Below are 72089 nucleotides of genomic sequence, written 5' to 3' on the forward strand. Positions count from 1 at the left end.
GCCACTTCGGGTGCCACTGGAAGATCCGGGGGTTCCCCATCCCAGACCACAGCTGGGGTTGTTAACATCATCCCGCCCTGAGGCGTGTATCCAGCCACCTCTTTCGCGAGAGCATCCGCCCTCTCATTACCTTTCGCCACCATGGTGTTGGCCTTTGAGTGTCCCGGGACCTTTACAATCGCCAATTCGTGTGGACCCTTAATTGCTTCATACAATCGCTCCATCAAAGTTCTATGAGCAATTTCTTTGCCTTTCGCTGTTAGCCAGCCATTGTGCAACCACCCCTTTAGGTCAATCAGGGCAGCTGACGCTGCATATGCCGAATCAGTATATACAGTTAATTGCTGTCCTGGACACTGTTCCAAGGCCAACACCAGCGCCAACACCTCTGCCGCCTGGGCGGAGGGTTTTATTGTCAACTTCTGAGCTGTCACTGGGAGGAAGAAAGAACCTTTCCACTCCACCACTGCCGCGGCCGCGTGGAGTGTCCCATCCTTGGCACGCCAACAACACCCATCGGTGAACATAACCCGTCCACCTTCCAATGGTTCCGCATACAAGTCCTCACGGACCTTCTGATCTTTCTGTACTTTCAGAGCGCACTCATGTGCCCCTTCCAGGAGGTGATTAGCCATGTTCACACCATCATGCACATAAGTAACGTTTGGTGCCGTCAATGTTTTCATCATCCGTGTTTGTCGCAGGGGTGTCAATGTAAATGCCACCGATGCTACAAAAGCTGACACCCCATGATCTGTCAACACCTGGACGGGATACCCCATGACCACATGAGCTGTTTTCTGTAGGACCTTTGCCAGGCCTGCCGCGTACCTAACACAGTCTGCTTGTTTCTGTTCAATTCCGTCTAATGGCACACTACAATACAATAAAACTGCCCTGTCTGTTCCATGTCTTTGGTACAATGCCGCATTCACCGTTTTCTCACTGCTCGCAACGTCTAAATAAAACACCTTAGTGTAATCTGGAGTAGCCAAAGCTGCTGCTGATGCTAATTCCTGAATTAATTGCACAAACAATGCATCATCCTCAGGGGTCCACTGCAATGTGGCCTTCAAATTTCGGACCCCTTGTTGTTTGACCAGGGCCCGCAAGCCTGCTGTTTTATCCACATAACATGGGATGTATGCTCGGCTGTAGCCACACAATCCCAAGAAAGACAACATGTCCTGCACTGTGTGTGGACGTGGGTGTCGCAGGATGGAGCTGCGGTGATTTGGGGACATAGCCAAGCCGGCTGGGGTGATGACACGCCCCAGAAAAATCACAGACTTACGACAGCACTGTAACTTTTTCCTTGACACTTTGAAGCCCAGGTCAGCAAGCTTCAACAGCACTGCTCGTGTGGCTTCCACACACTGGTCGGATGTTTCGGCCGCAATGAGGAGATCGTCCACATACTGCAGGAGCACTGAGCCTTGGGGTAGCGCACATGAAAATAACAAGTCCTTCAAGACCTGATTAAAAATTCCTGGCGAATTCTTAAAGCCCTGAGGGAGTCTTTTGTACTGCAATTTCACCCCTTTGTAAGAAAATGCAAACACGTGTCGTATTGATTCAGCCAGCGGTAAACAGAAATATGCATTCGCCAAATCAATAACCGTATACCACTGTTTCTGCGGGTCCAGGGAGGACAGGATGCGATGGGGGTCAGGAACTGGCAAAACTGGAGTTATAGTGATGTCATTCACTGGCCGCAAATCGTGGGCCATCCTCCATGTCACCCCATCAGCCTTCTGGACCGGCCTCAGAGGTGTGTTCCAAGAGGACGCCGACGTTTCCAACACCCCCGCATCCCACAATTCTGCCACTGTGTCCTCCATTCCTTTGTCTGCTTCCTTCGGCCATCGATATTGAGGACGGCGAACCGGAATGGAGCAGTCAACTTCCAATTGGATTGGCTGAACCGTCCGACAAAAACCAACATCAAATGGACCCTGTGACCACACGGTCTGTGGCATTTGATCCAACATTGCCTGTGCGGACTCATGGTCCGTCTGTTCCCGCCCATGATGGCGGTCCAAGAATACCAATTCAAGGTCTGACTTATCTACCATTTTTGCCATTATCCTGTAACTTTTGGTTGCAGCTGAGTGCCACACATCTTGAATTTCAGTCATCATCCAGTCATGTTGTTGTGTTAATCGTTTCACCATGGGCCCCAATTGGCGGGGCTCATGGCCTGGCGACACAGCTAGTGACACGTGAGGCAAACCTTCCTCACTCATTCGATACCATTGCTCTTGCTCCGGCGACAACTGCACATATGCTGCCACCCCCTCGGGGCCCACAAAGATGCATGGTGCGCGCAATATCCAACCATCCTCCTCAATTTCTTCAAACGCATCTCTATATATGTCATCTGATTCTCTATCATAATATAGAGTGCAGTGCAATGGATCCAGTGGGGGGTGGTACGGTGCCAATGTCTGGATCCACGGTTTCCACAAGAGGTATGTGGAGTAGACACCTCCCCGAAGTGGAGTCTCAGGATTCAATCTAGCCCAGTAGATCCGTGCCGTTTCAGGTACTGTGGGGAGTGGTGCCATCAACCACTGACCCCTAGGTGTCACAGGCTGGAAGCATTCCAGTACCTGTCCGTCAGGAAATGTCACTGTAAGTCCCTTCTCGCCGCACAATATCTGGGCTCTCAATGCTGACAACATGTCTCTGCCCATTAAATTGATGGGTGTGTCCATTGCATGAACATAGGAATGATATAGTCTCTGTCCAGTGTTTGTAATTTCCGTTTTCAGTGGCCGAGTAAAGGGCAGAGTCTGAGGACGTCCCGAGAAGCCGACTAACGTTGTAACTCGCCTCGACAACGCTGTGCTTGGCAGTGGCATGTTGATTGATGAATGTGTTGCTCCAGTGTCCACCAACATCTGGACTGGAGTGTCCGCCACTGTCAACTGAAGCATTGGCTCTGCCTGGCCAGTGCTTCCCGAGCTTCCCAGGCCCCCCTATTCGTCTGGGCCGTACCACTGGTCAGCTTGGAAATACTGACCCCTTGGATTCGGCTGTGGCCACGGGCGGGGCTGCTGCGGTCCCCCTTGGTGTGGTGGCCCTGCTTGCTGGTTCTGCTGCTCCACCCCTGGTGGTGGGTTGCCATGACAATCACGTGCCCAGTGGTCAAGGGACCCGCAGTTGAAGCAAGTTCCTGGAGCGAACCCATTCCGCCCCCGGCCTGGGGGGGCGCCACGACCACGCCCTCTGTATCTACCACGGAACCCTTGACCTTGGCGCCGTTCAGCCCCCACTGGAGTTTGATACATCTGTTTTTGTTTCACCTTTTCTTGTTTTGCCTCACCATGCAACTTTGCCAACTGTAGTTTAACCAAACTAGTCGCCAGAGCGTCAGATTCCTTTTGATCTTTATTTGCTTTTTCCATGTAGATGCGGCAATGGTGTATCAAATGCCTCTTAAATCTCGGTTCCGGACAAACCAAAATGTCCGGATCAATTCTCAAAATCGCCTGCACCTCATTTGGGAGGCCGTTCAGCATCGCCGTCCTGAACATCATTTCAGCTTCAGGATAGTTGCCTGGGTGTTTACCTGTGGTCTCAATCCACAGCTCCAATGCCTGAGCATAATGTTGCTCGGGAGTCACATCTTTTCCGTAATTAAAAATTGTTGGCGCCACATCCACTGGGGAGGGAAAGGCCGCCCTCAGCTCCCGAAACAACGCCTCAGAAGTCTCAGCCAAGGGGGTTTCTCTCCCCAGCTGGCGGGTGCCAGCTGCCCCCTCAATATTCTGTAATTGAATCAGGGAACACGATCCCAAAATGGCTTGTCTAAAATCTCCCAATGCTACTCCCTGTCCTGACATGGCGGCTAAGAATTTAGTAATCCAGGCTCGTGCCCCTTTATGCAGCGGAGGCAATTTTTCCACCAATGCAGCCACATCCCGAAGCACCAGAGGCTCATAGTGACGGCCAGCGTGAGTCACCACTAGGGGTGCCATTGTTTGAGGCTGCTCCTGCTGTGCCATCATCTTATCTTTACTGCGTGTATTATAGCCTCGCTCAGCCCTGGACATGCTCTCCTCACTATCGCCCAGCCTCTCTCCTTCACTCAACGCTCTGAGCATCTGCCGCTGTTCACGTAACACTACCTCGGCTTCCTCATCACTTTCCACTTCCTCCTCGCGGGGATCAGCGTCACTGGGCATTGCCTGCCCACGTTTCCGTGTCCCCGTCATCACTCCCTCTAACATCTCTCTTTCCTCACTTTGCACCCTGTGTCCTTCCAACAACTTTCGCGACGCCTCCTTCATCAGCGGTTTCGAATTTCTCTCACTCCCGGCACTTGGGGTGCCCCCACCTCCTGCGAGCGCTGCCCCTGACGTCAGCACGGGCGACTCCACGTTCCCCTGCTGCTCTCCGCGCACTCTCTTCCTTTCATTATTCACAGCCTGTTCAATCAACTGTATGGTCGCTGGCGTCATCCGTGAATCGTGATCTTCTACATCCAAAACCATTTTGCCGCCCAAAGTGACTACGGGGGCCATTATTTGCGCCATCGGATACGGCGGCGGCTCATACACATACTGTCGCGAGTCAGGCAACTGTGGATAAATGCCTCTCCGACCTTCCGTCTTTTCTTCCACTTTTCCAATCACTTCATCCTTCTTTTTCACTTCATTCACACTCTCTTCCTCTTTTATTGCCCCCAGCGCAGTGGCAATGATTGCCAATTGGTGAATGCCTCGTCTATCTTTGTCCAATTCCTTCACTTCCTTCTCAAGTTTAATACGCTGTCGCCATCCAGCTTGGCTCTGATCCTCCTTCATATCTCGAATATTTGCCAACATTCTGGTTTCCTTTTTCTGTAACTGCCTCGCTAACTTCGACATGCCCCACGTTCCGGGACCACCGCAAAACAAATCATCCTTTTTTAATTTCAGAAACAACTTCTGACTCCGTTCTTTCACCTTCTTAATTTTCTTACTTTCCATTCCACTAATCAACTGTGATTCCAGCTGAGCATAATGACCATTAATCTCCGACCAGACTTCCGCCCGCTCGTCTGAAGCGCCAGACACAAGAAAACCCTCACATTTCCTCCCATTTTCCATCTCCAAATCCACTCGTGCGTGTCCCAAGCACTTCATACGCAGAACAAATTTAGGCTTCACATTCACACCGCTTCCACACAGACACGTAAATCCCAGATTTTAAACCGTGTCCTGATACGTAAATCCCAGATTTTATACCGTATCTTAACCACGAATAGTTCCAAACTATTCTAGTAGGTAAATCCCAGATTTTATATCCTACTAACGTCCACACTGTAAAATTTATTTATTTAATTTTTTTAATTTATTTTTTCTTTTTATTATGCCGTTCCGCTCCTCCTTCCTCTTATAATTTAGCGTTGCCAATGTGCAGAATTTGAAAAGGATCTGCTTACCTTATGTCACTGTGGGCCCAAAGAGGAAAGACGGTCGGATGTGCGGCTCCTATCAGGTCGTCACCTGGTGTGGACGTGCGAGACCCAGTCTCATGTGGTCTTTCTCGAAGTTCCAAACTTCTTTTACCTCTCATGCATCGCATCGGCGTCACCATAAATTGTTGGAATTTATCTTTAAATCAATGTTAGAATTTAATTTTAAACCAATGTAAACTCAAATTAATAATCTGACTCCAATTTGTGACTTTACCCAACTCACACTCATCCAACAATATGCGCGCTCGTTCTGCAATAGAAAGGTATCAGGAAGCCGGCATTTTCACACACGAGTGGATTTATTCCTAACACACAAATCTACAACTTGAGTTTGGGTCCCTCTCAATACAGCTCTCTTTGTCTTCGCTGTTCAGCATTAATTTATAGACACAATATGCAAATGACACAGAGACAAAGGCATCCTGGCATGATTCTATTGGCTATGTGTATGCTGCAGTTAACTTTAGCTTGCTTCTCTTGGTCTTTCTTCAAGTGGTGGCCCCTCCTGCTTGTGGCTGAAGGGTCCAGTTTCTTGTCGACCCCCTTCCCGCTCGAGGTGTCTGTCTGCGCCAGGCACCAACCTAAAACCTCCCAAACCTCACATTCTTTCACTTTCTTTTTCCAACTTCACCAGCCACACACTCAGCATTCCACAGAATAACAGTGACACAAGATGCAGGACATCGAATAAAACTAGCCAGGTTTCAACTCTTCCACTCCTTTAAATGAAATGCAGAAATATAAATGATACAGGAAAAATTTGGCAAGGGCTATAATTTTCATTAAAGCAGAGAAGAAATTAGAAATTACAGATAACATTAATGTGTACTTGTCCACTTTAAGGTAGAATTGGTCAAAGTGAAATGAGTCAAGATTAGAGAAAAAAAATAAAAAATAAAATAGAATTAACATGTTCATTTTGTGATAAGAAATTTGTGATTATGTGAAAAAGGAAAAAGAGAATTACAGGCTTTTCAAATAAAACAACCTAATTTAAATTGGCCAACTTGTAAAATGGAAAAGAAGATTTTAAATTATGCACAAAAAGCTTGAACGTGTTGAGCAGAAGGAAGAAAAAGAGAAAACATTTAAAAAAAAGAAGGAAGCAGAGAGTCTTGTGATAAACAATAACTTTTCAGGACGAAGAGAGAAGCAACAGAGGATCACATGGCGAAAGAAAAAAACTAACATAAAAAGTGTGTGTAGAAGGACTTCTACATCAACATGCGTTTTGCTTATTAGGCCGTGATACACTGACAATTGGACTTTAATATCGGAATTAATAAGCAAGGGCGAATTTAAACAAGAGTCAAAACTTTAAAAGGTCGCATTGTCAGTGATAAGCGGGAAGAAAAATAGTAATAAAACTTTGCCAGACCACTTTTGTGTAAACGCCTTCCTTGGGACTTTCATGACCTCCATTAAGTCCCTGACCTTTCATAGATAAAGTTGGAGCCCAAAGTCTCTCAGGGCTGTAATTTATGCGGCAGAGAAAGAGCCCAACAGGCTTAGGGTGAGTTTAAAACAACAGTATCATGGCCATAAAATGGGTTGTGTATGTTGGAACTTGTGGAGATACACTGCAAGATTGTATTTACAAAGCATCTTAATGCACTACCAAATTATTATTATAAGCCATTTGGGCAAACAGTGACTGCAAAAAATGGCTTCATGGACTTGTGTTGCTGCAGAAACACAGGAAAGTGAATCCATTTGCATATTAGTCACAACAATTTGGATTTCGTGGCAGAGAACCACTTAAGAGTGTGATCAAGAGCTTTCACTGCTGCTTTAAGGAATGAAAAAATGTCATTCCATCACACGACATTCACATTGCACGGCGATTTAATTGTAACATTACATTAATAAGGTGCGATGCATTTAAGCCCAGCGTCATTCTTTTTCCACGCACCATTTAGAAGGCGCCACACGACTGTGGAGCCGTCCAAATTTTCACCAAACCCATGACTTGACTTTTTGACATTTTTTCCTCCCGACTGGAGGAGTTAAGACGTGTGAAGACATGAAGACCAGGTGCACCTTCCAGACTGATAAGAAAGTGTCTGAGAACCAAGGTTGTAGGAAGAAATCACGCTGACTTTTATGCGATGGGAGTATTAGTAGTGTGATACCAACAGATAACTTGTAAAAGAGAAATTGTTAGGATAAGCAGGAAGAGCGTAGGCGGTTGTGAGCTAATTAAAATTTGGGGTTTTCCATTTTCTATGAGCTGTATGGTTACAATGTGAACTCACAGTCAAGATAAAATGTTCTTGTGTTCTGTTGATTTTGGGCGAACGGGTGCTTTAAAAATCACAAAAGATAAAAGAAAGGTTGCGCATAAAGCACGTCTAAGTAAGTATTTGTAAATAAAAAAAAAAAATTCTCTGAACAGAAAATGACACGATTACGATTGAATAAAGGCTGGAGCCAAGCCATAACCTCAGAGTCAACAAAGCACAAGAGGTTTAATGAAAGCACACACACACACACACACGCACACACACGCACACGCACACACACGCACACACACGCACACACACAGTAAATCAACTTGACAAGTTGATCTCAGGCCAGGGAAAAAGGCACCACTAATTGAACATGCACATTGGGTGGACAATGATGCAAACATTGAGTGAGACACGAGCAGACGTCGTGCCTCAACAGGGAGGAGATATGATATGGAATTGTTCCCACATACAGACTTTTCAACAAAAAAAAATTTTTTGGACACTGTTATTTGTTTGGGTTGCAATATTGTTTGACTATGATTGATATGTTTTCAAAATGGATCAAGTTGTTTCCAACAACACATGCTGATGCTAAAAACGATTGGGAAAAGTGTTGTGTAATCAAATTATCCTGACATTTGGAATTTCAAGAAGTGATTTGAAGTGAAAATGATGCATTTTGTGAATGATGTTGTAACAAGTGGGACAGTTGTTAAAAAATGGACTCAAAGCGTCACTGTGCATACAGTCTGCAGGACTTGTGGAACGCACTAATGGAAAAAAAAAGAAAAAAGAGAGACAATGGCCAGACTGTGTTTCAATCACAGCAATGAGGACAATGCCAGCCGAAGGAAGGACACTATCCCCTATAGACTCTCAGGTTCATCAGAACCACCAACAAAAAACATGTTTGACCGAAAAAGATGCAAAAGACGCAAATACTGGTCAAGTGTGTTCTGATTTACAGAAATCACGTCCGTGTGGGAGACCAACTCTTCTTCAAGGTGTTGAAACGACTCCGTTGGGGGGAAGTGAATGCTGAGATGGCCCTCGCCAGATGATGGCGGTGACCCCGACGCTGCAAAGGTCGCGGGGCGTGGCAGCTGGATCCACCAGTTGCAGTACAAGCTTCACCGGTTTCCAGCTAAAGGCCTAGCAACGCGAATCCCTCCCCGAGTCACAATCTCGGACCACACGCACATCAGAACCACACCACCAGCCACAGATACGAATGTTGAAGCCACAGAATAAAAAGATTAGATATGGTTTGGAAATTAATGACGTACATAAAGGAATTTGAGCCTTGATTGAAGAACATAATTGCATTTAAAGTTTTAAAAATGAAACAATTATTGATGTTATGACCACTATGAAGAATTTGAAAGACAATATATATCGGGATAATTATGGTTTTCATTTTTTGTTATGTGTAGTCTGTTTTTGTTGCATTATTTTTATGACAAAAATGATGATTAATTGCATGTTTGTTGCCCAAAAGTAACATTACAATCTGATTGATGTTGAGTATGACAAACTCGAACTGGACAATGACGAACTCGAACTGGACACTGAAACGTAAAATGAATATGGACTTGTCGCCCAAGCCCCACACACGAAGATCCGGGAGGTAAAGACGGCTGTCTCCTCCTACAGCGAGGCAAGGGGCCTGCATCGAGTCCCCCAGAGACAAGCTCTGCGTGGAGACAGTTTTGTTATTTTTCACTAGGCACATTGAAATGTATTTTTATATGTTTTATTCCCTGATGACTCATCTTAAAGCCGTATGGACATGATTTAAATCCGACAAACAGGGGGGAAATGTGAGAGTATGTAAATAGTTTGTGTATTTTTAATCATGTTTTTTATACACTATTTGTATCAATGATAATTACACACACACTCACAGACACGCACATCATTGCTTCAGCACACATGCGCACACCCACACGCTTGTTTTAAGTTTCACTTTCCATAGGTTTCGTTTTTCTTTGAATAAAGTCCAGAGGGATGGGCGAAGGAGCCAGTGAGAGTGCGGGAGAGTGAACTGGCAAGACGTCTACTTCACTTCCTGGCTTCTCCTCCCATCGCGATGGAGAAAAGACAAAACCTTCCCTGGTTATTCCTCTGGTTCTCTGCATTTAATTCAGTCTAATGAAGGCGTCAGGACCTTTTAAACCTGACAACAACATCGAAGAAAGAACTCCTAATCACAAGAACTGTTTGTACTACCTCGAGCAATATACCAGAGGCCAGTCCCTGGATCTGGTCCGAAGCTGTCAACATCTGCCACCTTCTCGTGGATTAATTAAAGCGAAGGCTTTGCTACAAGAACATTTTGGAGATCCGTTTAAAGTAGCTTCTGCATACATGGACAAGGTACTTTCATGGCCTTTGATAAAGGGAGAAAATCTCAAGGCGATGCAGGCCTACAGTCTATTGCTTCGTGAATGCTGTAATTCAACGGGAGATTCTGTAGGTGACCTAAACGTGCCCACCAATATGCAAAATATGGTTAAAAAACTGCCTTACAAGCTTAGAGATAAGTGGAGAAGTGTGGTCTGCCATCTGCAAGAAACGTACCATCGCAGAGCCACATTTCATGACATTGTGGAGTTTGTGGAGAAGCAAGTTAAGATTGCAAGTGATCCTCTCTTTGGAGATATACAAGATTTGCCTGCAACAGGAAAAAGAGAGTTTAATCCTGTGACTTTTCGGACTGGTACGAAAGCTAAAGGGAGTAGCTTTGCCACTACAATAGCACCTGTGGAAAAGAAAATGGAGCCTGTAAATAAAATGGAGAAGAACTTACCTGTAAAGGCATGCTTGTTTTGTGGAGCTGGACATTCTTTGGATGTTTGCCTTCTATTGGATAAAAAGACGCAAGTTGAAAAGATGTCTTTTTTGAAGGAAAAAGGAATGTGCTTTGGTTGTTTGTGCATTGGGCACAGAAGCAGAGAATGCAAAGGACGTTTGGTGTGTAGAGTATGCAATAAGAAGCACCCTACCTTGTTGCATATTTATTCCCAAACGAAGCAAATAAGTTCAACACTGGCCGATGTTGATTTAGAAAGTGTCAGAGGCGGTGCTGTGGTGTCAATTCAATCCACAGTGGCTTGACTGGGATCGGTAAACAGGACTGTGTGTTATCAATACTACCTGTCCAGGTGAAATCCAAAAGAGGTAACAAAACTTTGTCTTCTGTTGGGTACAGAGGCGCGCAGAACTGTGTTGAGAGGGCTTTTGTACTAGATCTCCTGTGAGGAATAAATCGGCTCCTGTGTGAAGTTGCCGGCTTCCTGGTCGTCTTTCTCTCAAAACGAGCGCGCATAATTGTTGGATGAATGTCGGTCATGTTTGGTTAATCATTAATGGAATCAGATAATTAATTCGAATAATTTGGTAAAAGTTATGCTACAGTCTTAGAGTTAAATTCCAACGGCACCAAGAGAACAAAAATAATATACTTGCTTAGGAGGAAAGGTGAACAAATTCAAAATCTTTGACTTAAACTTGTGAAACATTAATGTCTATTCAAGACATGAGAGAGGCAATTGACCTTGAACGCATTCCCCCAAACAACTTAATGTTGTGATGCATATTTTTAACGATAGAAAGTCGTTCTTTACAAAGCAAATGAGAGTAAAACGTGTACAAACCTGCTTCGTGTAGCACAACACGAGGCTGCTTGCAACCTTCGCCTAGCAGTTGAAGATGTTGCTCGTTCTCTTCTTTTTTTCCACAAAGTTCCTCTTTGTACTTGGGTGTCGTTCTTGCACACATTTTCAAACGCCAATCCCAACAAATCCGCACTTGATCTCTGCTTGGCGATAACTCGTGAGCTTCTCTTTGTTCGACGAGACGAATTAAAGATGGCATCGATTTTTAAAGTAGCGCTGAATGGATTTCCTGCGTGAAAACTGCAGTCTGTTCCGCACGAAATCCGAAGAACAGGACACACCCCGCTGTGATATGATTGGCTGCTGGCCATGTGGCACTGTCACCGCTCACCGACAGATGTCGCCATTTGCGATGCAAATCATTGTTATCTTTTTCTAAACATTGGAAAAACGTACAATTTGAAAAATGAAAAAACGTAAGATTTAAACCGTATGCATTTGACCAAACATTTTAGTTCCCAAATATGAACTTTACAGATGTATTGAATTTTACTTTTGTTGCTGGCTTTGTTAAAACATCTGACACCATGTCGTCGGCTGGACAGTATTCCAAATGTATTTCCCTATTATTAAGAGTTGACATGATAAAGTGATACTTTATGTCAACATGTTTGCACCTTTGCCTTTTTACAGGGTTTTTCGCCAGCGACGTTGTTGCGAATTTTAAATTAAAATACGTCACTGTTTCATTATCTAAATATCTAAATATTAGAGTGTTAAAAATGATTTCAGTGTTGATATAAGCACTGAAATATTTCATTATTCGTCTCAGTATTCATTAAACTACGCCTATTCACTATTATTTCAAAATTCATTCAACTGTTTTAGTAATAATTTAGTATTCAACGTTTAATCGTTTCTTTTTAAATATTCATGTCAATATTTTGTTCAATCTTAATGTTATGGAAAACTATTTAGCAAGTAAGGTTTTTGTTATTTATTGTGGCCACCTGCTTTTGAGAAAGTGCCTTTCGCTTCTTGTACAACACGACTTTGACTGAAAAGTATGCTCAATGCAGAAAAAATATCTCCGTTTTAAGATTCCACTGTCAAATAAATCTTCATCTTCCTGTGTGCATCAGTATCTTCCCACGCACTTCTCCCACTGAGATCACTCTACAGACTGACCCAAAAGACAATTTATTTTCCAGACTATCTCATTGATCTTCCCTTACTGCTGAAAATTCCACAACAATCTGGGGTCAGACGTGGGATAGCTGAAGATCTGCCGGTGAAATTCAGGACGCTGGCGGGTGACCTCCGGGGTTCAATTCAGACAGCAGCAGCAACGAACTGCGTGATGCGGATCATCTCCTCCGAGGTGACAAATAAACGTTGACTCCAGTCACCATCAAGTTGCCAACTCCTGACATTCCAAATCCTTTGAGAGAAACTGAGACTACTTGCGTTTCTCTTTCTGGTTCTTTTTATAGTTCAACTTCTTGTTCAGGTTTTCACCTTTTCACACAGCGTAATGAAGGCCAGTTGAGCAAGTGGAACAAGTGATTTTATTGATGATTGTGGAAGATACCGATTTCATAAGCACCGTTTCATCTCACACCTTTTCCATTAGGATTAAAAAGACAATTGAAAAGCATAACGTTAACAAATGTTGTTCCAGGCAAAGGCAATTAATTTCATTGATAATGTTTGATATAAAAACAAAACAACTCATCATCACTCAGAGACAATGGTTATTCTGGCACTGATCACATTGGCTTAATGTCAATAAAAAAAGCTTTTCAAAATTAAATTTATCATATTTTATTCAAAATCACATTTACATCGTTTTTTTTTAAGCTTCAAGGATTGCTGCAATTCTCACCAGCACAATTGTGACTCTCGGCACCCTGTTTAGTGAAGAATTTTTTAGCACAAACACTGCAACTGAATGGCTTTTCGCCACCGTGTGTTCTTCTATGATTTGTTAAAGTTGATTTTTGAGTGAAACCTTTCCTACAAACTGAGCAGGAAAAAGGTTTTTCACCACTGTGTATTCTTTTATGTTTTGTTAAAGTTGACTTTCCAGAGAAGCTTTTGCCACAAACTGAGCATGAAAAGGGTTTTTCTCCACTGTGTGTTGTTGTGTGTTCTATTAAATTAAACTTTCCAGAGAAGCTTTTGCCACAAACTGAGCAGGAAAAAGGCTTTTCTCCACTGTGTCTTCTTAAGTGGCTTGTTAAATTATACTTTTGAGAGAAGCATTTTCCACAAACTGAGCAGGAAAAAGGTTTTTCTCCACTATGTATTGTTGTGTGTTTTATTAAATGCGACTTACGATAGAAATTATTTCCACAAATTGAGCAGGAAAAAGGTTTTTCACCACTGTGTGTTCTTGTATGTTCTGTTAATCGTGACTTTTGAGAGAAACTTTTCCTACAAACTGAGCAGGAAAAAGGTTTTTCTCCACTGTGTATTGTTGTGTGTTTTCTTAAATATGACTTTAAAGAAAAGCTTTTGCCACAAACTGAGCAGGAAAAAGGCTTCTCTCCACTGTGTGTTCTGTTAAATGTGACTTTTGAGAGAAACTTTTTCCGCAAACTGAGCAGGAAAAATGTTTTTCTCCACTGTGTATTGTTGTGTGTTTTATTAAATATGACTTTAAAGAAAAGCTTTTGCCACAAACTGAGCAGGAAAAAGGCTTCTCTCCACTGTGTATTCTTGTGTGTTCTGTTAAATATGCCTTTTGAGAGAATCCTTTGCCACAAACCGAGCATGAAAAAGGCTTCTCTCCACTGTGTGTTCTTGTGTGCCTTGTAAATTGTGCCTTTTGTGAGAAGCTTTTGCGACAAAATGAGCATGAAAATGTTTTTTCTCCACTGTGTGTTCTTGTGTGTGGTTTTAAAGACAACTTTGAAGTTAATGAATCAGTGTGACGTGCCCTTTCACCTTTGGCTTGCCCATCATCGTCATCATCATCATCATCATCGTCATGAGCGTCTGATAATGTGTCCTCATTATGTGCTTGTGATGGCCCCCAGTGGTCTTCATCACCTTCTGTTGTCACGTGATGACTTGAACTGCTGCTTGTAGGCTCCGCCCCTCTGTTGTCCTCACTCACATCCTTGTTTTCATCTTCAGTCTTTATAGGGACAACGTTCAGTGGTGACTTGTTGATCTCCTCCTCCTCCTCCTTTTTGATGTGAGTCAAGTCTGGCTCCTCTTTCACAGAACAGAGATCATGTTGTCTGACGTCTGCAGGACACAAAAAGACTAATTTGGTTTGGCCAAGTCAAAGGTCAGGCGGCGACTTTGTCTTATATTGTTTCTACCATGCTACCTTGACTTGTGCCCGCCGCACACGGAGCAATGCGTGCGACCCCAACTTGGACCCGACCATGGGGACACTTCACAAAATTCCGTCCTACGATGTAAACCTCCCTTTCGCAGCACAACGGTGATAAACGAGCATTTAAAAAGGAAGCACGTTGCGGCTGATGCCCAATTTCATTCCAGACATGGTCACAGACGTTTCTGGAAGCGAGCTGAAGTTAGCACACACAGGCTATTGTGTGCGTCTGATGGAACACCTGTTGTGGGACCCGAACATATTGATGGGGGCCATCACAACTTTATGTCATTAATAGAATAGGAATCCTTCAAGTGAAATATCTTTACAAGTTTTTCATTTTGCATTCAGAGATACAGTGGAACCTCGGTTCTCGAACGACTCTGAGGTCGAACTAATCGGATTTCGAACAACAAAAAAGAGAAATTCTTGCTTCGCAGTTCGAACAAACCTCGGAGTTCGAACGCCGGTATGACGCGTGAGTGCGCACGCGAGGGTGGGATGCTGAACGGCGTACGGGTGTAGATCGCTCTCTCTCTCTCTTCGTGACCAACTGTTGTCGCGTGCGGACGTGCTGCGTTTTGCTCTCGCGTTTTATATAGGTGTACGAAGTGTTTTAGCCCCTAATCATGCCTCCAAAGAAAGTCAGTGCAAGCAGCAAAGGAATGGTTTCGGTGTTCGAACAATTCGCTTTTCGAACAGGGTTCTGGAACGGATTATGGTCGAGAACCGAGGTTCCACTGTAGTTTCATCGTGGGTACTTTTTGGTTCCATTATAATCTGGATACCTGAAAGAATTAAAGGGGCCCTGGTAGAACAGGGGTTTGTGACGTTCTCCCTTTTTCAGCCCATAGTAAGCCAAAGATGCAGATGCATTCCTTACAGCATGCGCTTGTTCACTGATGAGATCCGTGCAACCCTGGATGGATGCATTAAATGTATTTTAAATGTTTGGATGAGGTGAAACTATGCACATGTGCACAAAACGGTGCAGGCCCACCCGAGGTTCATTGACCGAGCCAGTAAAATTTTCATAAATAAGACCAATACGTACTTGATATTTTAAAAAACGTAATCCTTTGTGTTATATCCATGAAAATTCATCAACCGCCATTGATCATTTTGCCGCAGTGTGCACAGTTTTTAGAGTCAGATTGAATCATTCCAGAAGGAATTGCTTGAACAAGATTTGTCAAAGAAGTTTTCAAAAACGAGACACGCCTGCACAAATAAATCACCCAACCAAGATTGTCTTTGTCACTTGCAAGGAGCAGTCCGGCAAAGAGAAAAGCTTTCCCGCTCCTGTGCGGCGTTTTATTAAAGCACAGCAAAGCAAATTTGTATATGACAACCCATAAAGAATGGAAAAACATGAACACTGACTTTATCACACCCGTCCACACGCTTCCTGTTGTTCGAACGGTTTCAGCTTACAACACAATGTTTGGGTCACAATTCTGTTAAATGCGAGCTAAACGGTTTCCTGTCAAACACGGTTCAAGACGTGCATCTGTTTTTGTGGCTTTCTGCTAAACTGCCAGCATGGACACAACTCTGTTACCACTGAACTCACGTTTTCCTGTTTAAGAAGTCCATGTTTTTGTGACCTTCTATTAACCTGTGTGGTATATTTAGTTGTTGATGTGTGGGTCTGGCTCAGCTTCCCTCCGCACAGGTCGCTGGGCATGACAGAATTGGTGATGGAAAGAACCTCTCTGACACAGCCATTTTGGTTATTTTTGTCACGTGCTGATGTCAAAAGAAGTCTCCCCAAAAAGAAAAAAAGGGAAAGGTGTCCCCTTTCTCCGGCCTTCCCTTCTAATGGCCACACCGGACATGAATATTGAAGGTTTGTATTACGATTACTGGCATTATTTTAAACACTTACGGGACAGAAGGTCAATTATTTAATTGAGCAGGTTCATATTTACTGAATATGTTCGACATTGATTAAACAAAAATCATTTTTCAAATGTATGTAGAAGTACAGTGCATCGATAAGATTGACTGGGATTGTAGTCATGGTGTTTACTGATGCATTCATATGCTAAATTAATATGACAGTTTAAATGTAAGACCTCAAAATTACACACATAGTATTTTCATGACCCACACTCTCATTCAGAACAAACAAATTCAGTCTGCTCAGGTGTGAGAGTATGTAAATAGTTTGTGTATTTTTAATCATGTTTTTATACACTATTTGTATCAATGATAATTACACACACACTCACAGACACGCACATCATTGCTTCAGCACACATGCGCACACCCACACGCTTGTTTGGGTTTCACTTTCCGTAGGTTTCGTTTTTCTCTGAATAAAGTCCAGAGGGATGGGCGAAGAAGTCAGTGAGAGTACGGGAGATTGAACTGGCAAGACGCCTACTTCACCTCCTGGCTTCTCCTCCCATCGCGATGGAGAAAAGACAAAACCTTCCCTGGTCATTCCTCTGGTTCTCTGCATTTAATTCAGTCTAATGAAGGCGTCAGGACCTTTTTAAACCTGACATCAGGTCAAACTGATGACACCCCAGATAGCACTTCATGGACAAATACTTCAAAGCACATTCTCCACATAGGCCATAGAAGATACAAACATATCAAGTTGGGCCGGGGAGGACGTCACAGCGATGCTATCAAGAAGACCCAAAAATATAATCTGATCTGGGAAAACATACACCACACAATCTGTACACTGACGAGATTGCAGGGGAATGTGAGCAGGAGAGACGGAGAGACTGCCGCCTGCCTGAGAAGGTCAGCCTTGGACGTGGACCAGGCCGGGGGAAGGAGCAAGGACGACAGATTCAACCTACATGACCCTTGACATAAAAAACCTCCTATAAAATGTGAGGCTGGGGTGAGATCAGCGCGCCATTTTTCGATTGTACTCGTCTGAGTACAGTTTCTCGTCAGATTAAGAAAAAGCCGCCCAGATACTATTTCCTGAACTCCAGAAATCGAAGAAACTAAAATATCGGAACTCTATTCAGTTGTTGTCAAGTCTTTATTTGACCCTTTTCTTCTTGAGTACAAAAAACGAACACGCATTGGAGTAAGTTTAGCTTTTAAGATTCATTTACTAAATGTTTCTCATTTTCTCGGTGGCTCAACTCCAACGGTGGAAATAAAAATACACTACATCTGTCAGCATAGTTTTGAAACATGATGACATGACAAACTTAATTTCTTTCACAACATTTAAAAACCGGAATAAGTAAAATGTTAAATAATCAGTTCAAATTTTAAACTGAGAAAAAAAAACACGGAGTTTACCCCCCGCTAATGGTTATTGGCATTTAATTTCTGCACTGATTTAATTTGCCATAAACAAATGTTCAGCGAACCGGATAGTAAAAGGCAATATTTAAAAATAAAACGGCAATGACCTTGAACGATTTCTCCCAAAAACTTAATGTTGTTATGTATATTTTTAACGATAGAAAGTCGTTCTTTACAAAGCAAATGAGAGTAAAACGTGTACAAACCTGCTTTGAGTGGCACAACACAAGGCTGGTTGCAAACTTCGCCCAGCAGTTGAAGATGTTGCTCGTTCTCTTCTTTTATTCCACAAAGTTCCTCTTTGTACTTGGGCGTCGTTCTTTCACACATTTTCAAATGATAATTCCAAAAAATCCGCACTTGATCTCTGCTTGGCGATGAGTCATGTGCCTCTTTTCGTTAGCGGCTAGCAAGCTAACAAGCTAAGCTAACTACGCCGAAAAGCATCAACGCGCGAAGATGAGGTTATCGGGACACAAAGACTTAATGAATTATGTCGTAGTCCTTCAGAGTAGCACTGGACATTCTGTGAGAAATTTACAGTCAGTTCCACACTAAATCAGAAGAATTTAGCGGTGGACTGTTTTTGTTCCGGTGTGGATGTGGTCGAGGTCCTTCGGAAGCTGCGCGCTTGCTTATGACGTCATGCTTTAAGCACGTATTTTTCAAATATATTTCTTTGCCTCTGTGTTTGTTTTTACCCATGTATGTTCTATTTTAATATATATTTTATATAATATTTTAATTCGGTTGATAAAAAAATGAACAAAATAACTAAAATAACGCCACATTGGCGAGTAAACTCTGACGTCACTTCCGCCTTTGCCCCGAGAAGCCGCTGCTGCAAGAGCAGTGGGACGTTTAAGTTTCTCCTCCCGAACTTGCAACAATGCTGTGTTTCACTCGGGCTGCGAGATTGTATGAATATAATGTCTGCATATACTAGCAATGCCTCTCAATTATTTCACGCCCGCCCCTACCAAGAAGAAAAAAGATTCGCGCCCCCCCCCCACCATTTTTTTCTGTCTTTGTATAGTGATGTTAGATTGTCAATAAAATATCCCTTAACTAAGCTCAATTGCTAAGAAATATAATTTTGAGAATTATTATTGTGAGGATCTCGAAACTCAGTACTCTGTTGTGCAAATATTGATGAGATGATAAATATTTACTCATACGTTTTTTGTAAAATCTTTATTCACAAAAGCAAACCAAACACAGTTATTAATACCGAAATCCATGCGATGCATTTAATTTGAAGTACTTAGCACCTGCCATGTCACTCAGGATTTTTTCACGCTTGGGAATCTGATAATGTTCTCTTATATGAAAAAAAATCAGTGCCTACCTTCTGCCAGGGAGTTGTGGGAAGGTCAGCTACTAATACGTACATAATAGAGAAAAGACAAAAAGAAGAGCCAGGGGGATTTTAAACAAAAATTCTTTGTAAATAACATAAAGCAACAGCTTTAGTATGTTTACGATACGTTTTTTTAAAAATAATTTTATTGTTACTATACGTTTTTTTTAATGGTTACTGTAATGTTCCGTCTTCTATCTTAAGAAGTCACGCAGGTAACGTGATGCTGCAAGCTTGTGTCTCTTTATTTATTGACTTGCATTCTCGTCTATGTGCGTACACACTTGTTCGTCTGGTAACCAAACACACGTCAGGCAATACTGCCAACTAGTGACCAATGATATAACTGCTGTCATTACATCTCCCTTTCAAACGTTAAACAATGCCTGTGCCTTTTTTTTCATTATTATTTATTATTATTATTATGATAATTTTGTTTTGTTATCAATTATTTTCACTTCTTATCAATATCCACACATTTTTATGCCAACAAGCAGCTCTACAACCGTTTTCGCAACAATAACACAACATTAATCATTTTCAATCAGCCTGTCCGGTTGTCGTCTAACTCTTGTTGATCTTCGAAGAGGTTCAGTAATCCCAGAAATTGCTGGTGGTTGATGTCTGTGCTCCTTCGATGTATCCACCTGCTTTGCAGCCTCAGCCGCATCAGAAGATTTCTTCCAGTCCTCGGGAACCTTCAGAAGACTCCTCCTGTTCCTCCTCACTTTTTGTCCATGCTTTGTTTCCACAATGTAAGATCTCGGTCCGGCTTCGATAAGGACAGTCACTTTTCTGTCCCAATGAGGTCCCTCGATCCTTACAGTGTCTTTCTTAGAAAGAGGTTCCAGATGTTTTGGAGCTCTGTCATATGCAATTTTCTGTTTGAGTTTGAGCATTCTCTTCTTTTCAAACCAAATGTTGTTGTCCTGTCCTTGTGGTATTTGTGGAAGCGTGGTGCGAAGCTTACGGCACATGAGTAGGTCAGCAGGCGAAGAAGCTCCCCACTCCAGAGGTGCAGCTCTGTAACTCAATAGGGCAAAGTAAGGATCAGATGCATCATCCTTGGCCTTCCTTAGCAGTCTCTTGATGATTTGCACTCCCTTCTCAGCCTGGCCATTTGCCTGTGGGTATAAAGGGCTTGAAGTGAATCCATATTGCTTTGCAAACTGTTGAAATTCTCCACAGTCAAATTGCGGACCGTTGTCACTCACAACACACTGCGGAATTCCTTGTCTTGCAAAGAACCCTTTCATGTGCACAATAATGGACTGTGCAGTGGTGCTGGTGAGTTGGGCAATCTCAGGATAGTTAGAGTAATAGTCAATGTTAATAACACAAACTTGTACGTACACACGATGCTACCAAAGGCAAAAGATGTATGCAGATTGTGCTCGATTGGACTTCATTATCATCACATTTCTCTCTTATTGGTGATCTATTATTATACTTCCTGCTTCCGCGACATCCGATTTGATGACGTCATTTCCGGGTACGAACTACGCTGCTTCATAACGAAACTAAAGTTGCGTTGTACAAAAAACATTTAGAAAAATATTTAACGTTACACTTCACAGTAATTTGAATGCAATAACAGGATTTAAATGAACTACAAATTGAAAACAGAACAGCAATACTTTTCTTGCCACTCAAAAGGTAAACAGTTTGCACGCTAGTATTATGCAAAAACATTAACAGTAGGGACCCATATTGCTATTATTAAGGTCATTTCGTTAGAGCAGGGGTGTCAAACTCATTTTTGTGGACGGGCCACATCGTAGTTGTGGTTTCCCTCAGAGGGCCGGTATGACTGTGAACCCATATAAATTGAATGGAAAGCCAGTTTTGAAATCAGAAGCTCCTAAGTAATTGTTCAACAATTTTTCCATTTATTTTAAAAGGGGAGGACTGCTAACAAATAAATGGCAATATCTCATATCTCAGTGTTGTTAAAAGTGAAGAAAATATGGTAGAAACAGGAAGTTGATGCAGATGATTTGCCCTTTGCGGGCCACATAAAATGAGGTTGCGGGCCAGATCTGGCCCCCGGGCCTTGAGTTTGACATGTGCGTTAGAGTGAATTGTATGTACCTTGTTGCTTTTCATGTGCAGAATGTCACCGTGAGGGACATCTCTTGACCGCAAGAAACGTTCCAAGTCACCCTCTAAGATTATTGCCGCATCTGACGTTCTGTCGTCTCTCGAACAGCCGCGCAACAGAGGCTAGGCGAGCCAAACTGACCCGGAAGTACAAAAACACGTATTAAAAAAATAAACGAACATTCACTATCTTTGCAAGGGAAAGCAAAGATTTTGCGAGGGAATGCAAAGTTGTTTTTTTTTCTTCCATGTCCCCTAAGGGGCTCCGGAATTTCCGAACGCCGTCAGAGGAAAAGGAGAAATAAAAAAGGAAAATCTGGATATCAGTCTGAATCGTGGCCTTTTTGCTGGACCGGTGTGGCTACACTCCTGCCATTCCAAAAACTTTGAGAGAAACTGAGATCATTCGCGTTTCTCTTTCTGGTTCTTTTTTTAGTTCAACTTTGAGATCTGTTTTTCACCTTTTCACACAGCGTAATGAAGGCCAGTTGAGCAAGTGGAACAAGTGATTTTATTGATGATTGTGGAAGGCACCGATTTCATAAGCACAGTTTCTTCTCACACCTTTTCCATTAAATACGATTAAAAAGACAACTGAAAAGCATAACGTTAACAAATGTTGTTCTAGGCAAAGGCAATTGATTTTATTTACATGTTTGATGTAAACACCAAAACAAATCATCATCACTCAGACACAATCGTTCTTCTGGCACTGATCACATTGGCTTAATGTCAATAAAAAAGCTTTGCAAAATTCAATTTCATCATATTTTATTCAAAATCAAAATGTACATCTTACCACAAAGAGTCAGTTCCTTCAGTTTTTTGTTTTCTTTTTTTTAAGCTTCAAGGATCGCTGCTTTTCTCACCAGCACAATTGTGACTCTCCGCATGCTGTTTAGTGGAGAATTTTTTAGCACAAATGCTGCAACTGAATGGCTTGTCTCCACTGTGTGTTCTTGTATGGCTTGTTAAATGCGACTTTTGAGAGAAACTCTTGTCACAAACTAAGCAGGAAAAAGGTTTTTCTCCACTGTATGTTCTTCTGTTTTGTTAAAGTTGATTTTAGAGAGAATCCTTTGGCACAAACTGAGCAGGCGAAGGTTTTTTCTCCACAGTGCGTTCTTATATGTTCTGTTAAACTTGACTTTTGAGAGAAACTCTTGCCACAAACTGAGCATGAAAAATGTTTTTATCCAGTGTGTATTTTTATGTGACTTGTTAAATTTGACTTTCCAGAAAAGCTTTTGCCACAAACTGAGCAGGAAAAGTTTTTTTCTCCAGTGTGTGTTTTTATGTGACTTGTTAAATTTGACTTTCCAGAAAAGCTTTTGCCACAAACTGAGCAGGAAAAAGGTTTTTTCTCCACAGTGCGTTCTTATATGTTCTGTTAAACTTGACTTTTGAGAGAAACTCTTGCCACAAACTGAGCATGAAAAATGTTTTTCTCCAGTGTGTATTTTTATGTGACTTGTTAAATTTGACTTTCCAGAAAAGCTTTTGCCACAAACTGAGCAGGAAAAGTTTTTTTTCTCCAGTGTGTGTTTTTATGTGACTTGTTAAATTTGACTTTCCAGAGAAGCTTTTGCCACAAACTGAGCAGGAAAAAGGTTTTTCGCCACTGTGTGTTCTTGTGTGTGCTATTAAACTTGTCTTTTGAGAGAAGCATTTTCCACAAACTGAGCATGAAAAAGGTTTTTCTCCAGTGTGTAATCGTGTACGTGTTTTTAAATTTGACTTTAAAAATGAGCTAGCGTTCACGCCCATGCCATGACGTCAAACGTTTGTGGGTGTTGCTTGATAGAGCAGTACCCACAATTCAGCAAATGAGCTCCCGTTCCGTCGTATACGCGGTCGTATATCTCTCAAGGTAAATTCTATTAGATGTTATATTGATAGTACGAGAGTATAGTGTGTTCTGCGATCGCTTAAAGACTTGTAATTCCGTGATTTATGTTCACGCCCATGCCATTCCGTCAAATGTAAGTAAGGTGTACATCGCTCTAGTTCGTGACTGTTGCTTGATAGAGCAGTATTAGCAGCGAACGGCTACATTTAGCCTCCGTGTTTTCTATTCGTGCGTCACGTTTTAAACATTTTTCGCGCATTATTTCGCTCGCCACAAGTCACCCAATCATGACAACCGTCACCCTAGCCACGGTTTGATTTTATTGTCGTCTTTTTGGCGTATCAGCAGGCATCAGTGGTTTTAGTCGAGCCCTCGTCGGAGAAGTGTACAAACACTCACTAATCACCACAAGAGGAAACAAGTACGTCTCTGACATTCACTGTAAGTACATTGTCTAAAGTTACTTTTATTTCACGACAACAATTTGTTGTGTTTACTGCCGTGCTTGTCGTAAATTGCTTAATAACTCGCTTCTGGGCTATGTTGGGTTGCTAAATATGGCTGTATAATGAAACTGTGAAACGATGGAAACAATCATGCATTCTTATCTATTCATTTTGTCAGGATGACATGACATTTTTGTAAACGTGCAGAATCATATTTTCAAAGTACAATACTGTAGTTTTACTTTGCATCTTGTCTCTTTAATTGCCTTGAGACGATGTGTAATGCAGCAGTAGTGCCATTTTACTCCTCTGTTTCAGAAGATGGACTCGAATTTTCTAAAATTTCTCCAAGACCAGCGAAAGTTAGATGATAAAGTCATTGCCACCTTTATCGAGGAGAAGGTATGTACAACAGGCAATAACATGTCATTTAACCAATGTGGGTGTTTAAGGAAAACTGCTTCGGGCATATTATATGTTGTGAGACATGGTTGATCATAAAAAGAAAATTGTAATGATTCAAATTTTTCTATTCTTAATATCAATCTCAATAATCAAGTTTAATCCACCCAAATGGATTTGCATTTCTTTGGGGCAGGTTGGAATTCTAGTAGAAGCATTTAAGTGTAAATGAAGTACACACACATTGACAAAAGTGTTGTCTGTTCATGGAAAGAGGGAAACGACATATATAACAATCATAATACATAAAAATAAAAAGGAAAAATAACCATTCATAATCGGACATTGATTTTTTTTATTGTGGTTCATTGGAATTGTTAAAAAAAATCAAAAATTTTGAAACAGGCCTTGACAAAAATTATGGTAGAAAACACATTTTGTTGCAGAGCCTTTTGAGGAAATCACGACAATCCGATTATTTATGTAATGAAATTTCAATGAGATGTGTGCAGCTCTCATTTTGTCCCTGTCTCCATATGCAAACCACGCCAGTTGTTTTACGTTTGAAGGGTCCTGTCAAATATATATATATATATATATATATATATATATATATACAGTTCGAAATGGAGTAGGAAGAAGTATAAACTGTGTTCCTACCCCTTTACACCATTTCTAATTCATATTTATGAATGATGTTTAGCGTAGTGAGTACACGATTGGAGGTTCAGCCAATCATTTTTCTACGTTGCTGTTCAAAATGCGTCTTACTTTCCATGTTTTAAAATGATTGCTGGTCATGTACTTTGTGTATTTTTAAAACTTGTTTCATTACCAATGTTCTATTTTTCCTCAGATTGATTGCTATGCTGTCAATGCGATGACAGACCAGCAGCTCACAGAATATGTTCCCAAAGCTGGAGACCGAATTGCAATACGCCAATACTGCAGAAGAGAAGTAGCTGCGCTTGAAGGAACCAACACAACAATATCCAAAGCAACTGAGTCTTTGATTTCAAAAATTCAACAAAGGCGGGGTTTTGACAATGGCCGCACAGATGAGCGGGTGAAAAAAATGTCTGGCAACACTAATGCTATGAAAGAACACCGCAACTACCAAATGGGCCTATTTGAAGAGACTCAGGACCGAATTGTGCAAGTTAGAGAGAGAAGAGGAGGAGGCACAAGACATTTAAAGGCCCTGAAGAATGCAACAATGTCAGAATTAATGGAAACAGGCAAAGCACTCTTTTTTCCAAATGGAAAATCAAAACTAGGGAGGGAAAGCGATTTTGAATTTCTAATACGGGACTTCACTGAAGAGATCGGCGGCTGTTTTGTCTGGAATTTGTTCATAATGGTATTTTATAATGTAGTTGCATGGTCTGATTCATGGGGGCCAGATTTACTGTTTTATGCCGGTATTTCATACTCTTGGACTGCAAGTCGAGTTGTTTATATTTACTGACTATTGAGTGAGTCATTGTTTGCATAGTTGATTCTTTGCAAAATTAGGAAGCAATTTTGTTGTGGTAAGACACAATTTTGTTGCCTATGGTTGTTATGCAACAGCTTTAAGACGTGTGTTTTTTTTTTTGGTTTTTATAAAATTGCTCCACTGCTTGTATTGCAAGCAGATAGTTGTGTCGCTGGGGTCGACTACGATGTCTTGTTTTACACAAATTTTATAAAAATTAAATGTGCAACTGCTCCTATCTGAATTTTTTTCTCAGTTAAGACAGTGACATTCACTCAGCTCTCAGACAGACTGTATGTAGGAGACATTATTTGCTGAATTGAGTACCCAAATCTCAAGTCTACAGTTATCAAGTTGTCACCTTGTTGCTGTCTGATTTGACAGTGTGCATTTGTGTGAATTTGACCACTTCGCTTCACATAAATAGTTTCCACAAATACATTTAAGGATTGAATAGCAGTTTCAACTCAAGATACTTTGGCTACCTGAAAATGTAGAAGACAATCAATTTTACTTTTAGAATTTATTTGAATCACACACATGTATTTTAGCGAGCTTGAATGTGGCTTTTTAAATACCAATCAAAGATCTTTACATGTTGGCTCAATGCATGTCAATATGCGGAGGAGTTTGCAGCAATTTATTTATTTTACAAAACCATAAATCAGCAACAGTTAATTTGGGTAGAACCATCAAGCAAATTACAAAATATATGTACAGTATATATCAAATGAATTTCAACAATTCTCTGTACATTTCCCATGTATGTACAAGAATGGGTGCACACACAGTCACAATAAGTGTACAAAAAAAATTCTAAGTAAAATTACACATGTTGTAAAACACTTGATAAAATCCATAATGAGCAGAATGCTTCAAACTTAAAACAATTTGTCATTTAGTTATGTGAGGGCTCCATATAAACAGCAGTTGAGGTGTGGCGAGGGGGCACACACACCATTAGGGGGTAAGACAGGGCACATTGATTAATGGTGTGATACGTTATGGATTGTAAAAGGACTTTGAAGCCTTTTACACCTGGACTGCATCCATTAAAGACCTAAGAGTGTTATTAGCTCCTCTCTCAAGTTGACGTAGTTGTCCGTGGCGATATATCCATCCACTGGGACTTGGAGGTTGTTCTGTGACATTATGTGTGTACACAGAGTGAACACATCAGCATCACAAGCAACATCATTGCGGTGGATGCAGTCACCTTCACACCTCAAAAAATCCTCCTCAGTCACTTGGCACAAAAAGTCCTCTGTGCCATACAGCTCCGGGACCAAGAACATGACATCAGGCCGACCATGAGGGACACGCTCATTCTTGGATGGACGAATCAGATGGCTGTTCCACACCTCCTTGACTGCATCCAACTCATCCTGCAGGTGATACAAAAACAATTTACATAAATGTTTTAAGAAACATGTTAACTGAAAATATAAACTTTTTCGAAGACTAATCTCAGCTCATTGTGCAAACACAGATGCATTCACGTGGAAGTCACCAAAATATGAAAGTGGCATGGAGAAAGTGAAGGAAAATACTGGCATTAAGTAGTTCAAATATTATCTGATCATCCATCCATTCACTGAGGTCAAATTTATCTGTAGCGTACTTCTGTGTCTGTGTCTATATGGAGGTAGAATTAAAACAAAGTATGGTAACCATAACTGAAAAAATGCATGTTACAGTAAGGTTTGGTATGTTTGCAGTTACCACTGACCATTGGGTCCTCAACTTTTTACCAAGGTAGGCAAAACGAATGCACTGCAGTGTGAAAGCAAGGTGGACATAAATCATCTACAATGTCACGGAAAATGTCTGGATTGTTTTTTTATTTTTTTTTTGTAAGGTTCTGAAAACTTTAAAAGCAAAGTTGTATTCATGAGAAGAAAATATAAAAATGCATTTATAACTTGACCATGATATGGCAAAAATTATTCAATAAAGTGCTTGTGAAGTGTTACTACTTGCCTGTATTAAACCAAGAAAGCAAAATAACATGAGGTTCTTGTCCAAGAAGTCACCATCAAAATGTCCTTCATCTTTAAGTCTGTGGAAGAGGTCCAGCCAGAATTCCACACACTCTCGACGGAGAAAGCCCCACCAACTCTCTATTCTTTGATTTGATGTGCTTCTTCCAACAACAAAGCTTTTGCCACCAGCATGCACATCAGTGTGGGTCCGACGAAGTAATTGCTGCATATCACGGATGGAACTGTTTTCTGTCCCCATGTCTGTTCTCACGATGCGCGCACATCCACCTAATTCATTAATAGTTTCAAGAAAGTAGCCACTGATGACTTTTGGATTACTGCTTGTGTGGTAAGCATTCAGCCACAGAATTCGCCTTGAAAATCCATCGATGGCTCCATTGATGCAAATGCCAAATGGCTTTAATTTGTCGTATGAGTCGACATGCCATACAAAATTTGGACCCTTGGCAAAGTATCCTCGCCTGTGCAGTCTTCTTCTCCTTCTAAATGTCGTGCCCTCTGGGTCCATTGCGGAAAGGAGCAGCCGTACATCTTCCTTTCGTACATGCAGTCCTCTGTCTTTACATTTGGTGTACATCCACCGGTAGCCATGCAACGCTCCAGAGCCCTGTAGCTCCTCTCTGATGAATTCCACAACTGTCTCTGGGTGGTCATAATGGATTCGGCGGAACAATCCATGCTTCTTAAGAATTCGTTTGAGGGACCTCAAACTCAGAACAATCCTGTGTTTGGAGCCCAGCACACATAGTATGTGTTTGTAGCTCAGGCCCAAATGAAAATAGAACTCGATGAGCTGAAGTTGGTCCATGATCTCATACATGCATTCTGTAGGTGGAGCAAAATAGAATTATGTTTTGATTTCTGATTACATCGTGGAATAGATAGAATATGTGATCAAATTATTCATTAAAATATTAATTACATTTAAATATGTTTACATACAATAGTTGTAATATCATATTAACATAAACCTCATGGCGTGGCAGCTATTAAAGCAATACTTTTAGCTAGGAAAAACACGGGAGAAAACGGCAGTAACCACAAACTATTATCATTACACAAAAATAACCGCAGAAAAGGTACTTACAGTGTTTGAAACCCCAAAGACATAATTGTATCCTCTTGTAATGCAACCGAGTGAGTGTCTCCTTCTCCAGCGAGGACTGGATGATCGCTTGCGCCGGGCGATTGCTTAAAAACGCAGCGAATGTTCAAAACATGACGCACGAAAAATGAAAAGAAACGCGCTGGCTAATTGTAGCCGTTCGCTGCTAAAACTGCGATATGAACTAGGAACTAGAGCAATATTACCATCATATAATATGAGGGAACGAAAGTGAAAGTAAATCACACCATGCCGATTCGACAGAACAGTACACTACACTCTAACACTATCAATAAAAAAACAAATTGAATTTACCTCGACGTGTATACGACGGAACGTGAGCTCATTTGCTGAATTGTGGGTACTGCTCTATCAAGCAACACCCACAAACGTTTGACGTCATGGCATGGGCGTGAACGCTAGCTCATTAGCTAAACTGTGGGTACAGATTAGCTAAACTGTGGGTACAGTTTAGTAAACTGTGGGTACAGATTAGTAAACTGTGGGTACAGTTTAGTAAACTGTGGGTACAGATTAATAAACTGTGGGTACAGATTACTAAACTGTGGGTACAGATTACTAAACTGTGGGTACAGATTAGTAAACTGTGGGAACAGATTACTAAACTGTGGGTACAGATTACTAAACTGTGGGTACAGATTAGCAAAAAATATTTTTTCTCATACTGTGGCACCTGAGGGGCTCCGTAGTACGGAGCAAAGTATATGGGGGCGTAACGTAAATGTTGCGCCAAGCGGCCTTGGCTCCATGGAAACGAAGACCAATTCCAAGGCTGGATTCGAAGGTCGCACGTGACAGCCGTGAATTTGGACACCACGCGCGGTCGTGTCGCGCCGAAAGTGACATCATGCGGCCGAAAAAGCAGCCTTCGGAGGTCGCAGCCTGTTAATTTGGACACGGCCTCAGAGTGTCATTGAGTGGGTGGGCTGGGTTGTTCAGCATTGATTACAGTTTCGCCATTATCCTCCTGCCCCCCACTGAGTCCACAGAGTCCAGGGAGCAGCCCAGGACAGAGCTGGCCCTCCTCACTAGTTTGTTCAGTCTCTTTTTGTCCCGGCCTGAGATGCCTCCTGCCCAGGAGACCACTCCATAGAAGATGACCGATGAAACCACCGAGTCATAGAAGTTCCTGAGGAGTGTTCCCCGAACGCCAAAGGACCTCAGCCTCCTGAGTAGGAAGAGTCTGCTCTGACCCTTCCTATGGAGAGCGTCTGTGTTGTCGCTCCAGTCCAGTTTATTGTTCAGATGAACGCCCAGGTACTTGTAAATTGAGACCCTCTCAACGTCTGTTCCCTGGATATTCACTGGTGCAGGTGGAGAGTGCCGACGCTTGCGGAAATCCACCACCAGCTCTTTGGATTTCCCAGCGTTGATTTGGAGGCGGTTCTGCTGACACCAGTCCACGAACCCCTGCGTAACCCCTCTGTACTCCCGATCGTCATCGTCAGTGATGAGGCCGACAATCGCAGAGTCATCAGAGAACTTCTGCAGGTGACAGGTTGTGGAATTGTATTTGTAGTCCGAGGTGTAGAGGGTGAACAGGAAGGGAGCCAGCACAGTTCCCTGCGGCGCTCCCGTGCTACAGAGGAGCACGTCAGACACACAGTCCTGTGTTCTCACGTACTGTGGCCGGTTTGTGAGGTAGTCGTGAATCCATGTGATGAGGTGATGGGCCACTCCCGCCTGCTCCAGCTTGTCTCCCAAAAAGGCGGGCTGGATGGTGTTGAAAGCACTTGAGAAATCAAAGAACATGATGCTCACCGTGCCCCCCGCCTTCTCCAGGTGGAAGAGTGAAGTGTGGAGCAGGTAGATGACGGCATCATCCACACTGATGCCAGGCTGGTATGCAAACTGGAGTGGGTCCATTGAGGAGCTGACCAGGGGGCGCAGATGGACGAGGACCAGTCTCTCCAGGGTCTTCATCAGATGAGACGTCAGCGCCACTGGTCTGAAGTTGTTGAGCTCCTTCGGATGGGGTGTCTTTGGAACCGGAACCAGGCAGGATGTTTTCCACAGCTGGGGGACTCTGCCCAGCTTCAAGCTCAGGTTGAACATGTGCTGGACGATTCCACACAGCTGGTCTGCGCAGGATTTGAGGAGCTGGGAGATGATCCCATCTGGGCCTGCCGCCTTCCTCGCCTTCATCTTCCTCAGCTGGTTCTTCACCTGAGATGTTGTGAGGAACAAAGCTGAGCAGGAGGAAGTGGTGGTTGTCTGATGAGGCTGGGAACTGGAGCTTGTGGAGAGAGAGAGGGGCGAGAGAGGGGGAGAGAGGTTCTTGTTCGCAGTGGCAGGAGGGGTTGGTGGGGGCTGCATCAGGGAAGCCTGAGCGGGGTCAGGCATTTGATCAAACCTATTGAAAAATAGGTTCAACTCATTTGCCCACTGAAGCCCCCCCGCCCTTCTGGGTCTTACCTGGTTGTCCGTGGCCTGAGATGGTCTTCAGGCCCCTCCAGACATCCCTGGCATTGTTCCGCTGCAGTTGTTCTTCCATCCGCATCCTGTAGGACTTTTTCCCCTCTCAGATCCTCCTTCTCAGCTGACGCTGCACTCTCTTCAGCTCGTCCTTGTCGCCTGAAACAAAAGCCCTCTTTTTGTCCTTCAGGAGAGCTTTATTGTCCGGTGTGATCCAGGGTTTGTTGTTGGAGAAACATCTTACAGTCCTGGTGAGAATGGTGTTCTCCATGCAGAAGTTAATGTAGTCTGTCTTAACTGTTATTTCGGTATTTATTTAAGTACTTTAATATTTCATTATTCGTTTCAGTATTCATTAAACTACAATAATTCACTATTAATTTCAAGATTCATTTAACTGTTTTAGGAATAATTTAGTATTCTATGTTTAATTGTTACAGAATTTACTTTTTAAATTTTATTTGAACTATTTTGTTCAATCTTAATCTTATGGAAAATTATTTAGCAAGCACCAACACAAGGTTTTTAAAGATAAAGATAAAGATGTCCTTCAATCGTCCCACAATGGGGAAATTTGCAGTGTTACAGCAGCAAAGATATAGATCACACCGAGGCGGCGGTGCAATGTGGCCGTTAATGTATAACATTAGCAGCAGACATTCAGAAAAAACATGCAAATATACACAGTATATACGTAAATACACAAATCCCCCTGAATATACACACTTACATCCCACAACATATACAAGTGTAAGGAAACACTCAGAGAGAGAAAATTAATAAAATGCTGCAATGATAAAAAATACTGCTGTCATAACCCGTGTCGGTCATGTCAGTGTTTTTGTTCTTATTTTCTTCACCTTCCTGCCATGGGCTCATTCTGTTTATTTAGTCAGCTGAGTGGGGCGTTCCCTCCAGCACTCGTTCCCCACCAGCCACGCACCTGTTCCCCGTTACCCTCACACACCTGATGCCCATCTGCTCCCCTAATTACTGGACTATATGAACACCTCACTCCGACAACTCATAGGTGGTGCATTGCTCCGTTACGGACTGTCACGATCGCTCTCTGCTCTTGTCCTCGCCCCGGCTCTCGCCCCGGCTCTCGCCCCGGCTCTCGCCCCGGCTCTCGCCCCGGCTCTCGCCCCGGCTCTCGCCCCGGCTCTCGCCCCCTAGCATTTGTCCCTGTCCTTGCTCCTCACTCTTGTGATCCAGTTAGCCACGTTAAGTTCGCCTTTCTTATTTTGCACCCTGCCCCGTTGTCTGTCATTATTTTGGTCCCCGAATAAATTGCTTAAGTTACACCTTCTCCAGCTTCCTCGCGTTCTGGGTCCACCTCCTCCTCGCCGACCGGCGACCCTGACAACTGCAATGATAAGACGACTGCAATAAATGAAGGATTGTATTATGATTGCTGGCATTATTTTAAACACTTACGGGACAGAAGGTCAATTATTTAATTTAGCAGGTTCATATTTACGGAATATGTTAAACATTGATGAAACAAAAAGCATTTATTTATCAGATGAAAGTAGAAGCACGGGTCACAAGAATAACTGGGATTGTAGTCCTGTTTTCTGATTTATTATATTTTTCTCATATGCTAAATTTAGAGTACTTAGTTGAAATGTGTGAACTTTAGTGAAATTCTCAGTAGTGAGAACAAATTTGCCTACATAGCATTTCCATGACTTGCATTCACATTCACAGCACTTCATGGTCAAATACGACGAAGCACATTCTCCACATTGGCTGTAGAGATGCAAACATACCAAATTGGGCACTGGAGGACTCACGCAGACGCTATAAAAAAACACATTCTGAAAGACTGAACAATTGGAGATCAGAGCACATGCACATACGCATGCATAAACACAGACACACCCTTACACCTGCACATACACGTATACCTGCATATACATGTGCCCATACACACGCACACATGCACACCGACAAGATTCCAGAGCAATGCCAGCTGGAGAGACGGAGAGACTGCCCGCCGGAGAAGGCCAGCCTTGGCGTGCCAGTCTTAGGAATCAACTTATCCAGACGATGACTAACCTGGGGAGGACCTTCCCTTGGACGTGGACCCGTGCCGTGGGAGGGAGCGAGGACGATCGATTCAACCTACATTACCGTTGACGTAAAAAACTCCTATAAAAACTGAAGCTGGGCTGAAAGATGGCGCACATTTTTCGACTGTGCTGGCCCGAGTGCAGTTTCTCGTGAGATTAAGAAAAAGACGCCCAGATATCTGTCTTTGTACTAAAGGATGGTATTACAATTGCTGGCATTATTTTTAACACTTACGGGACGGAAGGTCAATTATTTAATTTAGCAGGGTCATATTTACTGAATATGTCAAACACTGATTAAACAAAAAGCATTTATTAAATGAAAGTACTGTGCATAGATAGGATTGACAAGGATTGTAGTCATGGCGTTTACTGATTCATTATATTATTCTCATATGCTGAATTTACACTTAGTTTGAATGTAAGAACTCAAACTTGCACACATAGTATTTTCATGACCCACACTCTCATTCAGAACAAAACAGATGTAGTCTGCTCAGGTCAAACTGATGACAAACCAGATAGCACTTCATGGACAAGTACGATAAAAATCATTCTCCACATAGGCCATAGAAGATACAAATATATCAAGTTGGGCCGGGGAGGACGTCATAAGGACGCTATCAGGAACACAAAAGAAAAACATATCATGAGAAGGATTAAAGAATTTTATACGATTGACTACAAGTTACATGTATTCAGTTTGGTGTAAAGGATTTCATACTTTCCTGCGGCAAGACATATGAATGCAGTAAAAGATATTTACTGGCTGTATTTGGCTTCAATATTTAATAAAAGGTCAGAACAGGCTCTGTGTAATGTGAAGGTGGAGATGTTTTTGTACAGCAAGGCCAGCACTTCTGAGAAAGGCCGTTAATGAAACAAAATGATAAGTTTGTACAAATCAAGGATGCATGGGTACTCTGACGCAGATAAACCAGACATCGAGGCGCTGGTTTGCAAGATTGGTAAGATGGTTGACCCCAAAAGTAAAACAACAGATCCAGTGACCCATCGGCAGTTGTGCGGAAACAACTGCATCGACGCGCCCAGAGGAGGACCCAACACGCCATCCTGCGGGCAGAAGACGTCCACTAAGAGAAAGCTAAAGTTAACTGCAGATGACAAATAGCCAATAGTAGGATATCTTTGTTTTATTTGATGAAATGTATAATTGATCCTGGGCAACTCGGGGGGGCGTCGTCTTCTGTTGGGTACAGGGACGCGCAGAGCTGTAATGTTAGGGACCCGAGCCCCAGATTTGTATTAGATCTCTTGTTAGGAATAAATCCACTCCCGTGTGAAGTTGTCGGCTTCCTGGTCATTTCTCTCTCAAAACGAGCGCGCACAATTGTTGGATGAATGGAGGTTGTGTTTGGTTAATTTAATTGGAGTCAGATAACTAATTCAAACACTTTGGTAAACTTTTGGTACATTTAGAGTTATTTTTTCCCAACAGTACTATTTCCTGAACTCCAGAAATTGAAGAAACTAAATATCGGAACTCTAATCAGTTGTTGAGTCTTTATTTGACCCTTTTCTTCTTGAGTACAAAAAACGAACACGCGTTGGAGGAAGTTTGGCTTTTAAAGGTTGATTTACTAACTACTTCTCATTTCCACGGTGACTCAACTCCAACAATAACATGACAAATATTTGTCATCTCATCAATATTTGCACAACAGAGTACTGAGTTTCGAGATCCACACAATAATATTTCTCAAAATTATATGTCTTATTAATTTAGCTTAGTTAAGGGATATTTTCTTGACAATCTAACACCAGACAGAAAAAAATGGTGGTGGGGGGGAGCGAATCTTCTTTCTTCTTGATAGGGGCGGGCGTGAAATAATTGAGGAGCACTGCGAGTATATGCAGACATTATATTCATACAATCTCGCAGCCCGAGTGAAACACAGCATTGTTGCAAGTTCGGTAGGAGAAACGTAAACGTCCCACTGCTGTTCCAGCAGCGGCTTCTCGGGAAATAGGCGGAAGTGACGTCAGAGCTGACTCGCTTTTGTGGCGTTATTTTAATTATTTTGTTACATTTTGTTATCAACCGAATTAAAATATTACATAGAATATATATTAAAAGAGAACAGCTAGGTGTAAAAACAAACACAGAGGCAAAGAAATATATTTGAAAAATACGTGCTTAAAGCATGACGTCATAAGCAAGCGCGCAGCTTACGAAGGACCTCGACCACATCCACCGACCCCTCCACACCGGAACAAAAGCAGTCCACCGCTAATTTTTTCTGTTTTCTTGTGGAACCGACTGTAATTTTCTCAAAGGATGTCCAGTGCTACTCTAAAGGACTACGACATAATACATTAAGTCTTTGTTTCCCGATAACCTCATCTTCGCGCGTTGATGCTTTTCGGCGTAGTTAGCTTAGCTTGTTAGCTAGCTAGCCGCTAACGAAAAGAGGCACATGACTCATCGCCAACCAGAGATCGAGTGCGGATTTTTTGGAATTATCATTTGAAAATGTGTGAAATAACGACACCAAAGTACAAAGAGGAACTTTGTGGAATAAAAGAAGAGAACGAGCAACATCTTCAACTGCTGGACGAAGTTTGCAACCAGCCTCGTGTTGTGCCACTCAAAGCAGGTTTGTAATTTAATAATGCCTTTATTAGTCCCACAATGGGGAAATTCGAGATTCAAACCCAGGCCTCCTGGGGAGACTGGGTCCTGAACGCGGCGCCTTAGACCACTCGGCCATCCTGGCAGCCACGAGATTCGAACCCAGGCCTACTGGGGAGACTGGGTCCGGAACGCGGCGCCTTAGACCACTCGGCCATCGTGGCACGTCTTACTCTCATTTGCTTTGTAAAGAACGACTTTCTATCGTTAAAAATATGCATCACAATATTAAGTTGTTTGGGGACATGCGTTCAAGGTTATTGCCGTTTTATTTTTTAATGTTGCCTTTTACTTGCAGGTCTGCTGAACATTTATTTTTGACAAATGAAATCGGTTGCAGAAAATAAATGCCAAAGAATAACCAATAGTGGGGGGTGAACTCTGTTTTTCCCAGTATAAAATTTGAACTGGTTAGTTAACATTTTACATTTTCTGGTTTTTATATCTTGTTCAAGCAATTCCTTACGGAAGGAATTCTGCTTGAATCTAAAATATGTGCACACTGCGGCGAAAACATCAATGGCGGTTGATCAATTTTAGTGGATAAAACACAAAATATTAACTTTTTCTTTTTAAAAATGAAGTACGTATCAGTCTTTTTTATTTATGAACTTTGTACTGGCTTGGTCGGGTGAGAGTCAATGAACCTCGGGTGGCCCTGCACTGTTTTGTGCACGTGTGCATAGTTTCACCCCATCCAAACATTTAAAATACATTGAATGCATCCATCCAGTGTTGCACGGATCTCATCAGTGATCAAGCGCATGCTGCAAGAAATGCATCTGCATCTTTGGCTTACTATGCGCTTAAAAAGGGAGAACGTCACAACCCCCTTTTCCACCAACATTTAGTTCCTGGTAATAAAGTTCCTCTAGCCCAGGTGGTTTGTACGGAGCCCCCCAGGGGACATTGGGGAAATATTTAAGATTGCGTTATAATGCAAAACTTTGCAATATATTGCAATAGTTAATGCAAAAAAACGCAATACTATTGCGTTAAAATGCAATAAGTTTTCCTTTTTTTATTGCGTTATATTGCAATGAAAAATAATTATTGCAATATAACGCAATGTTATTTTACAAGGGAAAAGACGTCCACTTCCGGGTCCTAGACTTGTAAAGAGGCGATGTCGGGTGCATGGATGCGGTGTTTTAACACGTAAAGTAAGCATTTGACTCCGCCGCAATTGGGGGGAAATTACCTGCTTTTGCATTTGTTTGGCCAAAGAAGTTTTGCAATCAATGAAGCGACTAATGAATTTCAGTGATCGAACGCAATAAAAAGGGGGGAGAGGATTAGTGAAGTGGGTTATCATTTTTCCAGATTGATCAAATTTAAGTGGGAAGATACATACAGGTGGTCTCCTGGTAGAGAACACATAATTGTATTTCAATTGAGAGTTTGATTTTTCTTTGAAACCATCGACAGCCACGTCAAGAGTAGCAAAAGAGAAACAAAATAAAGTCACTTGCGTTCTGCGTCGGACTCGAGATGCATTCAAAGACCACTTACACAGTAGGACATCCATATACGTCTTCAAAGCATCAAACAACTACACAACTCAAAACAATATGTATATGATGGCAGGCAGTAACCTCACTGGTGATCAAACTGGTGAAGCCCAACAATCAAAGGACTAACTGTATATTACTGAGATCATTTTGAGTATGAGCAGGATCCCTCTTTCTTAGGCAAAGTTACCAGGGGATACTGATTCTGGCAGGTGCCTCCAATCACAAAATTATTACCCCCAACCATCAAGTGACTTATTCTGTGTATTTCTAGGATCATTTTGAGTAAGTGAAGCAAATTTGAGCAGGATCCCTTTTTTCTAAGCTAAGTTACTAGGGGTAAGCAACCCGGAAGTGGAATCTCTCGTTCCATCACAAATAATTAGCGTTATTTTGCAATTAAAAAAAAAAAAATTATTGCAATATAACGCAAAGCTATTGCGTTATATTGTAATAGTATTGCGTTGTAACGCAATTAGTATTGCAATATAACGCAATAGTATTGCGTTTTTTTGCATTACTATTGCAATATATTGCAAAGTATTGCATTATAACGCAAACTTATTGCATCATAACGCAATCATAATTTTTTTCCCGATGTCCCCTGGGGGGCTCCGTAGGTTTGCATCTCGACTGCAACTCATAGTTCTTGATAATGTATGCAAAAGACAATGATGACGTAACAGTGGGAGGTCTTGTGTTACTTTGTTACTCATTACTGACACCGTATGGCTGTTATACATCATTGCGGTTACAAAATAATTCAGTGAACTCATAATATTTTGGTGTATCTTCGTCGAATTTGAATACATATTGGATAACTTTAAAATATACAGTCATTATTCAAATATGTCAACATGAAAGTCAGAGTGAAAGTGTTGTTGCTTAATGCTTATGTGTAAGAACTTTTACTCTTCAAACGTAATTTTGTTTTAAAATTTATTTCAAAACAGAAATTTTATAAAAATAAAAAGGGTAATGTCGGAACTTACTCGCAGGATAAGTATCATTTTGGGTAAAAAAAACAAAAACAAATGTAAATCATACAATAAATCACGACTCTGATTCCAGGGACCCTTTTTTGGGATCCAGATTATAATTGAAGCACAAAGTACCCACGATGAAAGTATCTCTAAATGCAAAATGAAATAATTGTAAACATATTTCACTTGAAGGATTCCTATTTTATCAATGTCATTTTGTTGCGATGGCCCCCAGTAGTCTGCATCAATATGTTCGGGTCCCACAACAGGTGTTCCATCAGACGCACACGATAGCCTGTGCGTGCTAACTTGAGCACGCTTCCAGAAACGTCTGTGACGATGTCAGGAATTAAATCGGGCATCGGCCGCAACGTGTTTCCTTTTTAAATGCTCTTTTATCACTGTTGTGCTGCTAAAGCAGGGATGTCCAAACTTTTTGCAAAGGGGGCCGGATTTGATGTAAAATGTGGGAGGGCTGACATTAACTACATAAAGAACAATATATTCAAACACATTTTAGCAAGTGATTCTGTGTTTCACATTTGCTTTTTTATTTTCATTTAAACCATCAAACATGTATTTTGGTTCATTTGAAACATGAACATCACATGCAATTGAATATTTGCTTAACTTTTTTTCTTAAACAGAACTAATTATAGTCTTGAGTGCAAATAATATTTGAACATGAATTATATCATCATGGGAGTTCAATGTTCACAGAATTTTTGAATTACAGAAATGATTATCCACAAGTGCCAGGACTAATTTGATATAAATGACATATCATCAAATATAAATGTTGAATGAACATTTTATTCTGGAATGAAAACCGACAACTTGTCTGAATTTGTGACTGAACAAAACAAAATTAAGTCAGTTATTTAAATGACTTGCCTGCATTAATGTGACGGGTGATACTGAGATCTGGACTGCAGCACAAAGGCCAGGTCTGGCTCAAAGGCAGTGGTATTGATGCGCGAGGTGAGAGTCTGTGAGCCGTGTCCTCACGCGACTCTGATTTAAGTTCATAACCGAGAATGTCTTTTCACACAAATACGTCGACCCAAACAAGCTCAGCATTTTCCTAGCAAACTCTCGAATGCCTTGAAACCTGCCTTTATCCATTTGTCGGTAAAAGTTGTCAAGAGAAAGTTGCCGGTGCCGACTGCGGCTCTCGGCGTCACACTGCAGCTCAATGAGCTCCAGCTGGGCTGGAACATTGTCTGTGTCCACGGAGAAAGGTGATGAAAAAAGAGAGATTTCCTTCTCAATAGCTGCAAAATCCCGAAAGCGTCGTGTGAACTCTTCAGCCAAAGACTTCATATCTAATGCGTACTTTGTTTGTGCACTGATATTGCTCTCAGTCAACTTTCCTTTTTTTGTTTCTTGTCGCCATTTTAGAAATTGGGGGTAAAGGTCACCCGGGGTGATGTCGCAGAGTAGTACTGCCTCTAGTGGGTAAATTAGGAACAGCAATTAAGAAGAGAGCGAACTAAGCACTGTATATGTGCGGGCCAGAATGTATTAATTTTATTACAGAGGCTGCGGGCCAGATAAAGTTTGACCCCGGGCCGCATTTGGCCCCCGGGCCGGACTTTGGGCATGTCTGTGCTAAAGGGAGGCTGCCAGGATGGCCGAGTGGTCTAAGGCGCCGCGTTCAGGACCCAGTCTCCCCAGGAGGCCTGGGTTCGAATCTCGAATTTCCCCATTGTGGGACTAATAAAGGGAATATTATTATTATTATTATTATTATTATTATTATTATTACATCGTAGGACGTAATTTTGTGAAATGCCCCCATGGTCCGGTCCAAATCGGGGTCGCACGTATTGATTCGTGTTCGGCAGGCACAAGTCAAGGTAGCACGGTAGAAACAATATAAGACAAAGTCGCCGCATGAGCTTTGACTTGACCAAACCAAATTTGTCTTTTTGTGTCCTGCAGCCGTCAGACAAAATGATCTCCTTTCTGTGGAAGAGGAGCCAGACTTGACTCGCATCAAAAAGGAGGAGGAGGAGGAGATCAACAAGTCACCAGTGAACGTTGTCCATATAAAGACTGACGATGAAAACAAGGATGAGAGTGAGGACAGCAGAGGGGCGGAGCCTACAAGCAGCAGTTCAAGTCATCACGTGACAACAGAAGGTGATGAAGACCACTGGGGGCCATCACAAGGACATAATGAGGACACATTATCAGACGCTCATGACGATGATGATGATACTAATGATGATGATGATGATGGGCTAGCCAAAGGTGAAAGGGCACGTCACACTGACTCATTCACTTCAAAGCTGTCTTTAAAACCGCACACAAGAACACACAGTGGAGAAAAACCATTTTCTTGCTCGGTTTGTGGCAAAAGCTTCTCTCGAAAGTTTCATTTAACAATCCACACAAGAACACACAGTGGAGAAAAACCATTTTCTTGCTCAGTTTGTGGCAAAAGCTTCTCTCGAAAGTTTCATTTAACAATCCACACAAGAACACACAGTGGAGAAAAACCTTTTTCATGCTCAGTTTGTGGCAATAGTTTCTCTGACAAGTCTAATTTAACAAGCCACACAAGAACACACAGTGGTGAAAAACCTTTTTCTTGCTCGCTTTGTGGCAAAAGCTTCATTCGAAAGTCTCATTTAGTAAGGCACACAAGAATGCACAGTGGAGAAAAACCTTTTTCATGCTCAGTTTGTGGCAAGAGTTTCTCTGACAAGTCTAATTTAACAAGCCACACAACAACACACAGTGGTGAAAAATCATTTTCCTGCTCAGTTTGTGGAAAATGCTTCTCGAAAAAGACATATTTAACAGAACACACAAGAACACACAGTGGTGAAAAACATTTTTCCTGTTCAGTTTGTGGCAAAAGCTTTAATCTAAAGTCAATTTTAACAGATCACACAAGAACACACACTGGAGAAAAACCTTTTTCCTGCTCAGTTTGTGGAAAAAGCTTCTCTCAAAGGTCTCATTTAATAATTCACACAAGAACGCACAGTGGAGAAAAACCCTTTTCCTGCTCAGTTTGTGGCAAGAGTTTCTCTCGAAGGTCTCATTCAATAATTCACACAAGAACGCACAGTGGAGAAAAACCTTTTTCCTGCTCAGTTTGTGCCAAGAGTTTCTCTCAAAAGTCGTATTTACGAAACCACACAAGAACACACAATGGAGACAAGCCATTCAGTTGCAGCGTTTGTTCTAAAAAATTCTTCACTAAACAGAGTGCTGAGAGACACGATTGTGCTGGCGAGAATTGCAGCGATCCTTGAAGATTAAAAAAAGGAAAAAAAATGAAAGAACCGACTCTTTGTGGTCAGATGTAAATGTGATTTTCAATAAAATCTGATGAAATTTAATTTTGCAAAGCTCTTTTATTGACACAAGGCCAATGTGATTAGTGCCAGAAGAACCAATGTGTCTGAGTGATGATGATTTGTTTTGGTGTTTACATCAAACATGTAAATAAAATTTATTGCCTTTGCCTGGAATAACATTTTTTAACATTATGCTTTTCAGTTGTCTTTTTAATCGTACCTAATGGAAAAGGTGTGAGAAGAAACGGTGCTGATGATATCGGTGCCTTCCACAATCATCAATAAAATCACTTGTTCCACTTGCTCAACTGGCCTTTATCACGCCGTGAAAAGGTGAAAAACTGAACTACAAGTCAAACTATAAAAAGAACCAGAAAGAGATGGCGACTGGAGTCAGCGTTTATTTGTCACCACGAAGGAGATGATTCGCATAACGCAGTTCGTTGCTGCTGCTTGCTGCGCGTCTGAAGACTGAAATGAAATGAAATATTTAAGTACAGACGCTCCCCTACATACGAACATTCGAGTTACGAACAACGGTACATACGAACATATCTGCGCGTATGTCAAACAATGTTCGGAGAAAGATGCTGTAAGTTAGCTTTTGTATTGCGCGCCTTTTTCCGAGTAGTGCTTCTTTCCGCCGCTAATACCGATGCTTGACGCTGTGAGAGCTCACCAAGCATCCACCTTCCTGATGAAAAAAACGAAGAAGAATACTCTGCAATCGCCGTCAGAGCGCTTCTTTCAGCCAGTTTCGAGTAACTCCTCCAAAGAAGATACTTATCAACCCTCATCTTCTTCCTACATTGAAGTTACGGAGGAGGAAGTATCTTTTGAAGCCCATTGCGGCGATGATGAAGACCCTTTCATGATATAAAATGCTCCTCTTCCTCCATCATCTCCTTAAGCATCAGGTATATCTTCCAAAAGTAAGTTAAATTTCATTTTATTTATCTTGTTACGTACATGTACATCCTGTGTGTGGGTGTGTCTCTCTCTCTAACATACGTAGTACAGTACTGTAGGTATTCTCTCCATTTTATTAAATGTTTTTTTCAGTACAAACCAATACAGGTTACTTATACAAGCCTTAAACATACTTATATAAACCTTCAATATACTTATATAGGCCTTAAACATAAATTGTAAGACAAAATATAGCGCTAAAGCAACTTGCAAACAAATTCAGCTCACGAACGACCGTTCGGAACGTATCTCGTTCGTAAATTGGGGATCGTCTGTACTTAAAAAAACGATAAAATATTTTTTAACACTAACATTTCAATAATAAAATAGTGAAACATTGCAATTTAAAATTCGCAACTACATAGAGAGTAAATTGAATTAATAATAAAATAGAAACATTTACTCAATATTGAACAAATTCAAGAGTCCTAATTTTGAAAGATAAAAAATTTTTTTATCTAATTTTAAATATATTAATTCAATAAATATTTGGGCACATATTTAAATGAAAAAATATTTTGACAAATACTCGAGATTGAAATAAAAAGTATTTAAAAATATTTGTATATTTTTTACATGTTAAAATAATTGAATAAACATTGTTGTAATCTCTAAAGCAGCGGGGTCAAACTCATTTTTGGGGATGGGCCAAATCATAGTATTGGTTTCCCTCAGCGGGCCGTTACGACGTTACCGCGTACCGAAACAAACTGATGGTTCGCGAGTTTTGAAATCAGAAGCCAGGAAGTAATTGTTTGTTCAACAATTCATTTTAAAGGAGGAGGATTGCTAACAAATGAACGACAATATCTCAGATCTCAATGTTGTTAGAAGTGAAATAAATGTGTTAGAAACAGGAACTTGACACACATGATTTCCCCTTTGCGGGCCACATAAAATCAGGTCGCGGGCCAGATCTGGCCCCCGGGCCTTGAGTTTTACACCTGTGATCTAAAGGATCTAAATCAAGAAGAGCAAAACGTTCCGTTAAAAATAGTATCTGGGCATTTTTGTTCGTCATGACATGCAATGCACAACTCCGAGTGGTGACGTTTGCTTATTAAAATGAATAAATAAAACAAACAAACAAAAAAGGTTTATAGAAGCATATAGATCTCAAGGGACAATATTATTGAACCAAACAATGATATTTGAAAACAAAAAAATGTTTGGAATGATTACAAAAGCAATAAGAGCAGCATGTTATTTGCAGAAGACCCTTCTATCGACTGTGTTTTTGAGTCCTCCCGGACGTCGTACTGTTGTAAAATGTGATTGGACAGTAAACAGCCAATCAGAATCAGCCCTAGTGTCCGACTCCTGATTGGTTAATAATTGAGGCACAGTTTGCATCGTAAGCATAAAACCGTGGCCGTGTCCAAATTAACAGGCTTCGACCTCCGAAAGCTGCTTTTTCGGCCCGACACCACCACACGTGGTGTCCAAATTTACGCTGGCCGTGTCCAAATTAACAGGCTGCGACCTCGGAAAGCTACTTTTTCGGCCGCGTGACGTCTTTTTCGGCGCGGCACAACCGCACGTGGTGTCCAAATTCACGCTGTCACGTACGGCCTTCGAATCCAGCCTTGAAATCGGTATTCGTTTCCGTGGAGACGGCCCCAGAGCCAAGGCCGCTTAGCGCAACACTTACATTATGCCCACATACGTTGCTCCGCTGTTCGACGCCGATGTGACGCATTTATGGTGGATTTATATGAATGGATAATCTGCGACGAGCTCCAGATTGAATGAATCGGCGCAAAAAGAATATTTGTATTAAGATTTCATTTTGAACAATGGAACCTGAACTTTTCTTCATTTTATTTCACTTTTTAGTTAACTTACATTTTGTTCTTGAGAGGAGAATCATGCTTTGCCATCGGAAAGTTGTCTTTTATCGAACAAATGAAGTAAGTTACAAATACGTCTACCAGCATTTTCACACTGGAACCAACATTGACAGGAAAATAAGTATATAACGTGATTGTTACAGAGAAACTAAAAATGTAGCGAGTAAGATAACTTCAGTATTACAAGTGTTTGCTTCATAATAGAACGAACATCCATCGATCCATCCATCCATTATCCGCCGCTTATCCGGGATCGGGTTGCGGGGGCAGCAGCTTCAGCAGGGAAGCCCAGACTTCCCGCTCCCCAACCACATCTTCCAGCTCTGCCGGAGGGATGCCCAGGCGTTCCCAGGCCAGCTGGGAGACGTAGTCTCTCCAGCGTGTCCTGGGTCGTCCCCTGGGCCTCCTGCCGGTGGGACATGCCCGGAACACCTCACCAAGGAAGCGTCCAGGAGGCATCCTAAACAGATGCCCGAGCCACCTCATCTGGCTCCTCTCTACGTGGAGGAACAGCGGCTCGACACTGAGTCCGAGCTCCTCACCCTATCTCTAAGGGAGAGCCCAGACACCCTGCGGAGGAAACCCATTTCGGTCGCTTGTATCCAAGATGTTGTTCTTTCGGTCGCGACCCACAGCTCGTGACCATAGGTGAGGGTAGGAACGAAGATCGACCGGTAAATCGAGAGCTTCGCCTTTTGGCACAGCTCCTTCTTCACCACGACAGACCGATACAGCGTCCGCATCACAGCGGAGGCTGCACCGATCCGCATGTCGATCTCTCGCTCCATCCTCCCCTCACTCGTAAACAAGACCCCAAGATACTTAAACTCCTCCACTTGGGGCAGGATCTCCTCCCCGACCTGGAGAGGGCATTCCACCCTTTTCCGACTGAGAACCATGGTCTCAGATTTGGAGGCGCTGATCTTCATCTCAACCGCTTCACACTCAGCTGCGAACCGTTCCAATGAGAGTCGGAGATCACGGCTTGACGAAGCCAACAGTACCACATCATCTGCAAAAAGCAGAGATGAAATACTGAGGTCACCAAACCAGATCCCCTCATCACCTCGACTGCGCCTAGAAATTGTGTCCATAAAAGTTATGAAAAGAATCGGTGACAAAGGGCAGCCTTGGCGGAGTCCAACCCTCACTGGAAACGAATCCGACTTACTGCCGGCAATGCGGACCAAACTCTGACATTGGTAGTACAGGAACCCAACTGCCCGTATCAAGGGGCTTGGTACCCCGTACTCCCGAAGCACGATCCACAGAACTCCCCGTGGGACACGGTCGAACGCCTTCTCCAAGTCCACAAAACACATGTAGACTGGCTGGGCGAACTCCCATGAACCCTCAAGGACCCGAGTGTATAGCTGGTCCACTGTTCGACGGCCAGGACGAAAACCGCACTGCTTCTCTCGGATCTGAGATTCAACCTCCCGACGGACCCTCTTCTCCAGTACCCCTGAGTAGACCTTACCAGGGAGGCTGAGAAGTGTGATTCCTCTATAATTGGAACACACCCTCCAGTCCCCCTTCTTAAAAAGGGGGACCACCACCCCGGTCTGCCAATCCAGAGGCACTGTCCCCGATGTCCACGCAATGTCGTAAAGGCGTGTCAACCATGACAGCCCCACAACATCCAGAGCCCTAAGGAACTCCGGGCGGATCTCATTCACCCCCGGGGCCTCGCCACCGAGGAGCTTGTTAACCACCTCGGTTACTTCAGCCCCCGAGATAGGTGAGTCCACCATGGAGTCTTCAGGCTCTGCTTCCTCAAAGGAAGGTGTGTCGATAGAGTTGAGGAGGTCTTCGAACTATTCTCCCTCACAACGTCCTGAGTCGAGGTCAGCAGCACCCCATCTCCCCTATAAATAGTGTTGATGGTGCACTGCTTCCCTCTCCTGAGATGACGGATGGTGGACCAGAATTTCTTCGAAGCCGTCTGGAAGTCGTTTTCCATGTCCTCACCGAACTCCTCCCACACCCAAGTTTTTGCTTCGGCAACCACCGAAGCTGTATTCCGCTTGGCCAGTCGGCACCTGTCAGCTGCCTCCGGAGTCCACAGGCCAGAAATGTATTCTTTATTCATCTTTTTTTTTTTTTCCATTATTTTTTCGTTTTATTTTTATTTTATCTTGTAAGTCGACTATTTTTGTGTATTAAGCTGACCAGCAAATTCATATTTTGTTATCCATGAGTTTAAGTGTTTTACTTTTTCTGGCTTTCTATAAATTTCCAGTCCTTCCATGTCAATTATTGCTTCGGATCCTTTTTGTAAACTTTTTTACTGTTTGATTTCCCCATGTTGGAAGTCAGTGTTTCACCTAGGGTGACTCAACTGTCCTCCAGTCCCAGAACAGGCCGACGATTACTCTGTCTTAGGTAATTCCCGAGCTTCTACCACAAGTGGCGGGAATTCTTGCCTTTGCTTCCCAGACAGTTGTCAGTTAATTTTCCTGTTCCAAAATGAGGTTGCAAGCCTCCATGCACACTTTTTCATTCACACAACGGTACTTTTCTACTTTTTTTTTTTTTTACACGCGCGTAGGATACGCCCTGTTATCCTCTATCAGTTTTATAGACTATCTCTGTCTCTTCACGTAACATTGACTAGTATTCTTACGGTTTTACACAGTTTCAAAGACCCGTCCCGGGCTAGCTGGCATTTGCGGGCATTCAGGCGCAGCCCCGCCGCGCCAATCCGGGAGAAGACCTCCCCCAGTGCAACGAGGTGTTCCTCGAACAACTTACTGTAAAGGAGAACATCGTCCAAATAGACCATGCAGACATGTCACGGGAGCCCTTTCAGCACCATCTTCATGATTCTCTGGAAAGTCACCGGCACATTGGTAAGGCCCATGGGCATGGATTTGAACTGGTAGAGGCCCTGGCCCGTGGAGAATGCTGTTTTCTCACGGTCCTCTGGTGAGACCTCCACCGGCCAGTAGCCGTCCGAAAAATCAAGAGTGCTAAACCAGGTGGCCCCTGTGAGGGCGTCCGGCGTGTCGTCCACCCGTGGCAGCGAGTGAGAGTCTTTTATGGTCACAGAGTTGAGAGCCCTGAAGTCCACGCAGAACCTCCAGGTGTTATCTTTTTTCCTGACGTGCACCACAGGACCATGGGCTACAGCTCTCCTAAATGATGCCGTCGTCCAACAGGCACTGTACCTGTCTCTCCATCTCCTTCCGTTTCCCTGGAGATGTACGGTAGGCCCGCTTCTTTATCGGAGTATGCTCGCCCGTGTGAATGCGATGTTCGATTAGGTTGCCGGACCAAGTTCCCCTCTCGGCCGGACCGGAACAGCCCCTTGTGTTTCTCAAGTAAATCGCCGCTTTTGCTCAGCAGACAACATACTGTTCGAAACATCCGGTAGTGTAGAAGCTACCTGTGTGGCCACCGAGCCTTCGGTTGGGGCGGATATATCACCTTCGTCCACATGATGGACTTCTCCCAGATGGTTTCCAGAGTGCAATTTCAGCTCCTTCCCGGTCAGGTTGAGCACCCTAGCCAACGTGCACCCATTCTCCACTGGCGCCACCGTTCGTGCAATGGCCAGTCCAAGGGTGTCCCGGAATTCCGACTCAACGCAACCTAGATAGGGTCCCATTGGAGGCATAGCCTTGGGAGGTAGGCCCACCTTAACAGGGACCAACATTTCACTGCAGGGTGGAACAGTTGTATCAAAAGACACAGAAATATTACAACATTCAGGTATGAAATCAGTGGCGCGCATAAGAGGAATATCCAAATCACTGATATGGAGCAGACCACGACCAACGTCCATCACAGCACGAGTTTGTAACATGAAATCAAAACCCAACAAAACCTTCTGTGTGGACCCCCGTACTACATCAACAATTGGCTGCCAGGCCCTGCCCCCATCTGCAAAGGAAGAGTCATTGTATCTAATGTGTCCAACAATTGACCCCCCACTGAACGTGCAACAGTGTATTGTTGACTCAAAACCTCATCACAAAGCACTGGTAGAGACATTCTGAACTCCTCTGAGATCAGCGAAATGTTAGAACCAGAGTCAATCAGAACAGTTATATCAATTTCCCCCACCAGTCCTTTCACATAGGCGGTTGGTTTAGACTCACCTCCGTCGCATGAGCCTTCCAGGGAGGCAGGAGCCCCTGCCCCCTCACAGTCCTTTTGACCCTGCGTCGGCGTAAATGACATCTGGGTCTCAATGACAGTTACTTGATGTTTCCCGACTCCTGGCTACGTGGGGATGGATACGGTGATCTGCGATGAGGTGATAGAAACCTCACACCGCGACTTGACTGTCAATCCTCTTCAGTGTAATGGCCCCGTGAGCCGCCGTCGTCCCGCTGGCGCGATGAGAAGTCTGTGTTGGCATCCCAGTCCCCTCGCTCTCTCGGCACCATCCTCTGGTGACGCCTCCTACCTGCAGCCCACGATGGGGAGAATGGCCCCTCACACACTCGTCTCTCCTGACGTTGCCGCTGGTCGACCTACAGCCGTACTCCTCGCATTCACAGCGGCATGTGCGTCGCTGACCTACACGCAGCCCCGGGTCCTGTAGACGCTCTTGCTGTAAAGGGGAGCCACTTCGGCCATTCTCACTTCCCTGCTGGCGTGTTCTTAGCTCCCTCAGCTCCGTCTGTAGGTTGTCCATCTTCCTTGTGAGATTCTCCACCACATGGAGGAGACCCTCCGAGGCGCCAGCCATATCATCACCAGCTGGGACCTGTGACGTTCCGAGCTTAGCCACCAAGGTAGGATGCGGGAGGGAGTAGGCGGGTCCACCCAACGGGTTGGTCTTCAGTGCATACCCAGCACGCTCACAGCGGCTAGCCACAGTCATCGCCTCCTCGATGTCCATTGCCCCCTGCTCGTGACACTTGGCTTGGAGGGCAGGATCGAGGCCCGCCAGGAAACGCCAAAACTTCTCCCCCTCTATTGCAGGCTTGTCATAACTTGGAAACACCTCAGCCACAAGTCTGGATACGTCAGCAGAATACACCTCCAAACTTCCGTCCACCTTGCACGGGCGTGCTGAGATGCACGTCTGAAAGTACAACAGGAATTGCTTCTGTCCAAATGCTTCGTGCAGCTTCTCTTTCTTCTGCTCATAATCACATTGTACATCCGCAGGGAAACTGTCCCACAGGGGGAAGGCTGCGCCATCCAGCTTGGTGGGGAGAATATTGAGAAGAGTCCGCTGTCTGCGCGCGAACGGCATCTGACCATCACCACTAAACGGTGGCGGCAGCTCCACTTTAATTTTCAAGTCACTCACAGAACGGTTACATACAGAAGGGTAATGGATAGCCTCGTCTTCCACTTTCGACGTATCCTCCATTTTCCCGCGGGAGAACATCTCCGTCGTAGCGCCCGAACAAGTTCAAATTGTTCCAAGAGATCCAGAATACAAAGCAAAAACACTCCAGTTACCGATGCCACCAATGTAAGATCCGAGTTTAGGACCTTTCTGAGATCTTGTCAACAATAATAGGAACTTAGGATCAACTTGGGAGCGTCACCCGTTTATTCAATCGGCAACAGTTCAACACTCTAACACACTTCTTTTTGTCGCACCGCTCTGATGTCATCACAAACCAGTCATAACAAACAGAGATTAGAGCACATGAACCACTCCTACGCCTATACTAGATTAAGCTTCCCTAGGTACTCCCGCCACTAAACTAGCTATACTTTGCAGCTAACTCGCTACCGTTGCTTCACCGTGCTAACATGCACTTCGTTACTGTATTCAGAATCTATTCTTGTGACTCTGGGCCCTTAACCTGATACATTCCACGGTTATGTGACATCGTAGGATTATACCTGTTCTGCCTTTCAATTTGCGAAGTATATTCTGTCTCTTATTTTGGTGTCAGAAAAGTTCTTAATGCTTTTATTTTGACATCCGGTTTGACAAGAAACAGTTTGGCTGCCATTTTAGATTCCAGCTTGCAAGTTCCTTTCCGATCAAAAGTAGCGTAACTACTATCAGTTTGCCACCTGCTATAAGATTCGTGTTGTTTGTGCCTTCGAAAGCATCGTCTGTAAGTTACGCAGTTGCGATAGAAAGTTATTTAGCAGTGTTAGTTTTATACTGTGATACGTTTGGACTAATCGCAATGTTTATAGACTGTGATAAAACCACGTTTGGTGAGCTTTATGTTTCATGTTTGTATAGTATCTTCAAAAGGCTTGTGTCCTAACTAATTACCATATACAGTGTTTATAGAAAACGTGCTATAATTCATTTGCATTTTCATATGCACATACTTTAATTAAGCAGTCATTTATCGATGCATATTTGTCTGTTTTAGTTTCATTATGGTTCTTATTGGATATGACAGTGCTGCCCAATAAAGCACTTGGAGCTTGGACGCTATTTCCTGACTCCCGTCTTCGTTTTGAATGGAGTTTGGCTCGCTCTTGACTTGTGTACACTTATACATGCAAGAGTAACAGTACAAAACCTTAATGCCAAGTCACAGCAGAAGATTAATTCTGATATGCAGACAACTTTTCTCTTTAGGCTGGCATAGTTTATTTCAGCAACACACACGAATTGCTCTTCACAAGAGCCAAAAGCAGAGAGAGAGAAATAAGGCGTGAACTCCCGCCAAACATCGCATGTTAACATCATCTGTCAGCGACAGCACCCCTTGTGGCAAATAAGCACATTACAGTAACAAGCAGTCATACAATAACACTCAACAGCTTTGCTGTGCTTCACTAAAAGCCACGCAGGAGAAGAAAACTTTGGCTTTCTTTCTGGGCTTTCTCACTGAAAGGTTCGAGGGACTGCTCCACGTGAGTGACAAAGACAATCTTGGCTGGTTGATTCATTTGTACAGTCATAAGGCTTGTCTGGTTGTTTTGCAGAAACTTCTATGACAGTTCCTAAATATGAACTTGACAAACGTATTCAACTTTACTCTAGTTGCCGATTTTGTTAAAACATCTGCCACCATGTTGTCGGTTGGACAGTATTTCATACCAATTATCCTGGACAGCAGGGGTGGGCAAACTACGGCCCGGGGGCCACATGTGGCCCGTTAAATGTTGTAATCCGGTCCGCCGAACTATAAATGAATAAACCTTGTTCATGTTTTATTTTCTTAATATTGTGGTTTTTCAAAGACATATATATTGTTTTAATGTTTTTTTTTCATTTTCATTTAAAATTAAATGTATTTTTTTTTCTCAGATGAGGTGAGGTTACCAAAACACTTCATACATCTGCTCCTGGTCCGGCCCGCCTGTCAAATTTTAGAACCCATTGTGGCCCGCCAATCAAAAAGTTTTCCCACCCCTGATGTAAAGGATCACGGGAGCCTATCCCAGCTGCCTATGGGCGAAGGGCACACTTCACTCTGAACTGGTCGCCAGCCAGGCACAAGGTAGATAGAGACACTGTCATTGTGTGAGAACCGAAACCATGCTGTCCGCACGCAAGTCAGGCGAATGTACCACTACACCGGGCATCACCAAATGGCGGACTGCGGTCCGGATCCGGATCCGGACCGCGCGATGGTTCGGACCGGACCCATGACTGATCTACGATGAATTTTTTTCAGGGCGCATTCGCAAAGGTTGGCGCTGCAACTCTAGTTAATACGGAAAAGGCGTCACTGATTTGAGCCAATCAAATCTTTTGTTTACGATCCACTGCCAATTGCACAGCAGACCGGAAGAAAGTGCTGCTGACAGTATGCCTTGCTAAACAGTTAGCAAGGACGATGCGTGTTGTTTTCAACGAATGGACGGAGAAATTTAGTTTCGTTCTGGCTGCAGCCGATTCAAAACCAGTGTGCACCATATGCTCCGAAACCGTTGCTATATTGCGAAGCGCCACTACGAAACAAAGCCCTTTTATGCAAAGTTATCCGCTGAAGTTTGAGGTGAGCACACGCAGAAACATCGAACTTCGAGTGCAATATAACAGATTTTTACATTTTCGTTTACAGCCCAGCGGCATACAAACGAATGTTCACTAAAAGTATCATGGATTTTGGGGAAACCTAAAAAAAAACATTAATTGATAGGGAAGTTGTGAAGGAGTGCTTAAATGTGGTTGCACAAACATTATTTAAAGGAAAAGACAAAGGCCAGATGTGTGAAATAATCTACCAAATCCCAATGGCCCTGACTCCGTTCCAACCCAGATTTTAAATGACTGGCAGGGCAGTCACAAACTCATTTTTCTCATTAAGAGATGTGAAAAAAATATTCAAAAGAAAAGGTGGTGTCAAAGCTCATTTTGAATTAGTTTTTCATGAGGACAGCCATTTTTATTGATTGTGTACTGAACATGTTGACCTGTTTTACTTGGATAATTAGGCTTTCCGTTTTTTTCTAGGCTGATAACTCTTTGATTTGAGAGGAAAAAAAGGTAAAAGATGGTAACTCAATGCTAAGCACTTGATATATTTCTGCAGGAGATATTTGATATTTTTTTTCTGGAAGTGGCAAACTTAACTTCCTGGAGCCACATTTTCTTGAATGTGAAATGCACGCCTTATATTTGTTTGACTGGAAAAGGTGTTTAATGTGAACATTGCTAAATATTTAGTATATAAGTGCGCTCTGTTGAAAATGACTAAATATTGAAACTAAAAATGTAAACATAGGCTAGACATTAAGGGAAGTCGGACTTTGGTTCGGACCTTTTCATTGGAAGAAATTTTAGTCGTGGACCTCTGTAACTTTTAATTGAATACTTCTGCACTACACCATCAGTGACTATCCCAAATCTATTTTCCCATTATTAACAGTTGACGTGATAAAGTGATACTTTATGTCAACAAGTTTGCACCTTTGCCTTTTTACAGGCTTTTTCGCCAGCGCTATGGTGCCTTGCTTTATTTTTTGCATGAGATATTTTTTTTCGCCCACGGGGATATTTCACATAGATTGAGCTGTTGAAGTCAAGTCAAGTCAATTTTATTTGTATAGCCCTTAATCACAGACAGTCTCAAAGGGCTTTACATAAACATAATTAAGATTGTTTAAGAATATGCAAAAAAGAAATATCCCAGATCAAAATTTCACGTTGTGGTTTGACAAGTGTTGATAAATTATCTTTTCCATGAGGTATTTGTTTGTTGTTTATTCATTTAATTGTATACCCACTTCAATATTTAAGTATTTTTTCTTTCAGTTTTTTTTTACCTCTTTCAGTATTTAATTCGATTTTCATGTAATTATTTAAGCTTGCTTATGTATTACTATAATATGTATTCAAAGATTTTAATATATTAATATATTTAATATTTTTAAATACTTTTTATTTCAATCTTGAATATTTGTCTTCATATTTGTTCATTTAAATGTGTGGAATTATTTTATTTATTTTTTGAATTAATTAATACATAAAATTTGATTAATTATTTTTTATCTTTCAAAATTTGAAGCCTTTAATTTGTCCATGATTTAGTAAATAATTCTATATTTTTAATTTAATTAACTCTGTATGGTTGCGAATTTTAAATTGAAAATGTTCACTATTTTATTGTTTAAATGTTAGAGTGTTAAAAAATTATTTCAGTGTTTATTTAATGACTTAAATATTTCATTATTCATTTCAGTATTCATTAAACTATGGTAATTCACTTTTCCAATTCAGACAGCAGCAGCAACGAACTGCGTGATGGGGATCATCTCCTCCGTGGTGACAAATAAACGCTGACTCCAGTCACCATCAAGTTGCCAACTCCTGACATACCAAAACCTTTGAGAGAAACTGAGACTATTTGCGTTTCTCTCTCTTGTTCTTTTTAGAGTTCAACTTCTAGTTCAGTTTTTCACCTTTTCACACAGCGTAATGAAGGCCAGTTGAGCAAGTGGAACAAGTGTTTTTATTGATGATTGTGGAAGGCACCGATTTCATAAGCACAGTTTCTTCTCACACCTTTTCCATTAGGTACGATTAAAAAGACAACTGAAAAGCATAACGTTAACAAATGTTGTTCCAGGCAAAGGCAATTAATTTTATTTACATCTTGATGTAAAATCACAAAAAAAATCATCATCACTCAGACACGTTGCTTCTTCTGACACTGATTACATTGGCTTAATGTATATAAAAGAGTTTTGCAAAATTCAATTTATCATATTTCATTCAAAATCACATTTACACATGTCTCTAATCTCGTTGCACACTTGAGTACAATGACAATAAAGGGATTTCTAATTCTAATTCTACATCTGACCACAAAGAGTCAGTTCCTTCAGTTTTTTTTAAGCTTCAAGGATCACTGCTATTGTCACCAGCACAATTGTGTATTTCAGCACTCTGTATAGTGGAGAATTTCTTAGCACAAACACTGCAACTGAATGGCTTGTCTCCACTGTGTGTTCTTGTGTGGCTTCGGAAATGTGACTTTTCAGAGAAGCATTTTCCACAAACTGAGCAGGAAAAAGTTTTTTCTCCACTGTGTGTTCTTGTGTGTTTTGTGAAATAAGACTTTTGAGAGAAACTCTTGCCACAAACTGGGCATGAAAAAGGTTTTTCTCCACTGTGTGTTCTTCTATGTTTTGTTAAAGTTGACTTATGAGAGAAGCTTTTGCCACAAACGGAGCAGGAAAAAGGTTTTTCTCCAGTGTGTGTTCTTGTGTGTTTCATGAAACTTGACTTTAGAGTGAAACTCTTGCCACAAACTGAGCAGGCAAAAGGTTTTTCTCCACTGTGTGTTCTTGTGTGACTTGTTAAAGTTGACTTATGAGAGAAGCTTTTGCCACAAACGGAGCAGGAAAAAGGTTTTTCTCCACTGTGTGTTCTTATATGTTCTGTTAACGGTGCATTTAGCGAGAAGCATTTTCCACAAACGGAGCAGGAAAAAGGTTTTTCTCCACTGTGTATTCTTGTGTGGATTGTTAAATTTGGCTTTCGAGAGAAACATTTACCGCAAACCGAGCAGGAAAAAGGTTTTTCTCCACTGTGTGTTCTTGTGTGAGTTGTTAAATGTGACTTTTGAGAGTAGCTTTTGCTACAAAATGAGCAGGAAAAAGGTTTTTCTCCACTGTGCTTTCTTGTGTGGCTTGCTAAATTAGTCTTTTGAGAAAAACTTTTGCCACAAACCGAGCAGGAAAAAGGTTTTTCTCCACTGTGTGTTCTTGTGTGCCCTGTTAAATGTGACTTTTGAGAGAAACTCTTGCCACAAACTGAGCAGGAAAAGCGGTTTTCTCCACTATGTGTTCTTCTATGTTTTGTTAAAGTTGACTTATCAGAGAAGCTTTTGCCAGAAATTGAGCAAGCAAAAGTTTTTTCTCCACTGTGTGTTCTTGTGTGTCGTTTTAAAGACAACTTTGAAGTTAATGATTTCCCACACTGAGAACATACCCAACTGTCAGTGTGACATGCCCTTTCACCTTTGGCTTGCCCATCATCATCGTCAGGAGGAGAGCGTGATAATGTGTCCTCATTATGTGCTTGTGATGGCCCCCAGTGGTCTTCATCACCTTCTGTTGTCACGTGATGACTTGAACTGCTGCTTGCAGGCTCCGCCCCTCTGTTGTCCTCACTCTCATCCTTGTTTTCATCTTCAGTCTTTATAGGGACAACATTCACTGGTGACTTGTTGATCTCCTCCTCCTCCTCCTTTTTGATGTGAGTCAAGTCTGGCTCCTCTTTCACAGAACGGAGATTGTTTTCACTGACGTCTGGAGGACACAAAAAGACAAGCACACATTTGGTTTGGTCAAGTCAAAGCTCATGTCGCGACTTTGTCTTATATTGTTTCTACCGTGCTACCTTGACTTGTGCCTGCCGCACACTGAGCAATGCGTGCGACCCCGATTTGGACCGGACCATGGGGGGTATTTCACAAAATTACGTCCTACGATGTAAACCTCCCTTTCCTAGCAGCACAACAGTGATAAACGAGCATTTAAATAGGAAGCACGTTGCGGCCGATGCCCGATTTCATTCCTGACATAGTCACAGACGTTTCTGGAAGCGAGCTGAAGTTAGCACACACAGGCTCTTGTGTGCGTCTGATGGAACACCTGTTGTGGGACCCTAACATATTGATGCAGACCACTGGGGGCCATCGCAACATAGAATAGGAATCCTTCAAGTAAAATATGTTTACAAGTATTTCATTTTGCATTAAGAGATAGAACTAAATGTTCCTGGACTTGTTGGTGGAAAAGGGGGTTGTGACGTTCTCCCTTTTTAAGCCCATAGTAAGCCAAAGATGCAGATGCATTCCTTGCAGTATGCGCTTGTTCACTGATGAGATCCGTGCACCCTTGGATGGATGCATTAAATGTATTTTAAATGTTTGGATGAGGTGAAACTATGCACATGTGCACAAAACAGTGCAGGGCCAACCCAAGGTTCTTTGACTCTCACCCGACCAAGACAGTAAAAAGTTCATAAATAAATAAGACCAATACGTACTTGATTTTTGGAAAAACTTAATAATTTGTGTTTTATCCACTAAAATTGATCAACCGCCATTGATGTTAATGCCGCAGTGTGCACGGTTTTTAGCGTCAGGTTAAATCATTCCATCAGAAATTGCTTAAACAATATATGTCAGATATGTTTTTGTAAAAAACTAGACAAGCCTGCACAAATGAATCACCCAGCCAAGATTGTCTTGGTCACTTGTGAGGAGCGGTCCGCCAAACCTCTCAGTGAGAAGGCCCAGAGAAAAGCTTTCCCGCTCCTGTGCGGTGTTTATTTGAAGCACAGCAAAGTGTGACCCACTAAATATGTGGACACAGTTTGGTTCATTGGGGGCCTGTAACAGATTTTTGGGGGCATCGCTTGATGAACAACTGTATGCTGATCCAGTGATTATTGGACCCGAGGACTTAGACCGTGACAGCGTGTTGTTGGAGTGGAGAGGTTTCCAGTGAACGACTCAAGAGAGAGCAGGACTGTTTGCCCAGGCCGACCACAACACACACACGATGTCTGACGACGCCAGGAAGGGACTAAGCTGGTCCATAAGGAAGAAACTGCACTTTTTAACAGCTGAAGAAGCCTATGGGATCACCCTCAAGCTCGAGTTGATGGAAGGACTTGACTTAACCAAACTGAGCAGAGGCGACGAGGAGGCTTGTGTTGAGTATATTTCTGATTATATGTATAATTTAAAACACGCAGGAATGGAAGATGATGGTGTGTCAGGCTTGTTGGGCCTACAAGCTATTGTTGATATGACCTTTGAAAACCGGGGTAGGGGTGTATTGTGGACACAAAATGATCCAGAAACTGTAACCGATATTTCAGTTAAGTCACCACGCGTCAGGTGATGCTGCAAAAATTTGTCGAAGACATGAATCATTAGATACTGCTATTGAGACGCCGGTTCATGATACTGATAATGAAATGCGTCAACTCCTCAGGAGCTTAGAAGAGGTGCAGAACACATTTAGACAGAGCGCTTCTACATCTAGTCTAGGTTACGGCCTATCCAGAGCCAGCCTGATAGGCCCCACCCAACTCTTACCATCACAACTCCACAACCAATTTCCAACTCACCTTTCACGTCTACAGGAGCTCTCTTACCAGAAGGTATGATTTCCCTCAGAGATCTTTCTTTGCTACAGAGAAAAGATTTTAAGATACATGGAGGGCAAATAACTGCTACAACATCAGACATTAGCTATCACAGTTTATGTAAACAGATTGATGGGGGTACCCAAAGAACAGCACACTGACGAAGAGATCATTCGGGGAATACTTCGAGTAACAAAAAGTGGAAACTATAAAGACATGTTAACCAATAAGGAAGATCTTACTCTTATAGAGCTAAAAAGGTTCCTACAATCCCAAGTTGGTGAGAAGGGCAGCACTGAGCTCTTCCAAGAATTGATGTGTGCTAGACAGTTGGAAAGTGAAGTTCCACAACAATTCCTCTACCGTTTGATAGGGTTGGAACAAACAAAAATGTTTGCGTCAAAACAGCCAAATACACTTTTCAAATATGATGCGGCTACACTCCAGGGCGTGTTCTTGAACGCAGTCTATAAGGGCATGGGGGAGAAACACGAAGATGTCAGGCGAGAGCTAAAACCATTTGCTCGCTTACCCCACTGTCTCTGATGACGCGCTCCGAAGACAAGGGCTGAAGACCACGATGGAGGAAAGTGAAAGGAAACAGAGACTTGGACCCAATTTCAATCGCAAGGTCACCAAGCCCACAGCACGACTGCTGTCCCAGCTGAGGCACTCCACACTGTGGAAGAGACTAAAGTTAAAAGTAAGGATAATGTTATACAAGAATTAAGTTTTCAAGTTGAGGCTTTGACGCAAGCCATGGAGACGCATAAACGAATGGTTACACCAGCTGAAGCACCAAAAGGGCCCTGTCAAACAACCTACCGAGATGACTCAGACAAAACCAGACCAGTGAGCAGAGACAGCTCGACGGTATGGATGCCCATAATGCATTGCCAAGGCCCTTCCAGATTGTCCTCATTGCTTCCCTTGCGGGCAGGAGGGTCATCGTGCCATAAGTTGATTGAAAAGACAGAAGCAGTCGGGAAACGGACGCCGCTCAGAGGAACGGGACATCCACTGATCGCCCCAAATGATACGTCCCATCATGAAGGTGTTGCAGCAGAAAAATGGGACATGAGTGCCACAGCTATTCAGACACACCAAACCCCTCAAAGGTTAGCCCCACTAATCGGGCGAAAATCCCTCTTAAAATGTAGTATGAACGGTCACGCTATAACTGCTCTATTAGATACTGGAGCCACTGTCGACCGTGCTTGGAAGGAAAAATATTTACCGGGACAAGATATTTTCCCTCTTTGTGAGCTCTTGGAAGAAGATCTCAGTGTAACAGCAGTCATAGGAGATGAAGTGCAGTCCAGACTTTGAACTACCCTTTGTGCTTCACACTGATGCCTCTGAGAATGGACTTGGTGCCGTGTTCTATCAGCGACAGCATGGAAACCTAAGGGTGATAGCTTATGCATCAAGAACTCTGTCTCCCGCTGAGAAAAATTACAATTTACACTCTGGGAACCTAGAGTGCCTTGCTCTAAAGTGGGCAACGTGAGACATGTTTCGGGATTATTTGTTTTATGCACCACATTTCACGGTATATACTGACAATAATCCCCTCACATATATAAATGGAACAGCTAAATTGAATGGAGTGGGCCATAGGTGGGTGGGTGAGCTGGCAGACTTCCGATTTGAAGTAAAGTACAGGCCGGGAAAAGTGAATATCGATGCAGACGCCCTCTCTCGCATCCCGCTTAACATCGACTCCTATGTCAGGGAATGCACTGAGGAGCTCACGAGAGAAACCATCCAAGCTACATGGGAAGGCTCTGAGAGTGCAAGAAAGCAAGATGTTGCCTATGTTGCCGCACTAAATCTGACTTCAGGCTTAGAAGTCTATATGAAGGTGTCACCACTCACCATTAGTCACAGTGAACTAGTTGCATCGCAAAGAGCCGATACTGCCATAGGTGAGTTGGTCCGATTGAAGGGAACAAAGACAGAATTAACCGATCGGGACAGAAAGGGAGCTAGTGGCGTAGTGAGCAGGCAGATGCATGAGTGGGGAAAGCTCCACATGAAAGATCAATTTTTGTATCGGATCACTGGTCAGCGACAACAGCTCCTCTTACCATCACAATATCACTCTATAGTACTAAAACATCTCCATGATGACATGGGGCACGTTGGAGCAGAGAGGGTCATCCACCTTGCGCGAGACCGCTTCAATTGGCCATTCATGAAGAAGGAAATAGAGCTGTATGTGACCAGGAAGTGCCATTGAAGTGCCAACAGAAGAAACCTGTAACACACGTCAGAACACCAATGGGGAGCATTACCACCTAAGCACCACTAGAACTTGTTTCAATAGACTACATGCATTTGGAACCCAGCAAGGGTGGCTATGAATAAAAATTAGTTGTGGTAGACCACTTTACCAGGTTTGCCCAAGTTTGTGCAACAAAAAATAAGTCTGGCAAATCAACGGCTGAGAAAATATTTTATGACTTTATACCACTATTTGGTTACCCAGCCCGGTTGCATCACGACCAAGGCCGTGAATTTGAAAAGGACCTGTTCAGGACCCTGGGACGTCTGGCTGGAGTTACTCACTCAAGGACAACCCCATATCACCCTCAGGACAACCCAGCTGAGAGGTTCAACAGAACTTTCCTGCAGATGTTGAGAACATTGGAGGAAAAAGACACGAGTAACTGGAAACAGCACTTTGCTCTGGTTGTGCATACAGACAACTGCACCAGACATGAGGTAACAGGCTTCTCTCCCCATTACCTCCTGTTTGGCCGGCACCCGCGTCTCCTAGTAGATGTGATTTTTGGCTTATCAACCAAAGACCCGATTGACACACCGCAGACATATGCGAATAAGTGGGCTCTGAGAATGAAGCAGGCCTATCAAATTGTATCAGAGAACAGTCAAAAGTCCAACGGAATCATCACCGCCACGTCAAAGGAGTTGTGCGCCAACCGGGCGATAGAGTCCTTGTTCGCAATATAAATGCGAGAGGTGGACCAGGTAAGTTGAGGTCCGATTGGGAACAACTTATCTATGTCGTGAAAGAACGAGTGGGTGACAGCCCGGTTTACAAAGTGTGTCCCGAGGCAGGGGGTGATAAGATACGGATACTTCATCGAAACCTCCTTCACATCGTTCATGACTTACCTGCAGATTTACCTGATCAGCTGAAGAGTCCATCACAACGAAGAAAAAAACAGCAGAACAATAACAAGAAACATGGAGAGATAGGTCACACATCACAGACGGTGACTCAGAGAACTCTGATGATGAGACGCCTAGGTTACAATACTGGTTGAGAACTCCAAAACATACTGGACTGCAGTCACAGGCTATGAAATCTAACCATGAGCATCAGCAAAACCAGGACAATTTTCAAATGTTGCCAGAACCCCGAAGAAGTGAATTGCTATTAGGGCATCCTGAGTAGGATCACATCGTCACAACCGAGGGAGTGATTATGAGAGAACAATCAGACACCCAGGCCAAAGATTTTCAACAACATGGTGGATATGAGGCTGAACAACTCATCTCCGACTCTGTGGCATCGCAGGAGGAGCCCGTTAGGAGATACACTCAGGAAAGGAGACGCCCCCCCCCCATTTTAACCTATGATTCACTTGGGCAGCCATCCTATCGACCACAGGAACTGATGGGTCCACTTGCACTTTATTCAGTTCAAGCTATGCCAGTGTGGGGAACACAGCCCCTTCCCATGCCCTATTTCCCCCCTTACCAGACACTGCCTTTTACTACACTCGCGCCTTATGGGAACTGCTGCGAGAAAGTCTAGAATAAATATTTACACCTACGTCGAGGATACGGTATTTGGGAACATGCTTTTGTGGGAATTAAATGTTTTCCTGGTTAAGTACAAATATAAGTTTTAAATGTCGGGAGCCATTTTCTCTTTGTCGGGGAGTGTGTGACCCACTAAATATGTGGTCACCGTTTAGTTAATTTGGGATGCTTGATGTGGTGAAGGGAAATTCATTTTCCAGGTTGATTTGAAACGTGTGAGTGTTTCGACAGCAGAGGGCAGTAAAGGAACAGCACAGTAACAGCGATGTGATTGTATCTTCACAACAGGCTGCCGTAAAGTGGATTTGTGTCGCAGTTTCTGTGAGTTCGCGATTCTGACAAGATCCGTTGAAAAAGCAACAACTGATCTCCGTTCTCATTATTTTTCCTGCATTTGCAGGATTATTATCTGTCAACACGCCTGCCAACCTGGGGCCTGTGCAAACTCATAAAGAATGGAAAAACATGAACACTTTGACTTTATCACACCCGTCCACACGCTTCCTGTTGTTCAAACGGTTTCAGCTTACAACACATGTTTGGGTCACACTTCTGTTAAATGCGAGCTAAACGGTTTCCTGTCGAACACGGTTCAAGACGTGCATCTGTTTTTGTGGCTTCCTGCTAAATGGCAGCATTGACACTTGTGTTTCCACTGAACGAACGTTTTCCGGTTTAAGAGGTCCTTGTTTTTGTGACCTTCTATTAAATGTATGTAAAATGTTAAATAATCAGTTCAAATTTTAAACTGTGAAAAAAAACATGGAGTTTACCCCCCACCTTTGGTTATTCTTTGGCATACATTTTCTGCACTGATTTCATTTGGCAGAAACAAATGTTCAGCAGACGTGCAAGTAAAACGCAATAATTAAAAATAAAGAAGAAAACTCCAAAGACAAGGCGTACTTTTCTTGCTTTTATCAAGTTCTCTTGTCCTTACAAACAACAACTGTGAGGTATTTTATTTAGAAATATAGTAACTGCAACAAAGAAGAAATAAAAATAGAGTGCATTAATATACTGCACATGAGCAGTACATGAGCAGTTAGCCGAATGAAACAACACACTTCTATGCACGTGCGTTCAAAATAAAGTACACATTTGACCTAAAATACATTTTTATGAAATTGGAAACACTCACAATAACGAAAGCCTTGCAAGACTCAAATGTTTTGGAGTACGTTTACCACGCCATGAGCTACTCTTTTGCAAATACGACGAAATCGTCTCTCTTTTTCTTTGGAGGTGAAATTCGTCACAGATCCACGATTGCAACAGATGCGCTAACATCAATGAATTCGAAAACGATCCACAAAAAAAGAGGACTTCTTACTCTCACACTTTTATCAGTTGTTTTAACAGCTTGCACCAGGAGAATGAGAATAATATACTTGTTGATGAGGAAAGGTGAATAAATTCAAAATCTTTGACTTAGACAAACTTGTGAAATATTCAAGACACGAGAGAGGCAATTAACCTTGGGCGGATTTCCCCAAACAAATTAATATTGTGATGCATATTTTTAACGATAGAAAGTCGTTCTTTACAAAGCAAATGAGAGTAAAACGTAGACAAACCTGCTTCGTGTAGCACAACACGAGGCTGCTTGCAACCTTCGCCCAGCAGTTGACGATGTTGCTCGTTCTCTTCTTTTATTCCACAAAGTTCCTCTTTGTACTTGGGTGTCATTTTTGCACACATTTTCAAACGCCAATCTCAACAAATCCGCACTTGGTCTTTGCTTGGCGATAACTCGTGAGCTTCTCTTTGTTCGACGAGACGAATGAAAGTTGGCGTCGTTTTTCAAAGTCTCACTGAAAGGATTTCCTTCGAGAAAACCGCTCTCTGTTCGGCACTAAAGCGGAAGAACAGGACACACCCCGCTGTGATTTGATTGGCTGCTGGCTGTGTAGCACTGTCACCAACTCACCGACAGATGTCACCATTTGCGATGCAAATCATTGTTATCTTCTAAACAGAGAAAAAACGTAAGATTTAAACGTTATGCACATGAACAACAATTTTAGTTCCCAAATATGAACTTGAGAGATGTATTGAATTTTACTTTTGTTGCTGGTTTTGTTAAAACATCTGCCACCATGTCGTCGGTTGGACAGTATTCCAAATGTATTTCCCTATTATTAACAGTTGACATGATTAAGTGATACTTTATGTCAACATGTTTGCACCTTTGCCTTTTTACAGGGTTACAGCGTCGTTGTTGCGAATTTTAAATTAAAATACGTCACTGTTTTATTATCTAAATGTTAGAGTGTTAAAAATGATTTCAGTGCTGATATAAGTCCTGAAATATTTCATTATTCGTTTCAGTATTCAATAAACTACGTTGATTCATTAATTATTTCAAGATTCATTGAACTGTTTTAGTAATAATTTAGTATTCAATGTTTAATTGTTACTGCAGTTATTTTTTAAATATTTGTGTCACTATTTTGTTCAATCTTAATGTGATGGAAAATTATTTAGCAAGTAAGGTTTTTGTTATTTATTGTGGCCACCTGCTTTTGAAGAAAGTGCCTTTCGCTTCTTGTACTAGAGAATTCTTTGTGAAGCCAAAACAACACGGCCTTGACTGATAAGTATGCTCAACGCAGAAAAAGTATCTTTTTGTTTTAAGATTACACAGTTCCTGCCAAATAAATCTTCATCTTCCTGTGTGCATCAGTATCTTCCCACGCACCCATTGAGATCACTCAGCAGACTGACCCAAAAGACAATTTATTTTCCAGACTATCTCATTGATCTTCCCTTACTGCTAAAAATTCCACAACAATCTGGGGCCAGACGTGGGATAGCTGAAGATCCGCCAGTGAAATTCAGGGACACTGGCGTGTGGCCACCCGGGTCCAATTCAGACAGCAGCAGAATCATCATCTCCGTGGTGACAAATGCTGACTTCAGTCGCCATCAGATTGCTGAGTCCTGATTTACCAAAACCTTTGAGAGAAACGGAGACTACTTGCGTTTCTCTTTCTGGTTCTTTTTATAGTTCAACTTCTAGTTCAGTTTTTCACCTTTTCACGCAGCGTAATGAAGGCCAGTTGAGCAAGTGGAACAAGTGATTTTATTGATTGTGGAAGGCACCGATTTCATAAGCACCGTTTCTTCTCACACCTTTTCCATTAAGTACGATTAAAAAGACAACTGAAAAGCATAATGTTAAAAAATGTTGTTCTAGGCAAAGGGAATTCATTTTATTGACATGTTTGATGTAAACAAAAAAAATCATCATCACTCAGACACGTTGGTTCTTCTGGCAATGATCACATTGGCTTAGTGTCAATAAAAGAGCTTTGCAAAATTCAATTAATCATATTTCATTCAAAATCACATTTACATCTTACCACAAAGAGTCGGTTCCTTCAGTTTTTTTAAGCTTCAAGCATCGCTGCTTTTATCACCAACACAATTATGTCTCTCAGCAATATGCTTAGTGGAGAATTTTTTAGCACAAACGCTGCAACTGAATGGCTTGTCTCGACTGTGTGTTCTTGTATGGCGTCGTAAATACGACTTTTGAGAGAACCTCTTGCCACAAACTGAGCATGAAAAAGGTTTTTCTCCACTGTGTGTTCTTGTGTGTTCTGTTAAATGTGCCTTTTGAGAGAAGCATTTTCCACAAACTGAGCAAGAAAAAGGTTTTTCTCCACTGTGTGTTCTTGTGTGTTCTGTTAAACTTGACTTTTGAGAGAAGCATTTTCCACAAACTGAGCAAGAAAAACGTTTTTCTCCACTGTGTGTTCTTGTGTGTTCTCTTAAATTTCCCTTTTCAGAGAATCCTTTGCCACAAACTGAGCATGAAAAAGGCTTCTCTCCACTATGTGTTCTTCTATGTTTTGTTAAAGTTGATTTTAGAGAGAAGCATTTTCCACAAACTGAGCAGGAAAAAGGTTTTTCTCCACTGTGCATTCTTGTGTGGATTGTTAAATCAAACTTTTGATAGAAGCTTTTGCCACAAACTGAGCAAGAAAAAGATTTTTCTCCACTGTGCGTTCCTGTGTGCCTGACTAAATGAGACTTTCGCGAGAAGCTTTTGCCACAAACTGAGCATGAAAAAGGCTTCTCTCCACTGTGTGTTCTTGCGCGCCTTGTTAATTGTGCCTTTTGACAGAAGCTTTTGCCACAAACTGAGCAAGAAAAAGGTTTATCTCCACTGTGCATTCTTGTGTGGATTGTTAAATGAAACTTTTGACAGAAGCTTTTGCCACAAACTGAGCAAGAAAAAGGTTTTTCTCCACTGTGCGTTCTTGTGTGCCTTACTAAATGAGACTTTCGAGAGAAGCTTTTGCCACAAACCGAGCAGGAAAAAGGTTTTTCACCACTGTGTGTTTTTCTGTGCCCTTTTAAAGACAGCTTTGAAGTGAATGAGTCAGTGTGACATGCCCTTTCATCTTTAGCTTGCCCATCATCATCATCATCATCATCATCGTCATGAGCGTCTGATAATGTGTCCTCATTATGTACTTGTGATGGTCCCCAGTGGTCTTCATCACCTTCTGTTGTCACGTGATGACTTGATCTGCTGCTTGTAGGCTCCGCCCATCTGTTGTCCTCACTCTCATCCTTGTTTTCATCTTCAGTCTTTATAGGGAGAACGTTCACTGGTGACTTGTTGATCTCCTCCTCCTCCTCCTCCTTTTTGATGTGAGTCAAGTCTGGCTCCTCTTTCACAGAACGGAGATCGTTTTCACAGACGTCTGCAGGACACAAAAAGACAAATTTGGTTTGGTCAAGTCAAAGGTCAGGCGGTGACTTTGTCTTATATTGTTTCTACCGTGCTACCTTGACTTGTGCCTGCCGCATACGGAGCAATGCGTGGACCCCAACTTGGACCGGACCATGGGGGCATTTCACAAAATTACGTCCTACGATGTAAACCTCCTTTTAGCAGCACAACAGTGATAAACGAGCATTTAAAAAGGAAGCACGTTGCGGCTGATGCCCGATTTCATTCCTGACATCGCTCACAGACGTTTCTGGAATATGAATTCAAATTCAACTAAGATACACCATAATATTTTTTTAGAGTTCACTGAATTATTTTGGAACTGCAATGATGCTTAACAGCCATAGGGTGTAAGCAATGAGTAACAAAGTAACACAAGACCTCCCACTGATACATCATCATTGTCATTTGGATAAATTACCAGGAACTATGAGTTGTGGGGGTGATGCAAACCACCTGAGCCACAGGAACTTTATTACCAGGAACTAAATGTTCCTGGACTTGTAGGTAGAAAAGGGGGTTGTGAGTTTCAGCCTTTTTGAGACCATAGTCAGACAAAGATGCAGCTGCATTCCTTGCAGCATGCGCTTGTTCACTGATGAGAACCGTGCAACCCTGGATGGATGCATTCAATGTATTTTAAATGTTTGGATGGGGTGAAACTACGCACAAAACAGTGCAGGGCCACCCGAGGTTCATTGACTCACCCGACCAAGCCAGTAAAAAGTTCATAAATAAATAAGACCAATCCGTACTTGATTTTTTAAAAAAAAAACTTAATATTTTGTGTTTTATTCACTAAAATTGATCAACCGCCATGGACGTTTTCGCGGCAATGTGCACATTTTTAGAGTCAGGCGGAATTCCTTCCGTAAGGAATTGCTTGAACAAAATATAAAAACCAGAAAATTTTATTTTGTTATTTTAAATGTCAATTTTATACTGGGAAAAACATGGAGTTCACCCCCCACTATTGGTTATTCTTTGCCATATATTTTCTGCACTGATTACATTTGACATAAACAATTGCTCAGCAGACCTGCAAGTAAAAGGCAATATTTAAAAATAAAGCGGCAATAACCTTGGACGATTTCCCCAAACAACTTAATGTTGTGATGCATATTTCTAACGATAGAAAGTCGTTCTATACAAAGCAAATGAGAGTAAAACGGGTACGAACCTGCTTTGAGTGGCACAACACGAGGCTGCTTGCAACCTTCGCCCAGCAGTTGAAGATGTTGCTCGTTCTCTTCTTTTATTCCACAAAGTTCCTCTTTGTACTTGGGTGTCGTTCTTTCACTCATTTTCAAATGATAATTACAAAAAATCCGCCCTTGATCTCTGTTTGGCGATGAGTCATGAGCCTCTTTTCGTTAGCTAGCTAGCTAACAAGCTAAGCTAACTGCGCCGAAAAGCATCAACGCGCGAAGATGAGGTTATCGGGACACAAAGACTTAATGAATTATGTCGTAGTCCTTTAGAGTAGCACTGGACATCCTTTGAGAAAATTACAGTCAGTTCCACACTAAATCAGAAGAATTTAGCGGTGGGTGTTTTTGTTCCTGTGTGGACGGGTCGGTGGATGTGGTCGAGGTCCTTCGGAAGCTGCGCGCTTGCTAATGACGTCATGCTTTAAGCACGTATTTTTCAAATATATTTCTTTGCCTCTGTGTGTGTTTTTACACCTGGCTGTTCTCTTTTAATATATATTCTATGTAATATTTTAATTCGGTTGATAAAAAAAATGTAACAAAATAATTAAAATAACGCCACAAAAGCGAGTCAGCTCCGACGTCACTTCCGCCTATGCCCCGAGAAGCCGCTGCTGGAACAGCAGTGGGAAGGTTACGTTTCTCCTACCGAACGAAGCAACAATGCTGCTGTTCAATCGGGCTGCAAGATTGTATGGATATAATGTCTGCATATACTAGCAGTGCTTCTCAATTATTTCACGCCCGCCCCTACCAAGAAGAAAAAGATTCGCGCCCCCCCACCACCAATTTTTTTTCTGTCTTTGTATATTGAGATTAGATTGTCAATAAAATATCCCTTAACTAACCTACATTGATGAGAAATATAGTTTCGAGAACTATTATCGTGAGGATCTCGAAGCTCAGTACTCTGTTGTGCAAATAATGATGAGATGATAAATATTTGTCACGTCATGTCATTATCCTCACCGCTTATCCTGTGCAGGGTCGCGGGAGGGTGCTGGAGCCTTTCCCAGCTGACTTCGGGCGAAAGGCGCACAACACCCTGAACTGGTCGCCAGCCAGTCACAGGGCAGACATAGACACCGTCACTGAGTGGGAACTGAACCCACGTTGCCTGCACACAACTCAGGCGAGTGTACCACTACACCATCAGTGACATGATAAATATTTACTAATACGTTTTTTGCCAAAAACTTTATTAACATTAACAAACACAGTTATTAATACGTACATAATATAGAAAAGACAAAAAGAATAGCTAGGGGGATTTTAAACAAAAATTCTATTTGAATAAGTAAATCAACCTTTAAAAGCCAAACTTACTCCAATGCGTGTTTGTTTTTTTGTACTCAAGGAGAAAAGGGTCAAATAAAGACTCAACAACTGATTAGAGTTCCGATATTTAGTTTCTTCCATTTCTGGAGTTCAGGAAATAGTACAAAGACAGATATCTGGGTGGCTTTTTCTTAATCTCACGAGAAACTGCACTCGGGCGAGCACAGTCAAAAAATGTGCACCATCTTTCAGCCCAGCTTCAGTTTTTATAGGAGTTTTTTATGTCAAGAGTAATGTAGGTTGAATCAGTTGAATCGGTCGTCCTTGCTCCCTCCCACGGCACGGGTCCACGTCCAAGGGAAGGTCCTCCCCAGGTTAGTCATCGTCTGGATAGCTGATTCCTGTCTTGTCCCCAAGACTGGCACGCCAAGGCTGGCCTTCTCCGGCGGGCAGTCTCTCCGTCTCTCCAGCTGGCATTGCTCTGGAATCTTGTCGGTGTGCATGTGTGCGTGTGTATGGGCACATGTATATGCAGGTATACGTGTATGTGCAGGTGTAAGGGTGTGTCTGTGTTTATGCATGCGTATGTGCATGTGCTCTGATCTCCAATTGTTCCGTCTTTCAGAATGTGTTTTTTCATAGCGTCTGCGTGAGTCCTCCAGTGCCGAATTTGGTATGTTTGCATCTCTACAGCCAATGTGGAGAATGTGCTTCGTCGTATTTGACCACGAAGTGCTGTGAATGTGAATGCAAGTCATGGAAATGCTATGTGTGCAAATTTGTTCTCACAACCCAAAATTTCAATAAAGTTCACACATTTAAACTAAGTACTATAAATTTAGCATATGAGAAAAATATAATAAATCAGAAAACATCAGGACTACAATCCCAGTTATTCTTGTGACCCGTGCTTCGAGTTCCATTTGATAAATGCTTTTTGTTTCATCAATGTTTAACATATTCCGTAAATATGAACCTGCTAAATTAAATAATTGACCTTCTGTCCTGTAAGTGTTTAAAATAATGCCAGCAATCATAATACAATCCTTCATTTATTGCAGTCGTCTTATCATTGCAGTTGTCAGGGTCGCCGGTCGGCGAGGAGGAGGTGGACCCAGAATGCGAGGAAGCTGGAGAAGGTGTAACTTAAGCAATTTATTAGGGGACCAAAATAATGACAGACAACGGGGCAGGGTGCAAAATAAGAAAGACGAACTTAACGTGGCAAACTGGATCACAAGAGTGAGGAGCAAGGACAGGGACAAATGCTCGGGGGCGAGAGCGGGGGCGAGAGCGGGGGCGAGAGCGGGGGCGAGAGCGGGGGCGAGAGCGGGGGCGAGGGCGAGAGCGGGGGCGAGAGCGGGGGCGAGAGCGGGGGCGAGAGCGGGGGCGAGAGCGGGGGCGAGAGCGGGGGCGAGAGCGGGGGCGAGAGCGGGGGCGAGAGCGGGGGCGAGAGCGGGGGCGAGAGCGGGGGCGAGAGCGGGGGCGGGGGCGAGAGCGGGGGCGAGAGCGGGGGCGAGATCAGAGAGCGGTCGTGACAGTCCGTAACGGAGCAATGCACTGACAATGAGTTGTTGGAGTGAGGTGTTCAAATAGTCCAGTAATTAGGGGAGCAGATGGGCATCAGGTGTGTGAGGGTAACGGGGAACAGGTGCGTGGCTGGTGGGGAACGAGTGCTGGAGGGAACGTCCCACTCAGCTGACTAAATAAACAGAATGAGCACATGGCAGGAAGGTGAAGAAAATAATAACAAAAACACTGACATGACCGACACGGGTTATGACAGCAGTATTTTTTTTATCATTGCAGCATTTTATTAATTTTCCCTCTGTACCATAGACAGACATTCGGAGTGTTTCCTTACACTTGTAAATGTTGTGGGATGTAAGTGTGTATATACACATGGGGATTTGTGTGTTTACGTATATACTGTGTATATTCGCATAGGTTTGCTTTTTCTGAATGTCTGCTGCTAATGTTATACATTAACGGCCACATTGCACCGCCGCCTCGGTGTGATCTATATCTTTGCTGCTGTAACACTGCAAATTTCCCCATTGTGTGACTATTAAAGGACATCTTTATCGTTATCTTTAAAAACCTTGTGTTGGTGCTTGCAAAATAATTTTCCATAAGATTAAGATTGAACAAAATGGTGAAACAAAAATTTAAAAAGTAAATACTGTAACTATTAAACATTGAATACTAAATTATTCCTAAAACAGATCAATGAATCTTGAAATTAATAGTGAATTATTGTAGTTTAATAAAAACTGAAACGAATAATGAAATATTACAGTACTTTAAATAATTACCGAAATCATTTTCAAACACAGTAACAGTTAAGTAATAAAAGAGTGACATATTTTAATTTAAAATTCGCAATCACATCACAACCTGGTGAAAAACCCTGTAAAAAGGCAAATATGTTGACATAAAGTATCACTTTATCATGTCAACTGTTAATAACAGGGAAATACATTTGGAATACTATCCAACCAACAACATGGTGTCAGATGTGAAAACAAAACCAGCAACAAAAGTAAAATTCAATACATCTCTCAAGTTCATATTTGGGAACTAAAATGTTTTTTCATGTGCATCTTGGGTTTTTCTCTATGTTTAGAAGAAGATAACGATGATTTGCATCGCAAATGGTGACATCTGTCGGTGAGTTGCTGACAGTGCTCCACAAAGCCAGCAGCCAATCAAATCACAGCGGGGTGTGTCCTGTTCTTCGGTTTTCGTGCCGAACAGACTGCCATTTTCTCGGAGGAAATTCTTTCAGTGCGACTCTGAAAAGACGACGCCATCTTTCATTCGTCTCGTCGAACAAAGAGAAGCTCACGAGTTATCGCCAAGCAGAGATCAAGTGCGGATTTGTTGAGATTGACGTTTGAAAATGTGTGAAAGAACGACACCCAAGTACAAAGAGGAACATTGTGGAATAAAAGAAGAGAACGAGCAACATCTTCAACTTCTGGGCGAAGGTTGCAAGCAGCCTCGTGTTGTGCTACACAAAGCAGGTTTGTACACTTTCTTACTCTCATTTGCTTTGTAAAGAACGACTTTCTA

At 42.4% G+C, this 72089-nt stretch overlaps 1 protein-coding gene and 1 long non-coding RNA gene across 2 annotated transcripts; one reads left to right on the forward strand and one right to left on the reverse strand.

The window, feature by feature from the left end:
• Positions 1-23679: 23679 nt before the first annotated feature.
• On the forward strand, positions 23680-25427 carry LOC148341848 (uncharacterized). The gene is made up of 3 exons (XR_015839696.1): positions 23680-23699; positions 24023-24106; positions 24963-25427. It is a non-coding gene; the product is annotated as an uncharacterized LOC148341848 (long non-coding RNA).
• A 629-nt stretch (positions 25428-26056) lies between these two features.
• On the reverse strand, positions 26057-28358 carry LOC148341849 (uncharacterized). Its single transcript, XM_088280657.1, has 2 exons — positions 27564-28358; positions 26057-26968 (listed from the first exon to the last, which is right to left on the reverse strand). The coding sequence occupies exons 1-2, from the start codon at positions 28161-28163 to the stop codon at positions 26636-26638; spliced, it is 933 nt and encodes a 310-aa protein (XP_088136783.1). The 5' UTR covers positions 28164-28358; the 3' UTR covers positions 26057-26635.
• Positions 28359-72089: the final 43731 nt, after the last annotated feature.

Source organism: Idiotropiscis lumnitzeri, chromosome 2, assembly GCF_059441095.1.
Source record: "Idiotropiscis lumnitzeri isolate Australia: NSW breed Sydney's pygmy pipehorse chromosome 2, RoL_Ilum_1.0, whole genome shotgun sequence".
Lineage (NCBI taxonomy): Eukaryota > Metazoa > Chordata > Actinopteri > Syngnathiformes > Syngnathidae > Idiotropiscis > Idiotropiscis lumnitzeri.

Coding starts and splice junctions, on each gene's coding strand:
- LOC148341849 (XM_088280657.1), bottom strand. CDS start 28,163: ATGTACACCAAATGTAAAGACAGAGGACTGCATGTACGAAAGGAAGAT. Junction 26,969..27,563: donor GCTTTCTTGGTTTAATACAG/GCAAGTAGTAAC, acceptor TATCACCTGCAG/GATGAGTTGGATGCAGTCAA.